The sequence below is a fragment of the Pleurodeles waltl genome, chromosome 10 (genome assembly GCF_031143425.1).
Source record: "Pleurodeles waltl isolate 20211129_DDA chromosome 10, aPleWal1.hap1.20221129, whole genome shotgun sequence".
NCBI lineage: Eukaryota > Metazoa > Chordata > Amphibia > Caudata > Salamandridae > Pleurodeles > Pleurodeles waltl.
Window position 1 is genome coordinate 32,960,558 of NC_090449.1, and position 72,089 is coordinate 33,032,646.

Genomic DNA, 72,089 nt, shown 5'->3' on the forward strand with positions numbered 1-72,089 from the left:
GGTGATAGACCGAGGTTCTTAGCTGGGTAATCCCTAACAACTGGCATATCTGCTTCATGAGTTTTGACATAAAGGGCGTGCCTTGATCGGTCAGTATTTCCTGGGGGAAACCTATGCGGGAAAATACCGTTATCATGGCTTGGGCTATTGTTTTGGTAGTCATGCTGGCGAGGGGTATGGCTTCTGGGTATCTAGTTGCATAGTCCACTATGACTAATATGTAGGTATGACCTTTAGAAGAGGGAAGGAGGGGTCCCAACAAGTCCATGCCCACCCGTTTAAAAGGGATATCAATAATGGGTAAGGGGTATAATGGCGCTTTCCTGGGCATTCCTGGCTCAGTTAATTGGCATCTAGCACATTGGGAACAGTATCTGCGTATCTGAGCATATATTCCTGGCCAATTAAATTTCCTCATCAGGTATTCTTCTGTTTTCTCTCGACCAAAATGACCTCCCCCCGGTTGATTGTGAGCTAAAAACAGTACGTGATCTCTAAATGGGCCTGGAACAACTAATTGTTGCTTGGTTTCCCCTTTTACCGTTCTAGTTATCCGGTATAGGAGGTGTTTTTTTATAAGAAAATAGGGACCCACCTCATTAGTTATCTCTGTTCTGGCCGAATTCCAAGCATGGACAAGGGTAGGGTCCTCTCTCTGGCTCCTTGGAAAGGAGACGGGCCTGCTACTAATCTCTGCTATTAATTTAGGGACCTCCTTAGTCTTTCGGTTTTCCTGATATTGTCTTTTCCCCCGTCTTTTCTCGTTTCGCGTGAGTTTCTTTCGGTATGGAGGTACTTCTAGGGGGACATTGGAAAAAGGGGCTTCGGCCCACCACTCGGGAGTCCCAGCGGGCCTACGAACTTGGTCCAATAGGTCATAGAACCGACTATAATCGGTCCCGATGATACAGTCCTCGATTAATTGCTCCATAACCCCTATCGTAAGTATATCCCGAAAGGGGCCCCATTCTATCTTGACCGTGGTGAGGGGATAAGTTCCTTTGTCTCCATGTATACAACATATGGACACCCAGCGATTGGTGACCGAAGAACCCAAAGGGATTATATCCTTCCTGATGACCGATTGTCCACATCCTGAGTCAATTAGAGCCGAAATGACCTGTCCATTTATGGTGACCAGGTATCTAAATTTCTCATTCCCTTTTCCTGTACACAGAACTCTACGCCGGGTGACTCCGACTTCCATAGGCTCTGGTCCTTCGGATTTCCTGGGACATATCCTGGCAATATGGCCCCATTCACCACAGTGGAAACATTGCGGGGACTGCATAGGGTGGTGTTCTACGGGTGTGGGGAACCGTGTTTCCTCAGGAACATACCTGGGAGTTAGTTTTAGGGGAGGAATGGGGTTTTTTTGGAAAGGCCTCGGGGTTACGGGTTTACTTTCCGTGGATCGATGGAAAGCACAAGCCAAATCAATAGCCACCTCAGTGTTCATGTTTGGATGTTGTCGGATCCAGTTCTTAGTATTAAGAGGTAGTGAATCCAAATACTGTTCTAAGGTAATTGTCTTAATGACATCCTCCCGAGTTGTCCCTATGGGTCCCAACCACTTTTGAGCTAGGTCTTTCACCTTAAAATAGAAGGAGCGAGGGTCCTCATTCGCACTCCATTTTATTTTTCTGAATCGTAAACGGTAATATTCTGTATCATGCCCAACCCTCCCCAGGATACTTTTTTTTATCTCCTGATAGGAGGTCGTACCATCAGGATTGGCGGATTGGTAGGCAGACTGTAGAAATCCCGTAAGCAAGGGGGCCACATACTGCCCCCAGCGGTCCTCTGGCCATTGAGCAGATGAGGCTACCCTCTCAAAATTCGTGAAAAATGAATCTGGGTCTTCTCCTTCCTGGTATTTTTGGAGGACCGAACTGGGTACGTTTGGGTGTACCTTACTGGCCGCGATTGTAGTGGTTAGCTTTTGTAATGCAGTCTCATGTACTAACTGATTATTGGCTATTATTGTAGCCTGACTTTTTAAAGCCGACTGTAAGGCCTCCCGATCCTCCTTGGCTTCTCGTTGGTGTGCTTCCCACACCAACTGCAGATGTCTCTGTCCTTCTGCAAGTTGCTTAATTATGTCCTCTAGGGACGGGGTCTCACTCATGATGAAACGCTCGTAAGCCCACCTGAGAAGTATCCCACTTCTGACACCACTGTGATGGGCTGTGTTACGAGCGGATCAATCAGAGTCAAAGCAATGGAGTATTTTACTGTTTTAATTTATTCTCTGTTTAGTCACAGGTTATTTCTTTAACGATAGCGTTAAGGGTCTGAGTCTCTGGGGTTCCGGGTTCCCTTAGGGTCCTTTGTTTCTCCTAGGCTTTCCCTGGTTCCCACGTCGCCTTTTGGTCTTCTGGAGGATGGACGTCTTCCTCTCGGATCCCAGTCACCAAAATAAAAGAAACAAATAAAGAAGCGGTGAGTATTTCTGGGGTCCTGGGTGGGGTACGGTGCTCGTGAGGATTTAAGGCAACATGCGGGTAAGTTCGTGAAGGGGTGATCGGGGTTAGGCTCTTTCAGGGTTGTGGGGTTCCAAACTGTGCCTACTTCCCTTCTCGCCCCTCCCCTTGGTCCTTGTTCACCCTCCCCGTCGCTCCTCCTACTTCCCTGGTGCCTTTCCCCTTTACCGACTTTCCCCGTGGCCCTCCCGTCCCTAGAAGGGACCGTACCTTGTCAAGCCACGACCCTCCTGGGTCGTGGCGGCTCTCTCGTTTCTCCGGAGCTCCTTCCGTTCCCAGCTCGCGCTCGTCGGGGTTTCCTCCCTCTCCGGTCGGGATTTCTTCTCCGCTCGTCTCCACCTCAGCCCGTACTCTCGTCGCTCTCCGCTCTTCTCTCTCTTTGCGTTCCGCTGCTCTCCCTTGTTCCGGGACCGCCTTCCCTTTTAGTGCCCGAAGCCGGAAGTCGTCGATGCTATGTCGACGCGGCGTCTACCCGTTGCTAGGGGAACGCTGCGCCGTTTCCGAAAACCCGGCCGAAAGATGGCGGATGCGAGGTGAGTAAGACGGGCCCTCCGGGACCCGTCTACATTCCCCCTGTGGAAGAGACTCCAGCATGGAAGAGATGAGTCAACTTGATAATATGCTTAGATTTTTATTGTTACAGAGGTTGACGTCACAAGGACAACAAATACATACATAGGTACAAGGAGGTAAAAAAATTCACATTTTGCAAATGTTTTATTATTCTTCACTTGTTGATAGAAGCAGGAGCTCTATTCATCTTCGGTTTTCTAGGAAATAGAACATGTATTAATAATGTATATAGAATATACTTTTTTAAATAAAGATTACTTAAACTATTACATGTAAAGGAGATGTCTTTGTTAAGCTGCTGTTAGCTCTACGACGATATATTATAGTAAGCTGAGTTATAGAAATAAAAGATCAGCATTTTTAGTATTGTCCCTCTGCCCATTTCAGTGTCAGCATCGTACCATAAGTGTCATTAAAAGTGTTCACCCTTAGGTCATTCTTTTAAACAACTTGCATTTGTAATTAAGACCAGAGCTCCAATCCCCTGTTCTTGCTTCCAGGCCTCCTGAGCAGCGCCCGTTAGACCCCCATAAAGCCTTCTGTGTACCAGGGCGTTACGTGAAAACGTGTAGTGCTGCACTGTGGGAAGAACAGTAAATAGTGCAGCAGCAGAATTAGCAAGCCTTGCACTATGCCATAAATGCGAGCCACCACTGTCAAGCCTAGGTTTTGTACTTCACCTACATCCTCCCGTACAAATTCCTTTTTTGTAGACGTTTGCACAGGGGACAGGCCACAAGATGTTTGTTTTAGTGTAAAGCACGCATTACACGTAGATATGATCGGGCAATGTCCCACTTGATCCCTTGCATGGGCCTGCTTTCACAAGGCATTAGGGTTTGGTACAAAGTCAGGCCTCATTATTTCAGTAGACCTGCATCAAAGCCTATCTTGTTGTGCTGTACTGCTCCAGCCACAACGCTGTGCTTAAATTAACAAAGGGTGGGGCACAAAGCCATTTTGACGCTGTACAAGGGTCAACGTTTGGCGCAAAATAACTCTTGGCACAAAATACCTTTTTGGTTCCAAAAAATGTACCACCAATGATCTTTGTGTCACTTTGCCCCACTTTGCATCGTGGAAGAAAACCTTTTGTAAACCTGGGCCCAGCCTCTGGCCATACCGTTAACATTCTAAAACCCAACCACTTCCTTTTTCTGAGAAGCAAATAAATAATGTGATCCTCTCATAGATGTATCTCACCTTGCTCCCAACATCGCGGCTCTTGGTCCTGAGTTTGTTCACTTGTGATTCAGCGATGTCGGCCCTTTCCTCTGCTTCCTCAAGCTCATGCTGCACCTTTCTGAATCTGGTCAGCTGTGCATTGGCTTATTCCTCCTGTTAAAAGAACAACAAAGAGTTTACAGTTGTTATTCTTTGCAATAAATACCTGCAGTTAAATACCTCCCTGAAGTATCCAAGCCAACAACAAACTATCTGTCATCCAACTTTGCTCACTTCAATATATAAGGAGGTCAGCCTCACACACACCACCCTCCAACACCTTTCACTTTGTTTTGCGGGACAAACAATCTTGATATATATTTATCGTAACAACATAGCTGAGAGCTCTGCAAACTCTCATCGTTATGTAGATGCAAAATACACCAAGGTAGTTTATTTTGAGTTTTGACCTGGGAACATGGCAAACTCCATAAAGTCTCAAATGCTCAGATCTGATGAAGGCAGTTTCATCCCTTTGCATTAGCGGTTGGAAGTTGTCTGATAAGTTCAACTGAGGTAGCTGCTCCAATCTGAATCTCAGAGGCACTTCATGTCAGAGGTTCCAAAGGCTACCGACTCTCGATTAGATAGCGCTGTGAGAACCGTGATGTCGGAAGTCTTTCTTGTTGCCAGATTTGGGGACTTTTTAAAGTAAAATGAGAGCAAAGCAAGAGCTGTTGCAGAATGCTCATGAAGATTAGGTGCAATAGGCGATCATACTTCTTTTTAAAGGAGCCTGTGTGGTCAGACACATTCTTAATAAAACCCTGTTCAGGTTTCTAAGCAGACCTTATGAAAATCGCCATTGCACAGTGTGATGGCTATACTACTTTCACTCATTGTTTGTATAACAGCAGTGACAACAAATTAAACATGTTCTAAGCCCACCTCACTGTTAAATTGTTGTACTTATGAAAAAACTCAACAAGAAGTCCTGGTCCGTTTCTTAATTTATGAGCAATATTTGTGCATAAGCAGCAGATCTATTGTGAACATTAAGTTTGAAATAACTTGTAACTTACAGATTCCTCAGCTTGTCTCTTGTAGGCTTTGACCTTTAACTGAAGTTTATCTGCCAGGTCCTGCAGCCGTAGGACATTCTTCTTATCCTCTTCAGACTAAAAGCAAATAGAAATACATGTGCAAAATGCAATTCCTAATGAACGGTATTTGTAATAATTATGGAGGGATTGTAGTAATAACTGCTCTCTTCTGACTTGGCCAGAAAATACACAATAGCCTTTCATCCATCCCCAGTGGCCCATACAGCCCTTAAATGCCACCTTGGGTTTGCCCTTAACAAGGGAGTGTGCCTTTAATGGCCATTGTAGCTCCTGAGGTGAGCTATAAATCTATTACAGCACTCTACCCCAGGATGTTAGATGCTGTATTACACTTCCCAAGAGCCATAAAAGGTGCACAAAACAATAGGACTCCTAGCAGCTTCCACCTCTGTGCTTCCCAGTAGCTCCAGCTATCAATAAATAACAGTAGCTACAAAGGTCACAGACAACCGACTGCAGTCTCTTGTTGGGAGCCATTGAGGGAGGGATGACAAATTCTCTGCTGTCTTGTGTCTTTGTCTGCACTGCTAAACTGCTTCCCTCTATCTATTTGACAAGGCAGGTTTAGCAGGGACAGAGTCCCTGCCCTGTTCCTGCACAGGCATCGTACACTAAAGAAGCAAGCGAGGGGATCCCTCTCTTTCTTTACGAATGATCACAGCTTCTGCACCTCCAGGACTGCTGTTACAGATTGTGAAAGTAGGAAAAGGGAATCAAAGAAAGAAGTTGTACAATAGGACTTTTGTATATCAGTAGCAGTACAGCTATGGCGGTCTTTATACTCTGCACTCATTCCCTTTAGTGACGCTCCCAAAATATAATTGGTCTAAAAATATACATATTTAGGAATCGTCATTTTCATGGTAAACCCATTCTGTGTAATGATCTACAGCAGTTTAGGTTGAAAACATCTAGAAAAAGTCTAGTGATTATATATGTGTGTTATTATAAACATTATGGCCAAATAAACATGAAGTTTAGTGTGTGAGACTGTAACAGAAAGGTCTTCTGGTGTTAACACTACTTAATGTGTTAAAAGCATGGCACTCAAGGTAGTTTATTTAAAATTGAAATTGCAATGGAAGAGACTGCAAATGTATTCATGTGTAGCAGTTGAGTACTTTTACATAGAATTGAGTTCGAGCTGCAAATATACACTTACCTGGTATGTTAGTTCCTTAACCCTCCTCTCGTACTTGCGGACACCCTTAATGGCTTCCACTCCGCGTTTCTGTTCAGCTTCCAGCTCGTTCTCCAGCTCATGGACCTGAAAGTGGAAGTAGTATAGATGTATTATTCTGTCATTGACTTCTAACGTCATACTCTAACAATCTGTTGTGTAACTTACTCTGCTCTCCAGTTTCTGGAGCTGCTTTTTCCCACCCTTCATTGCAAGTTGTTCAGCCTCATCCAGGCGATGCTGCAGGTCCTTCACAGTCTGCTCCAGGTTCTTCTTCATTCTTTCAAGATGGGCACTTGTGTCTTGCTCTTTCTTCAGCTCCTCAGCCATCAACGCAGCCTTCAAAGCATAAAATGCAGCTTACTATTAAGTTAGCCAGATTCTTTTCAAAGTAAATAATTTAATGAATGATGGGGAAAATATGTCATACTATGTAGTAGATGTACTACAATATTTCACTTTTTGTTTGTGCTTTTACAATCACTGAACTATTTATGCTCAAAGGCACATACATTCTTTTACGTTAATTCAAACTGCTTATCTATAAATATTTAATTTGTCAGTAACCATCCATTCCAAGAAACCTACATCTGTGATGGCCTTCTTGGCTTTATCCTCAGCATTTCTGGCTTCCTGGATTGCTTCCTCTACTTCATTTTGAAGCTGGCTGCTGTCACTCTCAAGCTTTTTCTTGGTGTTAATAAGACTTGTGTTCTTAAAAGAGAGAGGAATAGATTCAGAATTTTTCTGCAACTCATGTGTATATGCATCACAAACTGTATATCAAAAGATATATCAACCTGAGAATGAAGGAGCTGCAAACGTTCACTCGCGTCAAGAAGTTCCTGTTCAGCCACTTTACGAGATCGTTCTGTCTGTTCAAGAGCAGCTCTTAGCTCTTCAATTTCGGTCTGTTGCAAATTGTTTCTACGTTCAGTGACAACCACCTGCTCTTTCAGGTCTTCTTGTCCTCTGGTAGCATCATCAAGATGTAGTTGGGCATCCTACAGAAAAATAAACATGTTGAGAGTTAGTTAACTATAGTCTAAAGAGAATATAGAAAAATGCTCCCTTAAGGCTTAAAATGTTTTGGCCAGAAGTACCTTGAGTTGACCCTGTACATTCCTCAGCTGCTTCTGTGCTTCCGCAGCTTGGCGGTTGGCGTGGCTGAGCTGAACCTCTAGTTCATTCAGATCTCCTTCCATTTTCTTCTTCAGCCTCAAAGCATCATTCCTGCTTCTGATCTCAGAATCCAATGTACTCTGTAGAGAATCTACAGCTCTCTGGTTGTTCCTCTTCAGCTGCTCAATCTCCTCATCTTTTTCTGCCACCTTCCTGTCTACCTCTCCCTTGATTTGGTTCAGCTCCAGTTGGATGCGCAAGATCTTGGCCTCTTCATGTTCCAGTGATCCCTTTTATGACATAAAATGAACACATCATTGGCCATTTTAATGTTTATTAGAAATAAGTATTACATAGAATGGTTTTAGCAATAATAAAATAATTTTTTGTCATACTTCTGCTTCCTCTAAGGCTGTTTGTAAGTCACTCTTTTCTTGTTCAACCTGTTTCTTTGCTTTTTCCAGTTCATGAATAGTCTTTCCAGTTTCCCCAATTTGTTCACTAAGATCTGAGATCTCCTCTAGAAAAGAAACAGGCAGAAATTATAGAAAATAAACCAGAATAAAATAAGTTTTTAAAATTATGATTATGATGCATGGAATAAGTAGAAATATAATACAATGGGTTGTTTTGCTGTCTTTATCGTCCATTGGCGTCCATTGGCAAAATGTTATAGTGAGGACAAAAATATTTCAGTTAGGCTAATATTGTCTCTTGTCCAATATTAATTTGAATGTATGTTGCCGTTATCACATGCTTTGCAGGGTATTGGTAGTGTATTTTTTAATATTGTTGTTCCAAAAACGTTTTAGTGATTGGCTCCTCTTTTTCATTTGCTGGGCCTTTCAACCTAACAAATATAATTTTGACTTTTTTACTGTCTTGAATCAAGCTTCAGCAAGTCAACTGTTCTGCTTGTGTCTCTTTTTTCTACCTAAGTGACTCCATCCAGATGCTCCACAGCGCCATATGGGAGACTGACCTATGATCAATGGTGGCGTTGTTAATATGATAAATTTGGAGTATGATCAAGAAAGTTTTTAGATCTGACAAAATACCTATTTATAATCTCTTAAGTCCTGGGCCCAGCCAATACAACATATCTGCAGTTTTTTCCCTTTTTACCCTGCAGTTCTTGAAAGGTAGATTTTCAATAGTAAATGTTTCAAAGAAACTTGAATGTGTGTACTATCCATTTGACAGCTCTGTAGCTCGCATGTTTTTAGGACCACAAATGCATAACAAAATAAAGTCTTGGAAAATGACCGGCATTTTCAAGAGCTATTTTTACTTCAAGGCTGATACTCAAAGTCTTACGTTGCAGGTTCTTGTTTTCACGTTTCAAGGTTTCCAGATGATCCAGAGACTCTTCATAAGCATTCTTCATCTTAAATAGTTCAGTGCTCAAGGATCGAGCATCCTTCAGAGCTGCCTCTAATTCAGCCTGCCCTTCTTCATACTTCTGTTTCCAGTCTGCAAGAACCTGTCATAAATCAATTTATAAGTTTACAGTACCTGTTCAAAGAATAAAAAATGCTTTCTATGAAGCTTTGCATCATGTGTTACCTTATCAAAGTTCTTCTGTTTCTTGTCGAGAGCTGCAGCTGCACTATTGGCTCTCTCCACGTCAACCATGAGGTCCTCCACTTCAGACTGAAGTCTCTGCTTGGTCTTTTCCAGGGATGCACACTTGGAGTTCACAGCCTCAACCTGTTCCTCAGCATCCTGAAGTCTCTGAGCCAGCTTCTTCCTAAATGTTTGCAAAGCTCACCTCATTAAACAATGGCAATAACCCAACCACACTAGGTGTATCCCGTTGTTACTACGGCTCTCATCGAGAGCCTCCATTGTTCACATAAGATTCCTAATCTGTTAACAATCTGCTATGACATAGCAATAGTTGATAACAAAAATTGTTACCCATTGTTGATATAACATAAAGGCCTTACAGGCCCGGGCTTAAAAAGCCCTCTGAGAGCGTTTCAGCACAGTGCTGCATGTCTGTTTTGACTGAAACCAGCAAGCACAGCTGCTGCAGGGGGAAGGAAAGCAGGGCAGGTGGTGAGGTTGGTTAATGGGTTGTTGGTAATGTATTTATCACATTTGGGTCAGGGAGGGCAGGCAATTGTTATGCATGGCTTCTCATTGATGTTCTGTGCTTATGTAGCAGTTTAACGCAGAGGCAGATGATTTTGAGGGCCATACAAAGTGCTTAATTTTTAAAAGAATAAGTGCAGGAGCCTAAATTGTTACTTAGAACCTTGCCCCCGATGCGATCAAATGTCAGAGGTGATGAACATGGCTGGCTAGTCATGACTCTAGCCCATAACTTTTCTGCCTTATTTTACTTTTTTGTGTTTGTCTCTCTCTTGCTCTAGGTTAAGGTCTGATGACGAAAATGAAGTGCCATTCCCCAAAAATGAGTGATTGGGGGCCCGGCTGCAACCACTGGCTGAAATGAAGCACTAGCCATATATAACATAAAGTTATAGCTGGGTAACAAGTGAATCAGGTAGATGTTTTTCACCCTGTGGTTATGAATGTCCGCATAGACAACTTGAGCTTCACTCTCTTTGTCTATTTGATGTCACTCAGAACCCGTCAATAAAAAAAGCTGTAACTCACGGTCACCCCTCTCTAAATGTATATGTGAAACCCAACATACTTGGCTTCTTCCAGTTCCTCTGTGCGCTGAATGGCATCGGTTTCATACTTTGTCCTCCACTGGGCAACTTCCCCATTGGCTTTGGACAGAGCGCGCTGGAGCTCAGCCTTGGCTTCCTGTTCCTCCTCATATTGTTCGCGGAGCAAATCACAGTCATGTCGAGCAGATTGCAAGGCGTGTGCCAGGGCATTCTTGGCCTGCGTGAAGAGGAGACTTTCAATCCCCTTTCACGTTATAAATGTAAATTATTTACACTTAACAGGAAAGCATGAAAACTCATCGCTGTTTTACACATACTCAATCACTGTTACGAGTATATATGTAGGAACTGCTTTAGCTACGTTTGCACTTGATGTTAGTCACAGGATCACTATATTTTAAGCTATGATTTTGTTATCTGTTGTGGAACCTTCATTTTCTTGTAAACCAGCTTGTTCTCAAACCAGACATTTTACCTTATTTTTCAAATCCTTAGACTTTTTTGGTTTGTAAAGAAAAAAATCCCCAAATGCTAGTGATTTGTGTTCGTGTTTTCAGGGTTACTGTTTTAGTTTAGTGCAGTGCAACCTGGAACACTTGGATGCTTAGTTTCTTGCTGATTTAATAAGGATGTGAAAAATACTGCAGCTCTATTGCGACTTTGGCTTTTCAAGTTTTATGTTTCATTATCTTCCCCTACCGCAGGCAGTGGCATGAAGCTTCATGTGAACTGGCTTGTTAAACATTCTTGCTTTGTGAAATGCTTGTAAAACGTGTCAGTTTGACAGAGCTTGAAAAAGACTATTTGTCTATTTAGTGATCAGGACAGCTGCATGCTCTGACCCACTGGTCTGACAGTAAGCCTCACCCTGCACCTAAGTCAGTCTAATACATGAATTCCAAGATATTTGCCATTCTGTCAATTACATCTTCTTAGTCCGGCAAATCACAATATTACCTGCCATGATCTTCATGGCGATTGGATAAAATAGTGATGAACTCTGAGCCAAGGCCAGCCTCTTATGATTTGTAAGCAGCAGTGGGTCCAAAGATCGGGCAGTTTAATCCAGAACCTCGAGAAACAAGGTTCTCGCTTCCACTCCTCGTTTTTGTACGTAAAAAAAACACAACTCTCACTTCCCACGCAAACTGTCCTTAAGGAGGGTGCTGGCACCGTTAAGCCCCTCGCTACAAGAGTTGCACAGAACTGGGGGGACGGTAAAATCTAAAGTAGTTTTACAGTTATCATGGAGAGAATCTGCACCAGTACTGTGCAATTACCAGTTAAACCTCATGGAGTGTGGCATTACCATGCAGCACATATTTTTCCAGTCATAAATCCACATGGAATCCTCAATGCCATGAGGTTTAGGGCATACATTTACCATCTGCTGAGAACATGTAGTAAATGTATGTGTAGGTCTCTGAATGGAGTGGGAGAGTGGGGGGAAGGGGAAGGTTTTATGCATCAGAAAAACATGGGGAATGAGGTTCAGCTGCTGCTGCTGCCAAAGCCTCATGTGACGTTACCATGTAGACGTATTATGTGTAGGGAAACCAAACCACTTGGAATGAGGTCAAGTGAAATTCTATGAGCTAATTCAACTCCGCCTGACTCATAATGATGGCCAGAGTGAGACTTTATATTTCATGTTTTTTCAGTCTTTAACTTTTCTGCTGAGATTGTCAACAAGGATACAGGTAGTGTGCAATTAATTGTGCTTACGGAGAGCTTACCCCTATCAACTGGAAAGTAGCCTCCAGCATAATTCAATTAGAATGAAATAGATGAGCTTATGGGAATAGAACATAGTAAGTAAAGATAGCAATAAAACGTATGTTAACTCAGCTTTCTCAGCTCAAAAGTGGACCCACTCATTGGCTGCTCCTGCAACCAAAGAAGCATCTGGCCCTTACTGCTGGACATCTTCATCGCTGCTCTGAGCAATAGGCTGCCCCTGTGTCTGTTTGCCTCTTTCTGTAGCATCAGTGGAAACCACCTTGACACATTAGGCACACAGTGCAAGAGATCCACATCTTGTTTGTACCCGTAGCATGAGAGGACTCAATGGACCACTAAGATGGAAGAAAATTCTGCAAGCCTGTGATTCTGATGGTCATACAACACTAGGAATGACCGATCAAAGACAAGACTAAGGGGGTCATTAGGAGAAAGATTTGTCCGCCAACCTCCTGATGATGGTGGTCTCCCCACCATCCCCATTACAACTTTTCCACTGCACTGACCGGCGGAAACCAAGTTTTCCGCTGGTCAGTCTAGTGGGAAAGGGGCAGCAGCATTGTTCCTGGCTCATAATTGAGCCAGCAGCAATGCTGCTGCATGCAGGGTGTACCAGAACCCTTGAAATGTGCACTGTTGCACAGCAGACAATGAGCTTTTCATGGGTTCTGGGCAGGGCCCCCCCTGTAGCCCCCTGTGCGTGTTCTCCGCCAGCTGGTGGAGAACAAGGCTGTAATCAGCAGGGCGGCACTGAGTTCAGCGCCACCCTGGCTGATTACAATCAGGACTGCTGTCAACCTGTCGGGATCTTGGATCCTGGTAGGGACGGGGGTAGGTTGGCGGGTCTGCCCGCCAACCTCATAATGTAGTGGTCGGACCCCCACAGCCACGCCAGTCGACCACCACCGCGAATCTGGTGGTCTTGTGACCACCAGACTCATAATCACCCCCTAAATTCTGAATGCTTTAGTCTTCTATAATTAACTACAGACACTATACATTTGTGCCCTGTGCGAAGCATTCCATCTTTTGTTAGGTCATCTTTGCCATTGAAAAGAATGACCATCTATACACAACCTGCTCATGGCCATGCATGTGTGCTAAGGGGTTGTAACTAAGTAGTAAAGCCATAATACCGCTTTTGTTGCAGGTTCAGACAGTTACAGGGTCGACCATACTGTCTCAGAAGCATAGACCGTAACATTTCCATTGACTTATGCCTTTCTCCTCAAAGTACTTTAGACCATCATTATCTGAGCAGCTTGAGAATTAGCATTGATATAAATGCAAGGACCTTTCTTTGATGTAAATGTGACATTGGGATGGTGTGCATAATTTGAGAGGAACCTTTGCGAGTATTCACTTTCGAAGTAATCTACCAATTAAAAAAACCTACATAGATCTTCCCAGAAATTCGCATCCACGGTCCAGTGTAGGTGATTATGTACAAAGCTGGATTTCAAATATGGCGGCTACCCCAGTGCAAGCAAGGATCCTGAAGTCGGACTGCGACATACCTTTGTCTCCTCTTCCAGCTGCCTCTTCAGTTCCTCTGTCTGTTGTGTGAACGCCTGCTTTCCTCTTGTCAGTTGCGAGATTAAAGACTCTTTTTCTTCCAGTTGGCGAGCAAGTTCCCCTTTCAAGGAAAAATTATGATTCTGTTACATTTTTGCTTGAAATAAAAACAGTCCTTCCTGTTCGTTCCTAGCTGAGCTCCTGCATTTGGACTGAATATTACTTTACTGGGGCAGCCGGACATTATCTATGCAGCCCCATGTAAGAAAAACTTTGTCACTATAAGAGAGACGGTGGTTTATTGTTTAAGGTACTTTCTCTTATAAAAAAAAAAAAAAGGAAAACTCGACTTCTGTCCATTACCGGCCCTTCTCAAGATCTCAAACATTAAAACAAAAATGCAATACTTCAGCCACCGTGTTTTACTATGTGTATACCCATAACCTTAACTTCAGTGTTTGTGCTCATATTTGAACACATTCCAATCTTTGTTTACTGAGACTGAGGAAAAACACTTGGGTGCATAAATACATTTTGGGCTAGATGTACAAAGCCATTTAGCATTTCTTCAAATCGCTATTTCGGGCCGTTAAGAAATGCTAAATGGCCTTTTGAGATGTAGAAAACCATGTAGAGAAATGCAAAATGTGATTTCTACCCATTAGAAATCGCATTTTGCGATCCCCAAATAGAAAATCGCAAATAGGGATTTCCTATTTGTGATTTCCAAAGTACATGTACAAAGCATTCCTAAATGCGAATTGAGCATTTAGAAAATGCAATTACCATCAACTCCAATCCCATGGGAACCATGTACAAGTTTAGAAAAGCACCCATTGAAGCATTTTTAAAAAAAAGTTCAGTAGAACATACACGTGCCCCTAGGGCATATATGTGCCCTATATGTGCACCATTAGCTTTGGGGGGCATCACAGGGGGCTGTTGCTCATAGCTATCCTTGGTTTTCATTTCTCAAATAGTGATTTCCTTATAAGAAATCGCTGTTTGGGAAATGCAAAACCGGCCCATATGAACAAATGTCATGGGATTTCGTAATTACAATTTCCTAATAGCGATTCCTACTCTGTAAGAATCGCGATTAGGAAATCAGCAAATTCATACATATCATTTTGCATTTTCGAAATAGCGATTTCTATAGTGTCGCTATTTAGGAAACGCAAAATGTATTTTGATACATCTGGCCTTTATGTATATGTCACAGGGAAAGCTTTTAATTGAATACATCTGGCATAAAATTCAGACGCTAGAGCAGGTCCATAGGTTACATTTGACCCCCATCTTCCTACAGTGATTATTGATTTGATGCTTACTATGCCTCATCACATGGCCTTTCTACATATTGTACACAAGGAACCTGACTGAGAGGCGAGGCAGTACTGATGTGCCTGAATCTGCAAAAAAACTAGCCGCACCAGACTACCATTGGTAGCCCTTCATTGGTGGCTGTAGAAATATTTTTTACAAGAATATAATAGCCAAAATATAAATTAAGTATGGATTTACTATTCATTGCTCCAAATCTCCATACTTTGAAGATATGTTTATCATCAAAGCACATATAAATGGAGTTAAGTAAAGTAAATCTATTTCTACTTATATATACATAACTTGTCAATATTTTGGCCCTCAATATTTTATGTAAGATATTCTAGTAAGTGGATAATATCTACTTCATATTTCGTACTACACTTTCATTGCCTTCTGGTGTAACTCTAAGGTTTACAAAGGTTACTGTTGAAGATCAAAATATCTTCATGTGTGATCCCACCTCTCCTGCCACCCTCGATGTGCTCAAACCAGAACGTGTTGCTCAAACATTGGAGTAGGTTGTTGGGGGTAGTATGCCCTAGCCTTCGGAACACTGTCAATCCACGCCTGAGAGACAAATCAAACTGCATTTGGTGTAGAAAACAGCTGAAAGAAAACTTTTCAAACTGGCACAATGACTGAGCTTCTGCGAAAAAGTTGTCAAGAGTGAAGAACTTCAGACATAGTTTTGTAACAACAATTGGACTCTAATGGACCTCACAGGTTTTTGAAGGCTGGCTTTATCTTTAAAGTTTTCAGTTATCTGAAGTAACTGAAAGAAAACATGCAATGCTTTATAAAACTAAATAGAAGTCCAAAGGAACAGACCTACTTAACGGTTTTGCAAAATATTGCTACTCTAATTTAAGGTCCTTCTTACTGCCATCCACGGTCTCCCATTCTAAGGCAGAAGACCTCCGGCCAAAGCGATCATGGAATTACATCTGGGTGACTGTAATTAATTTTAATTAAATCTCACAGAGAAAAAAAATTCTTTGCCTTCAGTATGCCTAAAATCTGAAAGGTAGTTCACACTGATTCATGTAGAATATACTTCCAATCGCATATCGCTTATCAAGTTGCTTAGTAAGTGGTCCTGATTGTTTGAAAATGAAGATTCAAACGTTTGATCTGTCTGATAACCATCACCCCAACATAGAAATCTCATATTAATTACAACACATTTGCCTGAAAATACAAACTCAAATGCCTCTTTCCATTGAGGTCATGAATTTTTAATTAACTCCCACACATTTATCAGGAATCACCTACATGGCGTTCAAAAGCCTACAGAAAAAAATGTTCTAGTTAGTAACCTTCCAAAGCTAACCCTGAAACTCTACTATGGAGTATGAGTATAATGCACATTCATTCAAAACACTCATAAATGCATTTATTGATTTAAGACATTTCTATTGGCATACATACCATTTTCCGTCTGGAAGCGTGCCTTCTGAGTGGTGAGGTCATTAATAAGACGCTGATGCTCATCATCTTTGGCTTTAACCTCACTGAGTTGGTCTTCCAATAGACGACTCACCTTCTCAAGGTTGGCCTTTTAAAAAATATTATGTTGGCATTAGAATCAAATATTTAATCAAAGTCATTGATCAGAAATGTGCATCATAACAACATACCTTTGACTTGGAAACATTCTCCATGTTGCTGGCAAGGTCATCGATTTCCATCTTGTATTCACTCTTTTCTTTCTCCAGCTTTTGTTTGACCCGCTGAAGATTATCAATTTGCTCCCCAAGTTCTGCCACACTGTCAGCGTGCTTCTTACGAAGGGCAGCTGCAGTAGCTTCATGCTGTAGAGTGGACTCTTCTAGATCTCGTCTCAGTTTCTGGAATTCTGCTTCACGTTTTTTGTTCATTTCAATCTGGGCTGAAGTGGCTCCACCAGCTTCTTCCAGTCTTTCACTGATTTCTTCAAGTTCCCTGGAGAGATCAGACCTCTGTTTCTCAACCTTTGCTCGAGCTGCACGCTCAGCTTCAATTTCCTCTTCTAGTTCTTCAATACGGGCCTGAAAGATTGAAATATCACATTCTGTGAATGTCAGTGTGAATACCATTCTAATGATAATGGAATTGCTTACTGAAGGTCTACTCCACTGACAATTTGCATTGTAAATCCAGAACCTGAAGCTCTTTGATTTTTTTCTGCAGCTGGGCACCCAGAGCTTGCTCATCCTCAATCTTGCTCTGAACTTGACTTAAATCGAAGTCTTTCCTGTGTTAACAGATAATCCTTGTTAGTACAAATATGCTGTAATGGCATTAAGTCATTGGGTGATTTAAGTATTGTTGGTTTACAAAATTTTAACTTGTGAGGAGAACAAATATATAATGGAATATTGCAAAGCTGGACGTTTAAATAATCAAATGAATGGATAACTAGTGTACAGAAAGTTGTTTGTCCCTTATTAAATGGTCTGAAAAATACATTTGAAATAAAAAATGCCACGGAATGGTATATTGTAAGCCTTGGAAGCTATCACCATCAGGCCTTGTACTTTAAGACAAACAACTATGTTTTATATCTGTTTTCCCACTTAAGTAACATGCTACACTAACTTTTTCAGTTTTTCTTCGCTTTGCTGTTTATCATCCTCAAGATCCATCACAGTTTCCTGGGACAGCTTCAAGTCACCTTCAAGCTTCCTCTTAGCCCTCTCAAGGTCCATACGAAGTTTCTTTTCTTGTTCCAAGGAACCTTCAAGCTGAATATGAAACCACAATATTGTATATCATTGACAGCAATCAGGATTGTTTTACTGTTTCATCTAAGTTACTTGCAAAAATATTTCTTTCACAAAAAGACGGGCACTTGATGTACACCTTTTAGGTCTATACTGTTTGAACTGGTTAGTCATCTCACCTTAGTGCCTATCCAATAAAATACATTGTTCAAATAAGAATTTGCTGTGCTTTTTTTAACAGTTGGTTACAATCTAGTTGTATCACGAGATACAGGAGACTAACACTACAATTCACAGAAAAATTTGGCATCAAAAATCAAGTTAAAGCAGTGTGAAGTGAACAATTGTTTTACATATTACCCCTATTAGGGCAGTTTTCAGCATTGCAGTGCGCAGGAACATTCTGTTGTCTCATTGTGTCTCACAACTCCCACTACTAATACAATGAAAATGTTAAAGAGACTGTGAATGGAAGGCTAATGATAGGGGCGGTTTTACATATTCTCTGGTGTTTATGCTTCTTGTACATGGACACCTACATCATCAACCTGCTGTTCCAGCTTGGTTTTGGCTTTGGTTAGAGTGCTGACTTTGTCTTCTTCTGCCTGAAGGTCATCCAGGGTTTGCTGATGGGCCTCCTGGAGCGCTTTCTTCTCCTTTGAAACCTTTGCAATGTTTTCATCAAGAGCTGCCATTTCCTCTGTGAGGTTTTTAACCTGGAAAAATACATATGGATGGCATTGTTTACATCAATCTTATACCTACTATGTTGATTTCTTTGTAAAGCATTCCTTTAAACGAAAAAGCACAAAATTACCTTATTCTCTGTGGCATGTTTTTCCTTCTCTACTTTAGCAAGAGTGAGCTCAAGGTCATCAATATCTTTCTTCAGCTCAGAACATTCATCCTCCAGTTTCCTCTTCTTGGCTGTCAGCTCAGCATTACTTTCCTCCTCATCTTCAAGTCTTTCTGTCAGCTCTTTCACTTTAGCTTCCAGTTGGATTTTACTTTTAATTAGACCTTCACACCTTTCTTCTGCGTCTGCAATGTTTTCACTTTCCTAAAGGAATATTAAATATAAATATATTTTAAATCAAGCCCTATATTTTAGTACACATGTGATTGGTCTTCTTTAATATGTATGAGATTTCACCTACCGCTTGAACCTGTAATGCAAGATCATTCTTCTCTTGAAGGAGGACAACCATTTTCTCCTCCAGTTCCTTCTTTCTTGCTTCAGATTTTGCTAGGGCTTCCTTAGTCTTTTCAAACTCTTCTTTCATGTTTGCCATTTCCTTTTCTGTCTCCGCACTCTGCAGAAGAGGCTTTATCTTAAAGTAAAGTTTCATCCATGGCCATGTTTTGACATTCATGAATGACCTGATGTTGTACTGGATGGTCATTATGGATTCTCTGTTCAGGGTTGAAATAATAAAGAGGTTAAAAAGGCGCCAGTATTGGCCACTAAAACATGTTTTTCTGATAAACAAGTTCTGATAAACACCTTCTTTCCATCATCTTCTTGAATTCTACTCTCATGAGAAACCCTCTGCAGGCAGCCTGAGTACGAGTGATGAGCTCAGCCAGCTTTTCATCTCTCATCTCTTCTAGAACACCCAGGAGGCCGGCTTTGAAGAACACCTTTAATATAAAGTGAATGTTAAAAAATCCTCGCGACAATATTACCTGCCAGCATGAGTTAAATTGATTACATCAGTTCCTACCTTTGTGTGTCCAAATTTGTACTGAGTGTGGTCCACATCTATGGAACCCAGCAGTTTCTCACTAGCCTTCTTGCTGTCAATAAATGCACCATCCGGAATCGCACTTGCATTCAGTACTTTGTACCTTAAATAAATAAAGATGAAACTTAGTTTTTTGATATTGACACCATGTTCCTTTAAATTATTTAAAACACTAATATCCTTCATAGAACATAATCCCGGATAGTGGCTCTAATGTGTACCGGACATTATGTATTACAGTGCTTTCTGTGACACCTTCAGTATGTGTCTTAACCTTGGCAGATAGTCGTATGCAGTTACATATGTTCTTAAGCAAATGGGCATTGTCTTCTGTTTGGTGTAAACACCCCCCCCCCAATATACACTATGCATGGGATTAGTCCATTTTCATGCAGAAGTTAAACATTTTTGTATTCTTTTCACCTTTGCTTAAAATCACCATAGAGGATCCTGCTTGGGAATCCCTTTCTGCAAATTCTGATGCCTTCCAAGACACCGTTACATCTTAACTGGTGGATCAGCAGATGGTTGTCCATAACACCTAGAAGCACAGAAAAAAGTCACATCAGTTCACTTAAATCTCAGAAGCAAGAACATAATTCCTCAATTATGACTGAATGGGTAGTCACTACAGAGACACCCTACCTGGAGTCTTCGTCTCATTTGGAATCAGGCAACGCACAAAGTGAGGGTGAGTGCTTCTCAAGTTAGTCATCAGCTTGCCCAAGTTTTCCTGCAGCAGAGGTAATACAGGGGTATTGAAAATGGTAAAACCGATGCCCCAAGCAACTCTGAAGAGGTATTGTCCACTGTGTTATACCAGAGGGTTATTTGTACAGCAAAAATGTATATTTATCAATAGCACTCACTCTGAACAACGCAGACACAGTCTGGAAAGATCCACCCTTCTTCTTCTTTCCACCCTTTCCACCAGCAGCAGCAGCTTCTAAAATTCAAACATAGCAAAAAATTCCATTCATCAGGGATTTGCTCAAGACTACTTACTTTGCATATTTTTCATTGTGTACTTTTTACATGTGTTACACCATAATAATTACCAGCTTCTGCAGCAGTAGCGGTGTAAAGCATGGACAATACTTTCATGGAGGACTTCTGATACAGCTGGACAACCGAGTCATTCAGTGGATCTTTGTTCTTCTCCAACCAGCCAGTGATATTGTAATCCACAGTACCCGCGTAATGCACCAGGGAGAAATGAGCTTCAGCCTTTCCTTTGCCTGGCTTAGGTTTCTCAAAGTTCTTGCACTTGCCCAGATGCTGGTCGTACAGCTTGTTCTTGAAGGAAGTGTCTGTAGACTTGGGGAACATGCACTCCTCTTCAAGGATGGAGAAGATTCCCATGGGCTGAAATAAAAGTATAACGTTGTGAGCCTTCAGTATATTTGTAAGTGATATTAACAATACCAGAAGTCCATTAAGTCGCCCACCTTCTCAATAAGCTCAATGCAGGCAGCCAGATCCATACCAAAGTCAATAAATTCCCAGTCAATGCCTTCCTTCTTGTATTCCTCTTGTTCCAAGACGAACATGTGGTGGTTGAAGAACTGTTGCAGTTTCTCATTGGTGAAGTTAATACACAGCTGTTCTAGAGTGTTGAACTAAAACACAACAGAATTGTGTAAGTAGATATTTATTGTGACAATAGCATCAGTGTTCATCTGTAAATCACCCACCATGAAATCTTAAACTTACATCAAAAATCTCAAAGCCTGCAATATCCAGGACTCCAATGAAGTACTGCCTGGCTTGCTTGGTGTCCAGCTGTTGGTTGATACGGATCACCATCCACAAGAAGAGCTTCTCATAGACAGACTTGGAGAGCGCACCAATGGAGTTATAGACCTGGTGGAGGAGGGTTTACATCGTTCAGCCTCAAGCAGTCTAATCAACAATATATTGTTTCACATTTTTTGCATTTAAAATGTATACTTTCATTGCTGAGCATACACAGCAAGCAGTACAGACTTACCTGATTAACAGTCTGTCCCTTGGTGACAAATTCATTGCCAACCTTGACTCTAGGGTAGCACAGCGCTTTAAGCAAGTCTGCTGAGTTCAGACCCATCAGGTAAGCAATCTTGTCAGCAACTGTCAAGAGAAATTAGGTGATTATCTGCTTTCACGCCTTTGACTTGCAGGTGCTCTTGTAGTATCACAACAAATAAAGGCACTGTTGTGTACTGTTATTTACCTTTCATGCTCATCGTGTATCAACAGCAAAGTTGTAATAGTAGGGTTTTTGATGTCCAGTGCAAATTAATTCTAAACATGTATTAAGATTATGTCCTACATTTTCAGCAGATTTCCCTTTTCACTTCCTAGATATTCCATGCATACTCTTAGCCCCTAAAAAAAGTGATACACTTAGTCCATAGTAATGCAAACACCTGGACCTCCATCACAGTTACCCTTGTAGGATGTGTAAGATTCTCAATGAGACCTTCTTAGGACAGAAGTGACACTTTGGGGCTGATCTGAATGTTGGTGGTAAGGATCCTCCACCGCACTGGTGACATAGTATCCTTAAAGGCAAGATGATGGTCCGCCCAGCCAAATTTAAATGCAGCCCGACCATAGGTGCAACCATGGTGGGGAGTACTGCTTGTCTGCCATGGTTATACCCATGGGCGTTAATTCACCAAAATGGCAGGGGTAGCAGAAGTGACATCATGCACCCTTTAACCTTAATGATGTCACAAGAAGTGGTCGCATGACCTTAACCTTCATGACATCACAATAATTGCACTCACTGTTACCCTAACTCACTTATTCTCACTCTCTTGTTCACTGTAACTATGACACACTTATATATTCTCACTCACCTTCACATACATGCACTATTCCACAAACTAACACACATGCTCACATACACTCTCTTACTAGAACTATCTCTCTCACCCACATGCACGCATAAAAAAGAGAATGAAAAGTATTTTAATTCACTTACCTAGAGGTTCTGTTCCAGGTCCTGCTGTTTCACTTTTTTATTACATTAATAGTTAATGGTAGGTTATTTATCACTATTGATGTAATCAGAAATAAGCAGGAAAGGCTGAAGCTTGATGCTGGAAATGCAAGCTACCACTGTGTTCTTGGCTCTAATTTTGCCACCTCTTAAGCCAGGGGTCGCAAAGGCAGTGCCATGGGTCAAAAAGGGCCAGCCGAGGTCACAGCTGCGACCCCTGGTGATCCCTAAATTGTGTCCAAGTTTACACCCCTGACGGTCCGGCTCCGGAGGTTGACCTCTATGTTCGCCAACCTAATTTAGTTAGACAGGCAGTTGGACAGACATAGAGGTCAGTTTTCACTGCCAATCACTGCCAGGAAAGCCCTGGAAAGCCCAGGAAAGCCCTGGCGGAAAGGGAAGTGAAAATAGTCTAATACCCATGGTGATGGGGTTTTTGTTTTTTAAAGAAAATACTGATTCTGGATTTTCTTTGTGAAAATAACAAAAACAGTTTGACAAACAGCTCCCTCATGTGTGCTCCAAACTTTAATGTTTTTTTTCAGGAACCGCTGCCAGGTTGGAAGTAATTTCTAAATTTGGCCAGCAGGCTGGTATCAGTAAATTGGACATTATTCCGCCACCAGGCAGCAGAGATCGCCCCCCTTTGATGAGAAAGAAAACAACTATATTGATGAAAACGAGGCGGGAAGAACAACCGGTATTTAAATGTGCAGGGAACTATTTAAAGATACAGAGGTTTGTTTGAAAAACAAATAGAAACAGGAACAGGGAAGGCAGTTAAAATGACAGTGTGCAAAGTGAGCAGAATATCTCCCAATCGATTACATAAAAATACAAAATACTACTCTTTGAAATGTGCAGGCCTGCAGAGTTTGAGTGACCGTAGTTCTAGGTGACATCTATTAAGGAAGAACTTCTAATAATTGGTGTCGATGTGTGATATTTGTGTTGTTTTGTGTAACGATTGGAGCCTGAAACACAAACTGTCTGCCTCACGATACATCTTAAGGATTTTTTTCAAATAGAAGAGAAATGTAGCATTTACACCTCCACAGGAGAATAGAACGGCCAGTGGAAAAGGCAACCTAATGAAAAATATTGCATGTCACCTTAAAATTAATCTTCGTTTGCATAAAGAGCTCATACAGGTGGAAGACATTTGACAAAATGTATTGCTTTGTCTTGATGCCTGAGGAATTGGGCAGCAGCATCATACGGATGATAAAGGCACTTATCAGCGAGTATTTGAGAGATCCTGGTTAAGGTATTTGTATCAGTGGGAAGAGAGGATGTGCTGCAGTGAGTGTGGTGGTAACCCAGTAACTGAACTATGATGCTACTCAGACAAATCGAAACTCTCTTTGTAGGATCTTCAAGCAGAACTGTTTTGAATTGTGGGACTAAGGAAAGGCCTTCAACAAATTAGACTTCAAGTTTGCAGACCTCTGTGACAGGCATGGGCATGATGCTAAAATGATGGTCCAGTGATCAGAACACCTGAGATGCTTCCGTTTTCTGAAACCCACTGTGTTAGTTTTATTACCATTCAGCTTTGTGCATGAAATTCTTGTGTGGCAGGAAGTCAAGCATGCATGTTGCATTACATAGACCCATTGAACAAGATATGGCCATGATCTCCAGAGGAAAGGCATGGTGGATCAAACAGAGAAAATGAGACAGCTAATAGCTAGAGTGGCTATACAAGAGTGTGGGCCGAAGTCCTGACCCCTGCAGAATGCCAGACAGAGGCTGGTCGAGGAAGTGAATGGAAACATTGTCACGCACTGAGAGCAATTCAACTGAAAGAAGCAAATCAGTCAAAGGGCATGGGTATGGCCTTCATCTGGGACGGACAGGTCACCAGGAAAGCATGACTAATGAGTCAAATAAAGATGAAACACCTTGAAAAGCCAGTGTACTAACACCACCATCATCAGCCCGGCGGCTTACTACACTGAGGGAACGTTCACTTTCAGACCCACCCTTGCTTTGCGAGACTGATGAGAGTCCAAACGTGTTTTTGGCTCCTGAAAATGCAGAAGCTTTGAGGTTACCAGGATCTTGAAGAGCTTGGCCAACTCTACCAAACTGAAAGTAGGTTAGCCAGGGGCCAAGGATGGCTTCTTAATCAGTGCCATCACCTCAGCTCTGTTCATGGTGAATGCACAACTCCCAATGAAGAGAATACTGGGACTAAGGGCTGTGACCTCTCCCTTAGAATTTTTGTGGGCAGGGATTGTAGAGTCGTGGATACACTGATTTTTAAAGTAAAAATTACACAAATGTTGCTTGCAATCCGGAAGAATTTGGCCACGCTCAGATAAGTCCAGATAGACAAAATCCTGAGTTGTCACAGCAAGAATTCTGGGATGCGGTGCCTGGCAAAGCACAGTGCTTTATTGGCCAAATTTTGAAAAAGATGTTTCCAGGTTCTCAGAGAATGTCTTAGTCAGAATGAGAGGTACTGCAAATGGCACATGCTGAAATATTTCCTGGGAGGGTGTGGAACCTATGTAAGGGTATTAAGCACAGTACAGATATGTATTATGTAAACGTTGTTTTCATTTACAAAGAGCGCGTTGCAATTGTCATGGGACTGCCTATTTCCTATGATAATCTGAATAAGATGTAAGTGCGTTCTCTTTAGTAAATCTTTTACATAAAGATACATGCAGGGGCAGTAATCGTTCCCTTGCTTGCAGCTAGTCGCCGTCTGTCTAACACCTTGTAGGGACAGTCCTTCACATGCCTATGCGTGCCTCTTGTTTTCACCATTTTAATTTGTTACTTTTTTACGAGATGTCATTTGAGCTTTCACAAGCCATTAGCATCCACCAACTTGATTATGACACAACTGTGCTGTGATCAGTGTTAACTTGGCTGTCAGTGCACCAGTCAAGGCAAGATGGTTCCTCACTTGTAGACCGATTCATGAGTATTTAGGAGAACGATTTTCAGGACATGCAGGAATTAACAATTGCTGTGAGCATAGGTTTTTGCAGAACCTGTTGGCCTTCATTTAGTATTGGCCAGGCACGTCCCAACTGCTGGGCCGCCCGACGCTCACCTTTGCTGGCCAGAACTGGGAGGCCCTTCAACCTAGTGTTCAGCAAGTAGTTTTTGAAGAAAGCAGGAGCACAGTGACGGATGCCCCCATGGCAGTTTTCCTATTTCTCAAAAGAGTCAGTTCACATTTAAGCTCTGGAGTCGATCCCTGTGTAATTGATCTCTTTGTCATCTGTTATGTTTCCTGATGAAGTGCACAGCATGCCTTACCCTCTGTGCCATCGGGCTCGGCCTGCTCCTCACGCTGCTTCTGCTTGAATTTCATGTTTCCGTGGTGCATGACCGCTCCTGTCAGCTTGTAGATGGCGAACTTCTCATCTTGGTTGAACCCCAGGATATCGATGGCACTCTGTCATTAAATGAAAGGAAGCATATTGTGATTGGGATATTCTACTTAATGGAATGCCCACCTATTATTAGTTTTGCACCTCTTATTAGTAGTGACTGTGGATGAAGAGGCATGGTGATCAACATTCATTGTAACTCACATCAGTAGCCAGCAGCTCCTCCTCGTCATCGATGCTCTTCACCGCAATCTCACCCTGGCTGATGGTTGGGAAGTCATATGGGTTGGTGGTAATCAGGAGCATTTCTGTTGAGTAGAAATAATGCAGGCAGTGAAATGCTACAGTGTCATACTGCTTGTCACTCATTCAGAACTAATGTATTCCAAACATCTCGTTCTCCTCTGCAAAATTGTATTGTGTTGATTAAGAAGCAGGCAAAAGCTGGATATGCGCTAAAAATGGATGGATGCTCTGTCTATTTTTATTTTGCATTAAAGGTGAGGATTCTGCCATCTAAAACCTCATGGCAGCAGCCAATGTGTCCATGGTCCCTGGCAAGAGAGTGTTGGAAGACCTGCCATACTTTGTTGAGAACAGAAAAATATACAAATATTTCCACCTATCATCCCTTTGCCCGCACTCTGGGAACACAAACTCCAAACGCATCAGGGCTATTGCTATGTTATTCTTCAAGAAAAACACCCCTTTCGTAGCTTGTTCTGTAAAGTCCCTTAAACGAAAAAAAAATGCAGCCTGCCTCCCATGAAATGGGGACCAGGCTAGCATTGCATTTCCACCAAAAATGATCCCACCACATCAGCAGGAGTACGCCTGACAAAAACTCCCTACATTATGTTAAGCCTTTTTGTTGTTAAAAAAGTAGAAACGAAGACGGTTTTTAAAGCTAATATTTCTCAAATAAACCATCACTGGAAAAACACCATCCTCATTTTGTAATTTTTGTTTGTAAGATAAATATACAGCAAGGTGTACTCCATATTAATTATTCATGAACATTAAACACCTGCTGACCTGTACACTAGGTGTACAGAAAACTGTGCACTTTATTTTAGTAATATTATTCTCCCAAAAGGGGCGGTCACGAAAAGTAAATCACGAAGGCCTACCTCGTCGGTGATGTCTTGTCTTGGTGCATGTTCATCTATGCGATCGTGCCAGGGCAAGCAGAAGCTCCCCCTTTCTAAGATGAACATGCCTGCATAAGAAGGGATTTTCATATTTGAATGTGCCACAGGACGATTTCAGTTATTGCTTGGGTTTTTCCAAAAGCAACGGCAACCCTCTTTCTGTAAGGCGTGTTTCTGTGAGCCACACAGAATAGTGGCCATTTGTACAGTCAGCCTTTGCACAGTCAGCCTTTGCACAGACTGTATGTAGGCCCATGAGGTCCTTTCTTGTCCTGCATGCGTCAAAAAGGTTTCAGTAGCACCTGCAGTCCTCTATTTTACTGACAAAAGAGCACTGACACCCAACCTGTGCTCTTTGTTATAACTGCTTTGTCACCATATTCTCTTTTAACACGTTACTGATGTAGGAGGAAGACACCTGGTATATGATCAGTTTCAGAAACTTACCCACCAGCTCCGGCTTCTTGTTGGTCATGATCTGGTAGAAGATGTGGTAACTCCTCTCGGCTGAGAGCTGGAATGTGACTCTGGACTTTTCCAGCAGGTCTGTAAAATGAATGATACATTACATATTAGCGTCATTTAATTCTAGACATATTCAGGTAAATCTGCAGTGTTGAATGCAGTCTTACATGTCTCAATATCTGCAGAAGCCAGTTTTCCTGTGGTTCCGAAGTGGATTCTGATAAATTTACCCTAGAGAGGAAACGGAGGTTACTTTGAACTCAGGTTTATACTGAGAGACATAAATTGTACCTTCAAAAGCGACAATAGTAAATGAACTTGGAAAACTTACAAAACGGGATGAGTTGTCGTTCCTCACAGTCTTGGCGTTACCAAAGGCTTCCAGCAGCGGGTTAGCCTGGATGATTTGATCTTCCAGGGTTCCCTGAAGGATAAAATTGCTAAGTGTGAATGAACATATGGGAACAGAAATGTATAAGGAACAAATTAATTTTAGACAGTTTACAAACCTGCATCTTGTTGGCCATGGCGGGGGCATCCTTTTTCTTCTCTCCAGACACTGCAATTGTTGCAAAGTACTGGATGACACGCTTGGTGTTCACAGTCTTTCCTGCACCAGATTCTCCACTAGAGGTAAATTAGAACAATTAGTTGGAAGCATACATCGATAACACAGAACATGCTATTTATGTCATGCGTACTTATATTCTAATAATGAGTTTTTACTCACGTAATCAGGACAGACTGATTTTCACGATCTGTTGATCGAATATTCAAAGGACATAGACAAGCAAACGTCATTGTTTAGCAAAAGAAGACAAATCAATGAACAAGAATAAAAGAATCCAACTTTACCTGTCAACATGAATTGATAGGCATTATCAGAGATGGAGAAGATGTGAGGTGGGGCTTCCTGGCGCTTCTTGCCTCTGTAGGCTGAGACCACCTCTTGATTGTACACCGGCAGCCACTTGTAGGGGTTCACAGTGGCACAGAAGAGACCTGAGTATGTCTGGAAGGAAAACCATGATGATTATAACTCTGCAATGATCATAATGTTTTGATTAATCAAGGCAAGAACATTTTCAGCATTTCATATGGACACATACCCATAACTACATGGATGGAGCTTGCCTACTATGTGTTGTGTCTTTCTTTTTGCTTTGTGGCCACCACGTTTTCCATGGCTTCATTTTGCTGGTGAGCTCTGGAGTGGTTGTATTCATCTTCCTTTGCCATTTGGGTCATTTAAGTTCAAAGTGGCACATACAGTTGTTACCTAGTGATTTTCATTTTTATTTGGTTTACACAAGTTATTCCCAAAGTTATGCTCTACATTCTTCCAGATGGTCGGTATTCCTTCATCTTGTGCAGTTGACTGAGGTTCCTGCTAAGCTGGCCCCATACACTTCTTCCATCCAGACACCTTTTCCTGGCTAAGAGATGGCCACATTATTGGGCTTCGTGTGCAAAGGGCGTCAGTGGAAGTCCACCGCATCTGCTGCTGCAATGAAAACCTGGCATTGCTGTTTGCTGTGCGGGGTCGCTTTTGTACCTCATAGTTTCTCCCCCCTGGCGTTTTTTCTCCTGCATGGCTTGTTTTCTTTCTGTCTGTTCATCTCGTTACAGAGTCTGATAATATAAAGGTTTCAGTGAGCTGCTAGGGTTATTCTTAATCAAGCAGCACAGCTAGTAATTAAGAATGTTTTTCTAATATTACTCTCAGGCATAACTGGCTAACCAGTAACAATATCACAGGGACATAGGTGATTGATTTAGCTGGGGCATTTATATGTTATCACAGCCGAATAAAGCTGCTCATTTCTGAAAGGGGTGGGACATAGAAAGTGGTTCTGGCAAAGGAAACATTCCCACGAGGATCACACACCTGCGGCAATGGTGTCAGAATGAAAACCAGAGCCTGGTGTTTCTGCCTCCAGGTGCTCACTGCAAGGAGCCAAGACTACCATAGAGTGAGGATCCAGAAAAGTAAGGGTTCATTCTGAGAAATGGACACTGCTTCTGAGAAGCACCTTTTTATTCTCAAAATGTTTAACCTGCCTGGGGTCCCTTTCTCACAGCACTAAAATGTGGCAATAGTTGTACAACGCATGATTCACATTCCAAATCATTTTAAGATAAATGACATTATTACACGAGGAGATACTCTCAATGGTCACATTTCTAATCACTCTTTCTGCTCTTACAAACAATGTACACAACGTTGACTTTCCAAGTGGGGTGGATGGTGAAAAATGGAAAGTAATTGTTTCCTGAAATAAATGGAACCTGCTCACATAGTCCAGTACTTACGTAGATCATCCAGGCTGCGTATCGCTCGGCGAGGTTGAACAGCACGGAGGCTTCATTCAGATGGGTCATTATGACCATGTCTTCAATCTTGTCGTACTTGGGAGGATTCTGAGGGTAGACTTGGTCCTCTTTAACTGTTACAGTCTGGGAAGAAACAATGACAGTAAAGGTCAGACTCCCTTCCTAGCTTATTGTGGTGGGTGCAACATATTGCTACACTCAATTCCATTATATTTCATAATAGTTGTCTATTTACCCTTCCATCATTAGTCTTGACAGTGACTTTGCCACCCTCTCGCGCAATGATCATCCCCTTGACATAAAGTTCTTTCTCGTCGTCCACAAAGCAGCTGTTTTTGGCATCAAATGGCCTGTTCTGGGCTTCCAGGCGCTCCTTTTCAGACTTGCGCAACTATTGCGCAGCCTCTCCAAACACTGCCATTTCTGAGTCCGACGACATGGCTGCTGACCGTTACTAGTAGGATGAGACAGAAGATTTGTGTCATTGAAAACTATCCTATGGTTCTTAGTTTCACACAGATATCCAAGAAGCACTGACATTGCTAAATGACATGCCTTTGCGTTTTTCGCATTTCCACACATGGCATGTTGGCTACAAGTTATTCAGTATTTCACAAAATAATAACCATGAATCAAATGCCGTGAATTTATCTATTCGTCTTTTTTTACCAACTATTGTGAGGTAGGCATACTAGTCTTAGAGTAGCTTTTCTAAGGATTTGTGCAGACACAATCACACCTTATGCAAAAGCAATCTCCGACTGTGTGTAGACTGCCCAACAGTACTAAGGTTCCCCTTACACACTTCAAAACATGTGCAAATGGCCCCGAGGAGATGGGACAGAATCTGACCCCCTGCACATCGAGGGATGGGTGCTCCTCCGCACTGCAGGGGCTGTAGGGGCCTAAGTGGCCCCTGATTTCTCAGATCTGTGTACCCTTAAGTAAACCTGTTCCAATCTACTTTAAAGGAAGAACGAGAGGATGGACACCTGCATTATACAAATAATGAGCATTAATCAATAAAGTAAGTCTCACGAGCCATGACAATGCTGCTCTAAATTCCATGCATGATTATTGCAAAGCTAGAGTTTTATATCTTCATATTAGGGGTCGAAGATCCACGTGCACATTACTGTCTTCCATGTCATGCTGACGTAGGAGAAGACAGACAGACAGATGCAGGAAGTGTGTCACATGGGTAACATAATCTGAGCTCCAGGTGAGCTTGGTCACTTCTCACTGTTTTGCCTCCAGGGATCACATTCAGTTGCTTTGTCAGTCAGGCTGTGATCTACATTACAGTGCTGTCACAGCTGCAGTATTGTCAGAGGAATGTGCAGTGGTGAGGACACAGAGCAAGAACTGGACTTCTCTCACCAGTTGTGCCACCACCAGCTTTGGTCCTAACAAATAATGTAAAGCAGCATTTTCACCTTGGTCTGTGCAAATCACTTGCAACACTTCTAACACCAGCAGGTTTACCTATCTCTCGAGTACAATGAACAAGGACTGAGGTATGAGGAGTGAGCAATATCTGCTAAATGGATAGGGTAGTATTCTGCTTGCACGTCATCATTTATCCATTTTTCTCATCACTCAGGAGAAGGGCCGGTCAGTGAGGGGTGAGGAATGAGGGACGAGGAGTGAGGGGTAAGGGATGAAGCATGAGGAATGAGTCAGGGATGAGGAGCGAGGGATAAGCAGTGAGGACTGAGGGATGAATAGTGGGGGTGAGGATTAAGGAATGAGGGACGAGGAGTGAGGGGTAAGGGATGAAGCATGAGGAATGAGTCAGGGATGAAGAGCGAGGGATAAACTGTGAGGACGGAGGGATGAATGGTGGGGGTGAAGATTGAGGAATGAGGGACGAGGAGTGAGGGGTAAGGGATGAAGTATGAGGAATGAGTCAGGGATGAGGAGTGAGGGATAAACTGTGAGGACTGAGGGAGGAATAGTGAGGGTAAGGACTGAAGAATGAGCCATGTGGAGTGGTGGTGAAGAGTGATGGATAAAGGATGAGATGCGACAGATGAGGAATGAAAGAGAAGGGATGAAGCATGAGGAATGAGTCAGGGATGAGGAGTGAAGGATAGGCACTGAAGAAAGAGGCTTGTGGATGGTGGAGAGGAGTGATGGATAAAAGATGAGATGTGATAGATGAGGAATGAGAGTTAAGGGATGAAGCATGAGGAATGAGTCAGGGATGAGGAGCGAGGGATAAACTGTGAGGACGGAGGGATGAATGGTGGGGGTGAAGATTGAGGAATGAGGGACGAGGAGTGAGGGGTAAGGTATGAAGTATGAGGAATGAGTCAGGGATGAGGAGTGAGGGATAAGCTGTGAGGACTGAGGGAGGAATAGTGAGGGTAAGGACTGAAGAATGAGCCATGTGGAGTGGTGGTGAAGAGTGATGGATAAAGGATGAGATGCGACAGATGAGGAATGAAAGAGAAGGGATTAAGCATGAGGAATGAGTCAGGGATGAGGAGTTAAGGATAGGCAGTGAGGACTGAGGGAGGACTAGTTGGGGTGAAGATTGAGGAATGAGGGATGAGGAGTGAGGGGTAAGTGATGAAGCATGAGGAATGAGTCAGGGATGAGGAGCGAGGGATAAACTGTGAAGACTGAGGGATGAATAGTGGGGGTGAAGATTGAGGAATGAGGGACGATGAGTGAGGGGTAGGGGATGAAGCATGAGGAATGAGTCAGGGATGAGGAGTGAGGGATAAGCTGTGAGGACGGAGGGATGAATAGTGGGGGTGAGGACTGAAGAATGAGGCTTGTGGAGGGTGGTGAGGAGTGATGGATAAAGGGTGAGATGTGACAGATGAGGAATGTGCGTTAAGGGATGAGGCATGAGGAATGAGTCAGGGATGAAGAGTGAGGGATAAACTGTGGGGACTGAGGGATGCCTAGTTGGGGTGAAGATTGAGGAATGTGGGACGAGAAGTGAGGGTGAGGGATGAAGCATGAGGAATGAGTCAGGGATGAGGAGTGAGGGATAAGCTGTGAGGACTGAGGGATGACTAGTGGGGTGAGGACTGAAGAATGAAGCTTGTGGTGTGGTGGTGAGGAGTGATGGATAAAGGATGAGATGTGACAGATTACGAATGAGTGACAAGAGACGCAGAATGTGACGTAAGGCATGAATCATGAGGAATGAGACAGATATGAGGAGTGAGGGGTAAGGTGTAAGGACTGAGGGATGAATAGTGTGGGTGAGCACTGAAGAATGAGGCGTGATGGATAAAGGATGAGATGTGACAGATGAGAAATTAAGGATAAGAGAAGAGGAATGTGTGATTAGGCATGAATCATGAGGAATGAGTCAGGGATGAGGAGTGAGGGATAAGCTCCGGAGGGATGAATAGTGGGGGTGAAGACTTGACTGAGAATGAGGCATGTGGATGGTGGTGAGGAGTGATGGATAAAGGCTTAGATGTGACGGTTGAGGCATGAGGAAGGAGTAATAAGAGATGGGGAGTGAAGGATCATGGATAAGAAGGGAGGAATGAACAATGATGGATGGGGAATGATGGATGAAGAATCAGTGACGACAAGTGAGTGATGAGGATAAAGGTATGTGGTGAGAGGGGTGAGGAATGATGAGTTAGGGATGAGACGTAATGGATGAGGAGTGATGGAGGAGGAGTGACAGATGGGAAAAGAGGGATGAGGAATGAAGTATGAGGATATTCTAAAATGGATGCTGTACACTGTTCCCCACATTCTTTAATATATCTTCTTGAGATCTCTATTTGAGTTATGGTGCTAAAAACAGTGGGTTCTATTCCTTTACTTGGCATAGCACCATGCTTCTAATAGAGAAACAATGGCGACTCCATAGTGCTATGTCTTTAAGAGTCACAGTACAATTTTAAGCCATATGTCATCTGACTAATTCTGTTCATCTACTGCCCAGAAACTGACACTATCTGAGGGCTTTTAAATCTTGAGGTCAGTGCAGCAATCCAGTCCTGAAAATGTATATTATCATGTTTTTGGTACTTCACTCATGACTTTGATGCTTTGGTAGTTTACGAGAGCCCTGATGGGTCTACCAGTTAAACCCCCACTGCCACTCTAAGGCTGAAGCTAGGAGTTAATCTTATTAAACACTAGGAAGCATGGCACGCTGGTCTGTGTCTCATTAAATATTTGTAGGCTCAGGACAAACGCTGCAATATATAGAATCTGATGAAGGGGATGGATTGAAATATTAGTGCTGGTTGACCCATGTTTGAACAAGTTAGAGCCCCGGGATATACAGGAGTCGTACTTCTGGACCTCAATAACTTGTTTGGTCGGGTTACATTGGAAGAATTAAAGAGCAGGTCCGCCTTCAAGATTGGGGACAAAATTAAGACTCTCTTCTTTGATTTATTAAACACAGACACGTTCCATATGGAAAGAGATGACAGACTGTCTTGCAGGACATTGGATCATTTGTGTGTAGGTTCTTGTTGAATGTTCAGCTTCCAGGGACTAAGGTGTTGAGCGGTAAAAGTGCAAGAGCTGGACATGAAACTTGGAATTATGATTTGTGTGGTATCAAAGACTCCAGATATTTCCTCCTAATTTGTGTCATTATGCCAAGATTGGAAGGGGCTGCATGTGATACATTTTCATGAAATTATAAATTAATGGCTGATAGAACGCTACTGTACTTTTAGGGAAAGGGGGAGCTGTGGAGGTCATGTATGTCTTGGGAAATTGTTTTAAAGAATTACTTATCAAACGTAAATTATGCATGCATAAATTGTGTCTAATGTAGGCAAATTGTATGTTTTGCTGTGTAATTAATGCACTATTAACTGGAGGCTGTTTATAGTTTATTGAAGTTAGCAGATAAATACATCAATTTACTTTCATTTGAACTGAAAGCATTACAACTACAAGGTTCCATAAAATTATTTAGAATGTTGATATTGTTTTCTCATAACATTAAAAGACCCAGAAAGTTGTTGCTTCTTTTGGCTCCTTTTTTGGGTCTGCTGGGGGCCTGCCATGCCTACATTCATTAATAGCACTTGAGGTGCTTGCTTGTTGTATGTGTTTGTGCTTTCATGTGAGATGAGAGGGGCGTTATCATTGGCATGTATGGCTAATGAAGAAGTCTGCGAATTACACACAAATACACACAACCATGCACAATCCTCTTACTGCTGCATTCCCGCAAGTCTTACCTGACAAAGCCGCCCCAGGAAGAAAGAAAAGCCTGAGCCAAGGCTCCTGGAAGAGAAATTAAGAATTTGTGTCACTCAGATAATTCACAACCAAAAATAGCATTTAGGCCCTCATTCTGACCTTGGCGGGCGGCGGAGGCCGCCCGCCAAAGTCCCGCCGTCAGATTACCGTTCCGCGGTCGAAAGACCGCGGCGGTAATTCTGACTTTCCCGCTGGGCTGGCGGGCGGTCGCCTTCAGACCGCCCGCCAGCCCAGCGGGAAAGAGGCTTCCACGATGAAGCCGGCTCGGAATCGAGCCGGCGGAGTGGAAGCTGTGCGACGGGTGCAGTTGCACCCGTCGCGTATTTCACTGTCTGCGCAGCAGACAGTGAAATACATGTAGGGGCCCTCTTACGGGGGCCCCTGCAATGCCCATGCCAGTGGCATGGGCACTGCAGGGGCCCCCAGGGGCCCCGCGACCCCCCCCTACCGCCATCCGGATCCCGGCGGTCGGACCGCCGGGATCTGGATGGCGGTAGGGGGGGTCGGAATCCCCGCGGCGGTGCAGCAAGCTGCGCCGCCGTGGAGGATTCAATGGGGCGGCGGTACACTGGCGGGAGCCCGCCAGTGGTGCCGGTCCGACCGCGGCTTTACCGCCGCGGTCGGAATCCCCATTGGAGCACCGCCGGCCTGTCGGCGGTGCTCCCGCGGTCCTCCGCCCTGGCGGTCAAAGACCGCCAGGGTCAGAATGACCGCCTTAATGTTTTCATCTATTAGTATTTGTAACCATTTCGATGTTTTTCTACACATTAATGACTTTGGGAGAGAGGAGGGGGCGAAGGAGAGAGATGGTGAGAGGTAGACATGGAAGCCTTTGCGGAAAGCAACTGTTAGTGGGTAACTGAGAAATAAGGTTTGCTCGACTGTACATCCCCTAAACCGAATGCCCTACAGAGTCGTTGCACTTACCGACAGTCTGAAGCTTCTGTAATGGGACAAGTCACTTCATATATAGGACAGTCACCTGCTGATTCAGTGTTTTTCCATCCACTCATGGTAATAGAAATGTGTTCAGTATAGCCGAGAGAAACATGACACTGCAATATATATGGATAACACTAAAAATAACTGGCATCATTTGACGTGCTTGCTGCTGCCAAGTGGCTGCTACTTCCAGTATGGGCAGCACATTCAGAAGTTGCAGATCATATGGCAGAGCTGATAGCAACAGCACTCGTTTAAGGCAAGAATTAATCGTCCTTGTGATTGTGTATGAGGGTTAGCTGCATTTCTTTATTGAAATAAAAACAAAAGCCCATGCACTGTGTGATGTCCATCATTACAAATGCCCCAACTGATGTACAACGTGCAGTTCTAAGGACCACATATGAAGAACGGGTGCTAGTGACATGCACCTCAAAGGTGAATTTTGTTGCAGAATAAATCTTATCACAGACCCTTACACTGCAGTCTCTATTCTGTTCTCTTCTATTTCTGTTTGCAAAACTCACTGTTAGCCCAGAAGACGTCCTGACACTGAGGGGAAAACGGTTGTTAGAAACCCACGGAGCTCACGCCCTGTCCGGTTGAGAGCTGTGCAATCTGCAAGTGGGATAACTCCACACCCCACCCTCTTGTGAAACCTCCTCGGAAGACTGAATGTGGGGTAGTCCTCTCTTTGTCTCCGTTTGGCCTCACTTTGGCCAGGTGCTGCTTACCAGTCTCAGTTTTGCCTTCTGGGATTCATCAGACAGCCACACTGGGGTGGTGGGCGTTCTCGTGTGTCATCAGTTCTTGGTCCCCTTTGCCTTCTGCTTTGGAACTATGTACCGCATATAATTGTTGGCTGTCATGCAACTGCTCTTACATTATCTCCCAGGAATTCACAGATTTCCCAAAAAATAAAGATTGGGGGGGGGGGGGGGGTGATTTAAAGTATGATGGCAATTGAAAAATCTCTAGTCTGTGGAGAAAATGTCTTCGACACGATTCGAAATGTCACGGCAGGATTGAGCTCTTCTACTTTTAACTCCGAACTAGGCTACTATTTGGCCATTCTTCACATGCTTATAGCAACCCCAAGATTATCATCACGTTTAAATTAGCGACCGAGCCTGTTCTTGGATTCAGCAAAATGTCAACTTTAGTCACTGTTGAAATCGTTGCCCTAACATGCCTCTATTCAGTGAGTAATGTGAGGTAACACATTTCCCTTTTCTCGCTGATTTTGATTGACTCTCAGTCAATAAGGGCAATCTTAATTGTCTAGGAAATAACTGGCCTGATCCATGAAGCAGTTTTCAATAATATGCGCTCTTTTTAGAGCTCAGCTACAGACCGACCTGTTGTTGTCATTGCATAAAGTATCCTCAGAGTTGGCTTTGGATCGCCCTTGCTTATGACTGGATGGTTTTGTTGTCCATTTCTTTTTTCTGCTCTCGATTTGGTGAGTTTACTAAAGCTCTTGTGTTTGTCCCGCCCTGTAACACTTCCTTCACAGTGTTCTGAATTGATCAATTGTATTTTACTATCACACAAATAATCAAATGAGCAAAGCTTAGATCAAGGTGAACAAGACACTAGCTATTACAAGCAACAATGTCCATCAAGATTTATTGAGTAAGGAGAACATGGGTTACTAAAATGATGAAGTTAATTTAGCATGCCAAAAACAAAGGCAAACATACATATAAAAACATGATCTGAAAGAGACATGTTGCTGCAGATTCTTTACCTTTGAATTTCGTAGGCGTCAAACTGGATTTGGAATTTTTTTTGTGATCAGTACCCCTGTGCGCCGGAAGGTGGTTTAGTTTGGTTCTATGTGTCGGAAGTGATGTCACATTTACCTATATATGCGCCACCTCAGCATGTCACTTCTTTTCTTTCTGCCCCAGTTAGCACTAATCCGGAGAAGAGCTATCCCTCGGTCAGTTTTTGACAGAATTTTTGTTGACGTTTTGTCAAGTGTTTTTTCAAGTGTGTCAAGATTGTCTTCGAGGAAGACAGGTTTTGAACTGTGTGGCACCTGTCACCGCACCATGTTGGTTACAGATCCCCATCTGGTTGGTTTGTGATGTCTCGAGCGTGACCACGACTTCAAGTCATTCTTGGACTGTCTGGCCATGGCACCAAAGGCTTTGAGGGAGCAGTCCCTAAGGCTACAAGCAGCCAAGCAGGCGACGTCACATTGCGAGACTCCTCTGAGGTCTTTGTCCCGATCCAAAGGAAGGTCGCAGGACCACTCCAGGAGCCCCAACTCCTCTTTTTCCCCTTCCAAGTCCTTGGGACACTCTGGGAAGAGGCACAAGGAACATAAGAAGCCAAAGCATGCTTCAACTTCTCCTCATCCATTGGCTGATGTGACAAGCATGAGATATCAGTGATAATGGCACGGTTCTACGGAGCCATCGTCTGGGTCGATTTCGCACCTCCCCGTTTTTCCGGGAGCTGAAAGACCCCACTCAAGTCAAAGACTTTTATGAGGCCATGCACTGAGTATTTGAGTAGGCCAACCTCGCTAGAGTGTCTTCGGGCCCGACAGGGTCGGAGGAGGCCCTAGCAGGTTGCTCGCGGATGACTCTGGCCTCGGCTACGATAGGCCTCCGTGGATCCAATCATTGATCCCAACCAGTGATGGTTGTGTCAACACAACCTTTCCCAATGGTGGTCCTTATGCCAATTCTCCCGTCAACTCCAGCACCCACCGGTGGCCCCAGCCTCATTCTAATCCCCGACGACCTCAGAGTCGGTACGATGTTGATCGACGCAGATTCCCCCGCAGAGAGGACCTATTGATTGTAGGTTGTTGCCTGAGCATTATACCGAGCACCTAACCATGGGACAAAAATGGGAGGAGTCACGGTATCTTTTAGAATACAAGTTAGACACTCAAGGCTCTATGGAATGATGTGAGGAACTGTGAGATGCCAGTTGACCCAACACATCTCCAAATACTCACTAGTTTGCTTTCTCCCCCTACTGTGGCTACGGAGGAGGGAGCGTCCTATGGAATGGTGGTGAAGAAGGCAGCAGAGGTCCTCAACTTTGAACTACCCTCTGTGACGGTCAAGACTAACCTGTTGACAGAAGTGCTTCGGCCAAGAACTTCATCTTTAGAACCCCTGCTCCCTTTCAATGAAGCACTTACTGATGTCCTGCTGGGAACTTGGTCCAAGCCCAGTACGGGGACTCCTGTGTACAGGATAATACCCTCCGCCATCGCCCCCGCACCTGGGGACCAAGTTTCCTCACCCAACACCCCACCCCAGAGAGCTTGGTAGTGCAAGCCTCCACTACTCACAGCCCATTCCCTGACACACCCTCAGACAGGAACTCCAAGAGGATGGACACTTTAGGCAAAAAAAAAAAAAAATTCCACCAGCCTAGCATTGTGGTCCTGAACACGGCATGCCTTTTGGGCTGCTATTCCCACACACTGTTGGACATGGTTGCACAAGTGCTGCCATAGGTCCTGGAGGAGGGCCGGACATTTTCTTTCAAGCAGTCAAGGATGGGAGAGATGCAGCAAAGTTCAATATCAGGTGTGTTTTGGTTATGACCAACTCGCTGGGCTGAGCTGTGTCCTCAACAGTGGTGCTGTGACGCCATGCCTGGCTAAGAACATCTGGCTTTTCAGGGGATGTATAGGCCAACGTCACTGACATGCCCTTTGATGGGACCTGTCCCTTCAGAGAGAAGGCAGTTTCAGTGCTGGAGCTTTAAGTACTTTGCAGGCTATGGCCAAGTCCTTCAGCCTCTTTTTGGCCACACGTCCCCAGTCTGACTTTCTCCCCTTTCGTTGCCACTGCGCCAGCCCTATGCCAGCCACCATCCTGCGCAAGCTTGCCAAGCTCTGTGTGGGCTAGGGTGCAGTGTTTACCAGTCCTGCAGGCAGCTAGCCAGAGGTCTGCCACAACCACCAACCCCCTGGCAGCTGCAGCTTCCAAGCCCTACTAATCTTGTTCTGAAAGACCATGGGTGCCCAGTTGGTGGGAGAATCCACCATCATCCCCATTACTGACAGTTCATACGATCAGACAAATGGGTCTTGCAGATCATTTGGAGGAGCTACTCCCCTCTGAATCCTCCCTTCCCTCTATATCTCCAACACACAATAGGCTGATGGTGGTTCATATGTCCTTGCTCTGAGAGGAAGTTATGGCTCTTTTGACCAAAAGAACCATAGAGTGGGTTCCGATATCAGAAGTAGGCAGTGGTTATTATTCCTGCGACTTTCTGATACCTCCAAATTGTCAATCTCTCTCTCAAAAAGGAGGAATTCAAGATGCTCACTTTGGCTCAGGTCTTGTCTGCCCAAGACCAAGGAGATTGGATGGTAGCGTTGGACTTGCAGGATTCATTTTCATATTCCCATCTTGCCTGCCCAGAGACATTACCTGCGGTTCAGGGTAGGCCACAAACACTTTCACTTAATTTTGCTACTCTTTGGCCTTACCAACACTCCTTGGATGTTCACCAAGATGATGGAAGTGGTCGCAGCTTATCTGTGGAGATTAGGGGTACTGGTCTTCCCCTATCTCGACGACTGCTTGTTGAAGGTGGGCTCACCCCAGCCTGTCATCTCCCACCTTCACATGCCAATGGACATCCTGCATTCACTAGGATTCACTATAACCATGCTGAAGTCACACCTGACTCCTTCTCCTCTTTTTAATCAAAGCTGTTCTGGACACAGTGCAATTTCAGGCTCATCCTCCCGAGCAGTGAGACCAGGATATTCAGGCCATGGTATTGATGTATCTTCCTCTATCCTGGATTTTGATGAGAAGGACTCCGAGACTGCTGGACCTCATGGCCGCCTGTATCATGCTGGTGAATCATGCCAAATGGCATATGCAGGCTCTCTCAAAGGAATCTCTACGACATGGTCTAGATCTCAGAGGGAACTGCAAAAGACCTGAAGTGCTGGCTAACAAACCACAGTTGGGTCAAAGGCAGCCTCCTCTCCCTTCCCCAACCAGATTTTACATTACTGACAGATACTTCACTCCTGGGCTGTGGCGGCCATCTGGGAGAGGTGGAGATCTGAGGACTCTGGTCCCCAGCGGAATCTGGGCATCAACTTGCTGGAGCTCCGTGCAATTTGACTCGCATTGAAAGCATATTTTCCCTCTATCAAGGTAAAGACAGTGCAGGTGTTCACGGACAACACCACAATACCACTGCCATGTGATACTGCAACAAACAGGAGGGGGTCATGGACCATTTGTCAAGTAGCCCTGTGTCTCCGAACATGGCTGGAACAGCAGGGCATAACCCAGGTGGTTTAACACCTAACAGGTTCTCTGAACACCAAGAGCAGACAAATTCAGCCATCAATGCCTAGCGGATCACGAGTGGCATCTCCAATCGGAGGGGGCACAAGGTCTTTTTCAGCAGTGAGGAGAGCATTAGTTAGATCTATTCACCTCTGAAGAGAGCGCACAATGCCAGCAGTTTTGCACTTTGGAGTTTCCAAAGCGGCTATCACTTCGAGACACTTTGTTTTCTCGAGTGACGCTCATGCCTCCGGACCGCCTTTCTGCCCTTACCACTTCTGCCCAGAGTTCTAAAGAAGATAAAACATGACCAGGCCCAAGTCATCCTTGTCACAAAACACATATCCATGTGAAACTCTTTTTCAATCAATTTAGATATTGTAGCAAAAAAAAATTGCTACTGGTTTACTCATACAAAAATTTCTTAAATGAGGACGAAAATCATCTGTCTGAAATCTTTCAAAAAAGCTCCCCTGAATCCAGTACCAACACATATGTCAAAAACATGTTTTGAATGTTTTGGAAGCTGCATCAACATATAACAGTGAATCATTTCTATAATCATACTTTAGGAAAATAAACAAAGAGTGATAGTTGAAAAAAGTGATCCCCAAGTGAGAAAAGAGACACCACACCATAAATCAATAAAGAAATCGCTTGTAGTTCTGTGATCTTTGGTGTATCTCATACAGACAGCCTCTTATTAAGTTATAAAGTATGCTTGTCAATACATTGATTGATCATTCAAAACATAATTGAAGAGGTCTTGTGTAATTAATGTATCTGATAGAGACATCTAGTTGCAGATTCCTTACCTTTGAATTCCCCAGGCGTCAGTCTGGATCTGGAGATTTTCCTTCAAGCAGTACCTCTGTGCGCCATCAGACGGCGTCTGTCTACTCCGCGGGCGTCGTTGGCGTTGTGGTGCTTTTGTCACCTTAATATAAGAGCTGGGTAGGCTGGCAGCACCTTCCCACAATGGGGAACTCTGTATTTTCTTAATTCTGAAGCCTGGACCCTCATGCTGTCCAGATACAGACTTTGATTTTGTCCTGGAAGGATATGAAAGACAAGTGCGTGGCTATAGGTAGCCTGTTTATGTCCCTGCTCAGGGAGAGTGAGCTGCAGCAGGTCCTTTGTATTGTAAATATGACTGTATGCAGCTTTCCCCTTCTAGTGTAGCACAACACAGCAACTTTAGTGGCAGTTCTACATTGCGCTAAACAATTGTAAATCTGGACCCTAGTGTGCATGCCTGGCCTGCCCTTCCTTAATCTTTGCACTCTCAGGCAGTTGGTGGCAATTAAATAGAACAAATAATCTCTCTCTGTCATTTCTTTCTCCTTACTTCACTTCACTTCTTCTACCTTAAAACTGCCTCACTTCCTTCTCCTTACTTCTCTATGTACCTTCATTCTCTCTATCTCAGTTCTCTCTAACTCACCTCTTTCTCCCTATCCTCTCTCTTCTAACATAACCAATATACATTATTTGATTTAACCTCTCTGACCATACTACTCTTTATCACACTATGGCTACATTTGTATCTATCAATCCCAATCCTCTCCTCTCTCTCTCTGTCTCTCTCACTCTCTCTCTACTTCACCCCTCTCGTACCTCAATGCTATTTTTCCATCCCATCTGACCTCTCCTTATCTCCCCCATCTACTCCATTTCTCACACAAACCTCATCTTTACTTCACCCTCTACCTCTCTGTCCATGTTTCTAGTACATTACCTCTCTCTACCTACTGCACTCAGCCCTTTCTCTACCTCACCATTCCGCCTTACCTCTTCATCTCATTTCTATCTCTACATCACATCTCACTAGCACACAGCTCTCTCACTACCTAACTTCTCAATTTACCTCACCATTAGCTTAGTACCTGACCTCCCCAGCTACCTTTTTACTTTCTACCTCTGTATCTTTTCCTCCACCTCTCCAAATATCTTACTCCTTCTTGAATACCTCTATTTCTTTACCTCTAGTCCCTTTTCCTATTTATTCACTCTCTCTCTCTATCTCTCTCTCTGTCATGCACAAAAACAACTACTCTCTGTCTGGAACTATTTCTACATGTCAACTCACCTCACCAGCATCAATCGCATCATTTTTCTTTATAGAGCTCTCTACTGCACCATCTCTGTCTCACAACTCTCTCTATCTGCATAAACCTCACCTCTCTTTCTGTTTTTCATATCTTCCAATTTCATCTTTTAGCTGTACACCACCTTTCTCTTTCTAGCTTGCTTTGACTCCTCTCTCTACCTTGCACTCTTTCACATTACTTTCATTATCTGACTTGTTTTCCTATGCCCCTTCTCATTTTGCTCTCTCACAACCTTGCATTTCTTTCTTTTTCCTCATCTGTCTACCTCTTTGTCTTTCTGCCACTCTCTAATTCACCTCTTTTTCTACAATATCTCTCTCTTGCTCACCCACAGAAGGGGGCTGGCTAAAAGCCTTGTTAAGTAAATATAGTGCACCAATTAATTTCTTAAAATCAAAACATCATGGCTAACACCAGACATAAGACAAAATCACCCATTACCTTACAATGTAGGTACATCCATTTGCATTTTCTACCATTTTAGGTCTTGCCTGAGACAGCTTAGAGTCAGCCTGTTGCTTAACATGGGTTGGTTTCATTGTCATTCTCATTTACCAGCTCCTCTTTGGTCAGGGTATGCAAGCTGCACTTCCTCTTGGTGCATGTTCCCCCTTCCTTGGAGCATTGCCCAAATACTGCTTCCCCAACAAGTGTGTGTCATTCCACTGCTCCCCCTTTCAGAGTATTTATTTTCTTTTAGTTGCATTTTATAGCACTCCCTCAGAGTCTATGTGTTTGCTTACCCTGTCCTTGTTGCTTGCAGCCCCATGTTGCCTGCTGCCACATGATTGTTTCTTGCAGTCCCGTCATTGTTGCTTGCCACCCTGCCACCTGCCACATCCAGCACTGTGTTGAATTCCCCATCCCCGCCCCTTCCCATGTCATGTTGCTTGTCTGAACCCTCCACATGCATCGGGTTGCTTGCACCTCTACTCCTGCCATGGAATAAAGTGCTATGAAGTGGCCAGTGCTGGATGCTTCATAAAGTTTTTTTTGTAAATTTTAGCCATGCTATACTGAAGCTGCACTGCTGTGTAATATGCCTAAAAAATATTAACTGATAGACACTTCTGGTTGCAGATTCCTTACCTTAGAATTTGCCACAGGCGTCAGACTGGATCTTGAGATTTTTCTCCAGCCAGTACCCTTGTGTGTAGTCAGGTGGCATCTGTCAACTCCGCATCCGTCATTGGCTTAGTGGTCACCGTGATGATGTTGGAGTCGAACATAGGTGCCACCCCGGTGCGCTGACGTCAGGTTTTTTTTTTCGCACCAGCCTATACGCAGATCTGGAGACGTGCTACCCGGAGTCATTTTTGACAGATTTTTCAGCCTTTTTGTCAACGGTTTTGACCTACTTGGTGAATCGAGATGTGCTCCTGCAAGACCGGATTCAAGCCTTGTGACTCCTGTCACCGCATTATGTCGGTGACAGATCCACACCTTGTGTGCTTATGGTGGCTGGAGCGTGACCACAACCCAAAGTTGTGCTCCCAGTGCCGGGCCATGAACCCAAAGGGTTTGAGGGAGCGGTACCTAAAGCTCATGGTGGCTTGGCTCTCGGCTCCACGTCGCTCCTGGTCTTGTTTGAGAGGAAGGTCACAACATTGCTCGTCCCATTCCAAATCGTCAGGACATTCGAGTCACAAGAAGAAATCGAAGAACAAAAGTTCTTCGACTTCATCCTGTATCTCGAATGATGCGATGCGGGAGGAGCATACGCCCTCCAGGCCTCCGTCCTTGGAGCCTGATTCTGGGTTGGCTCCGTGCCTTTCGGAGTTTCTGGGAGCTAGAGCCACCCCTGCCCAATTGAGAGCGTTTTTGAGGCCATGCTCCTCATTTTGGGCAGACCAATCCTCCTGTGATGCCTTCGGGCCCAGTAGGCTTAAAGGGGGCTCCCTCAGGTTCCGCGCCGGTGGCTTTGGCTCCAGAGAGCACCCCAGGATCTGTTACCAGATGCGTACTGGTGCCGGTCGTGCCATCGCAACCTTCCTCAGCGTCAGTAAGGATGTCAATGCTTCAGACGCCGGTCGGGCCCATGATTGACATCGATCCCATACTCATTCCCAACACCAATCCGGAGCCGGAACAAAGTAGCTCAATATCGATTCTGACTTCGATGGGAACTATGTTCCACAGATTGGATCCTGACCCTTATGCCTATAGGTACGGGTATGGAGAGAGTATGGAGAGGTCGCTGGACCCTTTAGAATTCCAGCTAGAAGATCCTGAAATGGACTGGGCTCAGGATTTGGGTGAAGCCAGTGGTCTTGACACCCCCCCTGATGCTGGCATGCTTTCTCCCCCTACCGTGGCTGCAGAGGAGAGAGCCTCATATTCAGTGGTGGTGAGAGGAGCAGCCGAGGCCCTGGACCTCAAGCTGCCTTTAATGGCTGTCAGGACTAACCTTTTGACTGAGGTGCTTCCGCCAGGGGCTTCCACGCCTGAACCCCTTATGCCCTTTATTGAAGCCCTGACTGATGTACTTCTGGGGGCGTGGACTAAACCCAGCCTAGGGGCTCTTTTCAACAGGGCAATCACCCGCCATCATAGGCCTGTGTCTAACGACCCTAAATTCCTGACCCAACATTCCAGGTTTCTTCCTCTTCTGGCGCATTCCTATCCACACCCCCGGATAGGGAATCAAAGCGACTGGACCACCTTTGGAAGAAGTAGTTCTCTTCCTCCAGTCTGGCATTGCAGTCTGTGAACACCGCATGCCTTTTGGTTCGCTATTCCCATACTTTATGGGTTAGGGTTGCGCAGGTGCTGCCCGAAGGAGGCCCGGGCTGTTCTCTCCCAAGTTTTTGCTGACAGGAGAGATGCAGCCAAGTTCACAATTAGTTGTGGGCTGGACACGACTGACTCACTAGGCAGATTGGTTGTGTTGATGGTGGCCTTGAGGCCCCATGCTTGGTTGAGGACATCCGGCTTTTCGGGGGATGTTCAGCAATCTCTTATGGACATGTCGTTCGATGGAACCCATCTCTTCGGAGACAAAGCAGACGCAGCACTCGAGCACCCTAAGGAGCTTGGTCCCGTGCCCTCGCAGTTGCTTCTCACCCTCTTTAGTCTGCTTTTTGTCCCTTTTGTGGCTATGGTAGGGGTGCCCCACCATGTCCATCTCCCTCCATTCACTGTACTGTGCATGCTGCCCAGCCTCTGCATGGCTGGGGGATCCAATGTGCCCATAGATCAGGGATCCAGTGGTTGGTCCAGTCCACCCCAAGCCCTGCTACCCCTCCAGCCCCTCACCCCCTGCTGCCGCCTTCAAACCTTCCTAGTCCGTCGCTCCAGCATGGACCAGTTGGAGGCAGGATTCGCCATCACCTGCTCCACTTGGAATCCATCATGACGGACAGGTGGGTTTTGCAAATCATCCAAAGGGGCTATTCACTCCCCTTCAAGACTAAACCCACTGGCCATGCCATCATCCTATGATCAGATTGCAGAGGATCACTTGACACTTTCCCACAAGGAAGTTATGTCTCTCTTGGCCAAGGGAGCCATAGAGAGGATCCCTGTCCAGAAGTAGGTTGTGGTTGTTATTCCAGCTACTTTCCACCCTATCCTAGACCTCTGACCCTTCAATCTCTTCCTCAGAAAGGAGAAGTTCAAAATGCTTATTGTGGCTCAAGTCCTCTCTGCCCTGGACCCTGGAGACTGGATGATAGCATTGGACTTGCAGGACACCTACTTTCAAATTCCCGTTTTGCCTGCCCACAGACGTTACTTGTGGTACGTCACAGGCACTTTCAGTTTACTGTGCTCCCCTTTGGCCTTTCCAGCACCCCTCAGGAGTTCACGAAAGGGATGGCGTTGGTCACAGCTCATATGCACAGGCTAGGGGTTTCAGTCTTTCCCTTCCTCAACGACTGGCTGTCGAAGGCAGGCTCAACATAGGCTGTTGTCTCTCACCTCCAAACTACATCAAACTCCCTGCATTCGCTGGGGTTCTATAAACATGCTGAGGTCACAGCTGGCTCCCTCTCAGACGCTCCTTTTCATCTGAACTTTTCTGGCCACAGTGGAGTTTCAAGCCTATCCTCCCTAGAAGTGAGTCCAGGATATTCATGCTGTGATGCAGATGTTTCAGCTTCTGTCCTGGGTTTCAATGAGAATGACTCTGAGGCTCCTGGGCCTCATGGCCGCCTGCATCTTGCTGGTCACACATGGCAGATGGCATTTGTGGGCTCTGCAGTGAGACTTGAAGTTCCAGTGGGCGCAGCATCAGGGGAATCTCTCTGTCATGGTCCAGATCTTGGAGGGAACTATGCAAGATCTGCAGTGGTGGCTTTTTACTGCAACTGAGTCAAAGGGGAATCCTACGTCCTTCCCCAACCAGATCTGGCAGTAGTGACAGACGTGTCACTCCTGGGATGGGGCGGCCACTTTACGGAGGTGGAGATCAGAGGCGCCTGGTCTCTGGTGGAGTCCGGGCTCCACATCAGTCTTCTGAAGCTCAGGGCGATCAGGCTTGCATTGAAAGCATTCTTTTCCTCTGTCAAAGGGAAAGTGGTGCAGGTGTTCACAGACAACACCACCGCCACGTGGTACTGCAACAAGCAGGGCAGAATAGGGTCGTGGACCTTTTGTCAGAGGGCTCTACACCTCTGGACATGGCTGAAACGTCACTACATATCCCTGGTGGTTCAACATCTGGTGGGCTCTCTGAACGTCAGAGTGGACAAGCTCAGCCGTCAATGCATGGTTGATCACGAATCGCGTCTCCATCCGATGCAAGGTCTCTTTCAGCAATGGAGAGAGCCTTGGTTAGTTCTTCTCGCCTCCGCAGAGAATGTGCAATGTCAGCTGATTTTCGCCCTGGAGTTTCCAGAGTGGCAGTCACTCAGCGATGCTTTTCATTTCGAGTGGAACTCAGGCCTCCTATATGCCTTTCTGCCAATACCACTTCTGCCCAGAGTTCTCAAGAAGATCAAGAACGACCAGGCCCAAGTAATCCTTGTGGCTCCATACTAGGCACAGAGAGTATGGTATGCCGAGTCTCTACTCATGACTATCAATCCTCCACTCAGACTACCTCTTTGGGAGGATCTTCTGTCACAGCAGCAGGGGACGGTCCTGGACACAAACCTGTCCAGTCTTCACCTTCTTCCATTGAGATTGAGCGGTGGCATGTTGGTTTTCGACCTTCGTTGGAACAAATTTGTGGCATGGTGTACCAGCAGGTCTGTTGATCCCCTTTCTGCACCTATGTATGAGGTTCTTTTGTTTGTACTCTCTCTTGACCAGCAGAGCTCTTCCTCGGGCACACTTAAAGGTTATCTGTTTGCCATCTCTGTTTTCCTCAGACTACTAGATCAACTCTCCTTGTTTAAATGTCCCATTGTTGGGAGACTCCTCAAGGGTCTTACTCACATGGTTCCTCCTACCCTGTTCATAATGCACCAGTGGGATTTGAACTTAATACTCATTTGCCTCATGTGTGCTCCCTTTGAGCCCCTTCATAAATGTCCTCTTTGGATTCTCACTTTAAAGACAGTCTTTCTTATAGCCATCACCTCTGCTCGTAGAGTAAGTGAGCTGCAAGCTCTTTTTTCGAAGCCACACTTTATCTATGTCCATCCTGACAAAGTGGTGCTTTGTACCAAGGCCTCTTTCCTCCCTAAAGTGGTCACGCCATTTCATGTAGGCCAATGCATCACCTTGCCTACTTTTTACACTACCCCACATCCTTCTCATGAAGAGGAGCGACTCCCCCGTCTGAATTCAAAACAAGCGTTGTCGCTCTACCTCAATCGTACCAAAGACCTTTGGGTGGAGGATCATCTCTTTGGTGATTATGTTGGTGCGAAGAAAGGTCAGGCGGTGCAAAAAAGGACCATCTCTAGATGGGATGTTCTCTGCATCGAATTGTGCTACACTTTGGCTACGAAGCAACCCCCTGAGGGTTTGCATGCTCACTCTACCAGAGCAACTGCTGCAGTCTCTGTGTTAGCATGCGGAGTTCTAGTCCTAGACATCTGGCAGGCAGCAATGTGGGCCTCCCTGCATACTTCACTAAACTACTTCCTGGACAGTCAGGTGTGCAGGGACAGCTAATTTGGCTATTCGGTCCTGCAGGATTTCTTAGTATGATCTTGGTTTGCAGAACAACCTCCGGGGACGGTATTGCTTGGGTATCTATTCTAAGGTATGGAATCTGCAACTAGAATTCTCTTATCAGATAAACAAGGTACTTACCTTTGGTAACAAATTAAGTGGTAGAGACATTTTCTAGTTGCAGATTCCTTACCGACCCACCCATCTTCCCCACTCTGCAAACTTATTTCTAGGGATGGGGACTCCCTTTCGGGGCTCTAGTTGTGGTGCACCAGTCTCCGTGTTCTTCATGGCTCTGCGCTCCTGGTGTGGAAAGTCATGAAAAGAAACTGATGTCAGTGTGCCGGAGTGGCCCCTATATAGGACCACGACTTCATCACGGCAACCACAACACCAACAATGGACGTGAAGTTTACCGTCCCACCTCACGTGGCGCAAGGGTACTGCTTGAAGAAAATCTCTGAATTTAGTCTGACGCCTCAGGGAAATTCTAAGGTAAGGAATCTGGAACTAGAAAATGCCTCTACCAGATAATTTGTTACTGAAGGTAAGTATCTTGTTCGACAAAACTAATAGTTCTCGGATAGGTGAGGCCTGTTGCCTTTGTAGTGCTTGTTTACTGATACAGATCACTGTATCAGTTTCATAGTTTTCTTTTGAATACTCTAGGAGATCTGTTTAGTGCACCCATGCCACTGGTCTGATGTGAGGATGGTATTTGGTAATACACTTCTGGTAATTTCCCAGACGATTGAAGAATGAACGGTTGTTTGTTTCCTTTGACTTCATCAGGACAAAGAGAAAGTGGTATTCCTACTGGTAGGATCGTGGAATATGCTGATCACAAAGTAGTAATAGTTTGGACTTGGAGCTCTAAGTCAGGGATCAGTGTCACACTAATTAACCACCTGCTGGTTGGACAGCTCAGCCTCTGCTGCTCCTACAGTTGGGCAGCTTCGCCCAGCAGTGGAATCTTGTGCTTGCTACAGACGTCCAACATCCAACTCTTACTCGTGCTGTGCTAAATTAATCGCTGGCACAGTAGTTTTCGGAAGCTATAACATATTTGCCTCTCAGGCAGCAAGCAGCCAGGCATGCCTAGTAATTGGAAAGCTCAGCCGTCTCATCCTCCGGCCCGGGGAGGCATCCTGCGAATGGCTGGAGTAGCTCTGGGATCGTAAAAACCTCTGCAATGTGCAGCATGTGTGATGCTATTTGTGTTGGCAGGCTGCGAGCCCGCTTAATCGGAGGGTTGGGCGGTTCAGAGGGGCCCGCACTGGATTTGATATCTCACACCATCTGCGAAATGATTGGAGATTTACCCAGGCTTGTGTGTTTATAATGTCTTGTGGGACATAGAGAAGCCAGGCACCATCCTTGCGGGGAGAGAGAGGTTGAAGGCAGTCTCCACTGCTAACGAAGTTCCTAGCTGACTTCTTCACCGTATGCATGTACGTAGGCAACTACCTTCTCAATAATACTAGCCAGCTGCAGCAAGCAGTTGTATAATCCTATTGCATGTTGTTCTGGTTTGGCTCAGGAGATGGATTATGAGGAGCCCACACCCTCGCAAGAACTCCTTCAAGTGAAAGCAAAACCCTAGAAGGGGCTACAGGAGGACACCAAAGAAAAAGCACTGAAAACGATGGTCTCTTCACTTGTCTGAAGATGACAGTAGGCAACTGGTCCAAGAAGTGATGCATAAGGCTATGCTGAATAAGGAAGAAAGTGAAGGCTTCTGAGACTTGATGCGGTATATATGTCACAACTACTGTTAAAAGACTTCTGCTCCTTGTTTCAAGTCATCGGGAAGCATCTGATTGTTCTGCATCTCCTGAATTAATATAGAAGCAATGGATTCTTTTTTAATTCAATGTTCAATAGAATTAGGCTGGTAGACGCTATGGCCCTAATGTGCAACGTGTTTTGAGAGTTGCAAACCTTTCGGAAATCTGAGGGGTTTCCAACCGCTAGAATACTTTTTGGAATGTACTGAACCCATTTAACTATTCAAAAAAGGTTTTCTGAATCATTAAATGGGTTTAGGAGACATTAAGAAATCTGTATTGAAGAATTGTGATAAGAGTGTCCCTTCCAAATACCAACGCCTTATGATATGTAATAATGTCTGGCAACCAAACTTAAGTAGAAAAACATTAATATTTTAGTATGTTGGTAGTTTACTACCAACTCAAAACACACTGGGCCAGGACAGTAGAATTGTGTGCTAAAAAGATGGTCTTTCTATACATAAAACATGTTGTCAATACACTAAAGAAATGCAGGAATAAGATACTCATGAAGAGGACACATGCCCATTCATTCGGAGGAAAGATACCACAGCCAGCTCAATAACTACTGCCATTTCATTTCGTCAGCGATATCACAGGTACTCATTAGCCAGGAATCATCAGGGTAAGCCAAGAAGTGTATTTATTCACAAGCCTACTCAACCATTTACTAAACTCATCTTCAGAAGAGTTTGTAATCGTCACTTTATCACGAGTTTCCATAGATGTACTCATTATATGTGACCTTCAGTTCCTCATGGATGTATGGCAAGGATCCACTTCCGATCTGTGGGTCGTGGACATTGTTTAGAAAGGATACCTAATCAAATCTGCTTCTTAGATTCCAGAATCAGCCATATATCCTGCTCCTAGGCCTCAAACCAAGTAGATTAAAGAAGCATTTTGGGGAGGAGCCAAGATGGCATCTTGAGAAGAAGCACGTCCGCACACTCTCCACCTGCTGCAACATTAAACGCAGTTTCTCCAATAACTCCGGAGACCTACATGCGTTGAGAAAAAGTTGCGTGATTCTCAGAGAACCAACAGAAAGCCTAAAGGTTACTGAGATGGCCGCCAGGAGGCCCAAGGAGTGGCACGGCAGGGGCTGTTGGTAATCCAAGACGTTGAGCACCTGTCCACGCCAGGGATGAAGAAAGTTCCCCAGATGCTGATCTGCCCTGGAGTGGTGGCGAATGTGTGAAGCAATGTGTTTGCTCCCACAGCGCATGATTCCCGGGGGACCCCTGTACAGACCTGCACGCTGCTGTCTGGTTGGTACACCAGGTGCTGGGGCGGAACACAAGAGGAAATCCAGATTTGAATTTTTGAATTCAGCGAGTAATTAAAGCAGCCCTGTATAATGCTACCATGCAGGAACCCCAACTCAACCGAGGGCTAAATAAAATAAGGCAAAAGGCACCTGGGCAACAGATCGGAAACCAACACTATCAGGTTCCATAGTGTTTGGTGAGAAGGCACTGCGGGAAGACTCAGGGCGGGAGAATCTCAAATCCCCCATTTACTAGCAGTGTACAGAGCTGAGAAGCGGGGAGTGTCTCAACAGAAAAGATCAAGGAGAGTGGTGTACTCACCCAGATTAAGATTAACACCATGTTACCCACAAGAAACTCTTCCCATAGGACTATATGCCCACTAAAAAGTGTGTGTGGAAGGGCCAAAGGAGTCTGTTGGAATACTTGCAGCGTTCATGAAATCCACCCCCATGGAGACACACAGTAGTGGGCCTCATCCACCCGGAAACCTAGGTAGCTACGGTAAAATGGTAGTCCACTTAAAACAAAACACTCACCCATGCTATGTGAAGGCGAAGTTTTATTACTATTGCAAAAAGGAAGAAGCCCTCCAGGCAACTAGAATGCAGGGCCCACTATCCTTCAGATTAAATGCTTGTGCCATCTTTCAAGACCGTGCACAGGCTACACTACAAAGACAGAATGTGTTTCGCCCAATAACCGAGAAATTGAGGCCTGAGAAGATTTGGTATATTTAGAAATTCAACTCTTTAGTATGGTGTTTGACTACACTGGAACAATGCATCACATCATATTTAGGTCACTCGGTTTTATGGTATTTATTTTTTTAACAATTCAGTGTGTATCTATCCATATCTATTTTTTGCCCATCTTATTGGTATTTATCCATGTTTATTTTGTGTTTTGTGAACAGATGAGGTGATAAGTCATAGATTTCCACATTTACTTAATGGATACATTTGCACTTATACTTTGATGCCTGTCAGGTTTTAGCACATTACACAGTCAAAAAAAAAAAAAAAAAATACAAAATTACCGTAATAGAACAAACACATGTTGAGATGGGCAGTATTTTAAGCAAATCTCATTCAGCTTTGTAACTCCCCATGCTGCCAATATGTACAGCCATAGGCCTGAAATTCATTAATCTCAGTATGGAGAGTAACTCAAAATAAGCTAAATGATCTGTATTTTTTCACTTTTAAAAATATTTACAAATAGGAAACACAGTATTTTTTTGTCTGTATTTTTCTGCAAAGAGTAGTAAAAATGGAAAACAGGGAGCCCGAATCTTAGAGAAAAAGCACAGATAATGAAATTTGATTTAGGGGATGATGACTCTAATACGGGCGGAGATTTACATGGTCATCCGGGAGGTAGCGGGCGATGTCAGGAAGCTCATGAGTGGCAAAAACGTGCAACACCAGACCGAGACAGAAACCCAGTGCCCCAAAAGGAACAAAACTGAACATAATGATAAATATTCTGATGCAGAGGGTTTTCTAATAACCAGGTCTTTAACCCCGATCGTGACTCCTGAGTGTCCAAGCTTAATCTTTAGACATCTGTCTTCTTGCACGAAATATCATATAGTACAGTAGTACAGGCCAAAATTCAAAAACTCTCACCACAGGGTGAGAATAAACACATAAATCCTGTAACAAGAAACAAGAGATGTCATCAGCTCCTCTTATTTAACCCCTTGGATGCGGGCGTCGGCCACTGGCCAACGCCCGCACTACCTCCCTGGTGCGGGTCACGACCAGTGGCCGACACCAGGGAGGGGGTTAATAAATCCTCGGGTGAGTCGCACCCGAGGATTTTTTTTATTATTCCTCGGGAGACACAGAAGCTTTTCCGTGTCTTCCCCCTCCCCCCACCCGCCCCTCATGGCGCGCTGACGTCACTTTGTGGATTTCCCCATCGGAGCAGGAAGCGGCCTTGAGGCTGCTTCCTGCTCCAATGGGGAAAACGGCACAAACGGCCTTCCCCACGTTCGGGAAGGCCTCGTAAGAAAGGGGAGACTCTCCCCTTTCTTACAAGGCTTTCCTGAAAGTGTTTCAGCTGCGATCGGGGGCCAGGAAACATCACTAGGCACCAGGGATTTCACTTGGGGGGGTCGGCCCCCTCGGAAAACGGGCCCCCCCCCCCACGGGGGCATATTAAAAAAAAGGTAGGTGTCCCCTGGGGGGGGGGGGGGGGTGCGATCACTCGCAATCGCGCCCCCCCAGGGGCTAAATTTTATAAAAAAAAAAAAGAAAATGAAATGGACAGGAGGTCGCCCGTGGGCAGGGTGACCCCCCCTGTGGGGGCAATAATTATTTTAGTTGTTGTAGGGCATTTTGGCCCCAAGGAAACCATACAACAACAAAAAAATATAAAGATCTATATATAGATCTATATATATATATAGATATATCTATGTAGATATCTTCATGGATATATCTATAGATAGAAGGTCTATATGCCTGCTGCAAAGAGAAAATCTGTATTTTATGTAAATAGCTGAGTACATTAGTAAAGTCAGCCATTACCTGCGCTATAATACAAATGAAATGTATGTGCAGGTGGAGGGCGGCTATGGAGAGATGAAGGGCACTTTTGCTGGGTGGTAATGAGGGAATCCAAGGAGGAGGGAGTGGGAGCACCAATAATGATTGTTGGACTGGGCGCAGGAGGTGCTAAAGACTGTGACGAATGGTATGTAACAAGGTGTTTGTTTGAGTGTCTTGAAAGAACATGCTGATTGAGGGAAGAAGCGCAGGTAAGGTGGCCTCTACTATTGCACGTGTCTCACACACACCATCGATTTTTTGACTGTCTATGTAGGCTAGTGTTTTAGAGCAACAGTTTAGCCAATAGCAGAAATGGCATCTTGATGGATGACTGCTGCCGTCACTCGGGTTATAGAGGACAGCTCTGACATAGGATCACAGACTGAGACATCAGATACTGAGACAGCATCTGAGGGATAGGACAATGGCGCAGACTCTGGGAGTGATTTTTCAGTCGGAGGAGTCCCATTCGATAACTCCTCTTCCAGTAGGGAGTTGATGAGGACAGTCCTGCTGTCCCTTCGCAAGCACAGTCTGTGCAACGGGGTAATAGTGGGTAAGCCCAACCCAGAGAGCAGGTGAATGCGGCGGCAAGCAGAGAGAGAGAGAGAGTGCTCTCTTGGGAGCTCTCCAATTTAGTTCAGCCCCAAATTCCACCGCCCAAATCGTATTGTGGAGACATCAAAATTATCTATTGCAAAACAAACTGGTTTTGTAACGCAGGCACCTGTGTTTTTCGTCCTGGGTTCGGCGGCCATATAGAGAAACACACTAAATCCAAACATTTCTGGAAACTAGACATTCGGGGGAGTCCACAGAGGCGTGACTTGTGTGGATTCCCCAAAGTTTTCTTACCCAGAATACCCTGCAAAGCTGAAATGTTGAATAAAAACTCTATTTTTCTCGTATTTCTGTCACACAAACTACAGGAATATGCTGGGATCCACAAAATTCCTACCACCCAGTGATTCCTCACCTGTCCTGATAAAAACACTACCCCACTTGAGTGCCTACACCTACTGCCTGCGTCAGGAATGGATCACCCCAGGGTCAACAGCTGCCTCATGTAAGGACTAACATTGACCGTTGTGTGATCTATTCCTGTTGTGGGCTCCAGGCCTACCCATTTTTATCGGGTGGCTTGGGGGAACGCTGGGTAGAAGGAAATTTGTGGCTCCTCTCAGATTCCAGAACTTTCTGTCACCGAAATGTGAGGAAAATGTGTTTTTTTAGCCAAATATTGAGGTTTGCAAATGATTCTGGGTAACAGAACCTGGTCAGAGCCCCACAAGTCACCTCATCTTGGATTCCCCTAGGTGTCTAGTTTAAAAAAATGCCAAGGTTTGCTAGGTTCCCTTGGTGCCGGCTGAGCTAGAGGCCAAAATCTACAGCTAGGCACTTTGCAAAAAAACACGTCAGATTTCAATGTAAAAATGTGATGTGTCCATGTTGCGTTTCCTGTCGCGAGCATTACGCCTACCCACACAAGTGAGGTACCATTTTTATCGGGAGACTTGGGGGAACACAGAATAGCAAAACAAGTGTTATTGCCCCTTGTCTTTCTCTACATTTTTCCTTCCAAATGTAAGACAGTGTGTAAAAAAGACGTCTATTTGAGAAATGGCCTGGAATTCACATGCTAGTATGGGCACCCCGGAATTCAAAGATGTGCAAATAACCACTGCTTCTCAATACCTTATCTTATGCCCATTTTGGAAATACAAAGGTTTTCTTGATACCTATTTTTCACTCTTTATATTTCAGCAAATGAATTGCTGTATACCCGGTATAGAATGAAATCCCATTGCAAGGTGCACCTCATTTGTTGGCTCTGGGTACCTAGGGATCTTGATGAACCTACAAGCCCTATATATCCTCGCAATCGCAAGAGCCCAGCACACGTAACGGAATATTGCTTTAAAAAATCTGACATTGCAGGAAAAAGTTACAGAGTAAAACGTGGAGAAAAATGGCTGTTTTTTTCAGCTCACTTTCAATATTGTTTTATTTCAGCTGTTATTTTCTGTAGGAAAACCTTGTAGGGTCTACACAAATGACCCCTTGCCGAATTCAGAATTTTGTGTACTTTTCAGAAATGTTTAGCTTTCCGGGATCCAGCATTGGTTTCACACCCATTCCTGTCACTAACTGGAAGGAGGCTGAAAGCACCAAAAATAGTAAAAATGGGGTATGTCCCAGTAAAATGCCAAAATTGTGTTGAAAAATGTGGTTTTCTGATTCAAGTCTGCCCATTCCTGAAAGGTGGGAAGATAGTGTTTTTAGCACCAGAAACCCTTTGTTGATGCCATTTTCAGGGAAAAAAACACAAGCCTTCTTCGGCAGCCCTTTTTTCCCATTTGTTTTAAAAAAAAAAAAAATTTCACTGTATTTTGGCTAATTTCTTGGTCTCTTCCAGGGGAAACCACAAACTCTGCATACCATTAGAATCCCTAGGATGTTGTAAAAAAAGGACGCACATTTGGCGTGGATAGCTTATGTGGACAAAAAGTTATGAAGGTGTAAGCGCAAACTACCCCAAATAGCCAAAAAAGGGCTCAGCACTGGGGGTGTGGGGGGAAGGCCCAGCAGCTAAGAGGTTAATAGAAACCCTGGGAGAATGCCATTGCGTGGTACTGCTGTATCAGAAACTTTACCTTTGTGAATGTTAGCAGTTTTCATTAATCTTAATATGAAACAGATTAATACAACCATTCCTAAATTGTGTGCATACCGGGATATATTCAACATCTGGAGCAAACCAATACCGTGCTTACATTAGTTTTTTGAATATTTAACTAGTATTCCTCTCCGAGTTTTCATATGTTTAAGTACTCAATTGTCTTTCCATTTAAGTTTGATTTTGCTATAACTACCATCTTGGCACTATCATAGCACCTGTGCTTGCCATACATTCCACAATGTTGACATAGGAGTTTTCCACTTTTTACCTATTAGCGGCCTTGCGGTGACTGTACCTAAATGCATCATGCACCTTTGATTTGAGACATTTATGAACTGAGATCTGGCTCCAAAAGGGGCAAGCAAGGACTATCCTCTCCACCTGAGCCTCCCATATTGTTTTCAAATATCCATTACTAAATCATATTGAGGAACACAAGTAAGACACAAAAAAGTGCACATGATATTAATTTAAATCCCGACACATGTCTCAATAGAGTCTGAGTTTATGCTAGCTATTCTCTTCTGGGTGAAATAGGCATAGTGAAGCACCATAAGATGTTGCATACGATACTGCATGCTTGAAATGTTTTATATGTAAAAACAATTGGGCTTAGCTGTAAAATCTCTGTAGGATCTACGCCCTCAGTAGTCTAACGCTCTATCAGTTTGGCAAAAACCTGGGCCGAAGAGACTTTTCTAATTCTAAACCCTCTCTTGAAAGTGATTCCTCCTAAACGTGATGTGCCTTACGTATTGAAGGTGCTTTCCCAAACTCCATTTCAGTCACAAGAGAACTCCCTTTTTGACCTCGCATGGTACAAGGTGTTGTTTTTTGGTTGCTGTAATTTCCCTTTAGAGTCTTGCGGACCTAGGTCTTAGTTTATTCTTCACTTCCTGTGTCTCTTTAAAATGCCTTGTTGTTGTGGCTTTTGTTTCTTTTATGCTTGAACTCCTATCAACCTTTCGCTGGGATTAAGAAGTAGCTCACCCATTGGGATCTTCAGATTTGGCTTCCTTTAATGGTGCTAACCTACAAGACTTGGGTGTTACTTTGCAGTTCAAGTGTTTGGAACTATGAGTGCTATAGAGGCAGCCACAGTCTCTGCTTTCTAATTATAGCATGGTTTAAAGGGAGCACATCCAAAGCAGCCTGTTGGTACACATCTATTTCAAAATGTTATTCATTTGTTCGGGTCAATGTTCATACTTGTGTGTAGGGATGATCAACAAGAGGTATGCCAATGAAGATCTTTCCAAGTCAGCGTTTGTGCCTCTCTCTCCACTTTCATCAAACATTACAATCTGCATGTGAAGAGTCTTGAGTGTGGTAAAAGGGCTGCAAGTCTCTAGCCTTCTGTCCCCCATGGTGTGGAAATGCCCAACAATTGCAAAGGCCTGGGGAGAAATACAGAGCTGGTAGACAAGGAACTAGATGCTCAGTCTGGGCTCTGTCTGTTGGGATGGATGCCCAGATCAAACAACAACAAATTAGGATACCGGATAATAAACTTGGAGTTGATATTGTACAAATGTCGCACAGCCATGGCATGGGAAGAGTCGAAGCCCCCACCTGTGTCGTCCTTGCTCAGAGACCAGAGACCTGAAAAATGGGCAGTGGCAGAACAATCTACCAGGCATGCGCTCAGTCCTCAAATGGGCGGGAAACGAGAATCATGAGTAGAGCTCACACTTCTGTTTTTACTGATTTTTACAGAGAAATACAGAAAGAAACAAACTTTTTTCCTGTCTGTAATTATTTTTAAATACAGCAAAATACGGAAAATAGGCCTTCTTTGGATGATAACTACTGTCAATCATGAATGCCAGGTCAGCAGGGGTACAGATTGAGAGGTGGTGAGATGAAAAAAAATACAATAGATTTCCTAATTAAGCTTATTTAAGTGATGAGTTACAGTCATTTAAGCTATTTTCCAAGGCAAGTGTTTTCAGATAATGCTATTGTACTGTACACCGCTGAAATCTTTTAGACATTCCAGCACGAGTATACATTTATCACTTAAATAAAGGTGGAAAAATACACATTACATACAAAATAAAAATAGATAAATATAGAAACAAATAGCAAAAAATAAATGTGGATAAATACAGACATAAATGTCAAAAAAATAAATACCATAAAACTGGGAGCCCTAATCATGGTGTGGGATGCAAATGTCATCAAAATAGAATTGAAGTAGAGTGACAGACCTCATTGAGAACACAGATAGGAACAATTTTTAATTTAATGCACAATGTGATTGATGGAGAGTGCACAAGTCCTCAAATCTACAGATAAAAGTGGCCACAATATAGGGCTATTGGCCAGATAGCAATCTAGCAGGTGTAGGCATCAGAGGGATAAGAGACACAATAGGATGACCATGGTCAACTGTTGTTTTGGTTATATTGCAAAGTTATTGTTTAGTGCTCTGCTTACTCCCTGAGTTGAGCTGCTATGATAGTATATGGAACCAAGGCCAAGTGCCGCAGCTCAGGATTAAGGTTAGATCAGCTGCATTGTCAATATGGAGGGGTAGGGATTTCCATCTGTGTATGGTGAAGTTCCCTTCGCAATAAGTTGATTTGCACATTCATATAATGTGGCTGTATATTATAAAACAAATATACAGCTACTTAGAAAATGTCTCTATCCCACAGTCTATATTTAACTAAGGAACATGCGTAGCATTACCTTGGTTTGAATAAATCATGGATATCATTACATTTCTGTGTGTCAGCATTTTTTGCTTCAAGTATTTTCTCAACTCTTAGCCCTTCAGCGTTAGCACATCTAAAAAAATTCAAGGTGATGCAGAAGAAAGATGACAGGTAATCTGGGTTAAAATTATGTGGAAAAGTGTCTGTATGATTTAAAGACAATTTCTTTTGAAAACATAGTGATACATAAGAGGAAATTTGGTGTAATGAGTATTGTAAGTAAGGTATTTGATAGGACTTCTAGCTGCAGATTCCAAAGTGTCTGACTGGATCCAAAAACCTTTATTTGAGCAGGACCCCTGTGCACCGTCGGGTGGCTTCTTTCCATTCTGTGCATCGTCAACAGTGTTGTTGGTGCCGGAAATTATAGTGTGGTCACCTATATAGGCGACCCAGGCACGCAGACATAAGTTCTTTTCTTTATGAGCAAGTTAGCGCTGATCCGAAGAAGAGCTACTCCTCTTTCACTTTTTGACAGGCTTTTTTCAACATTTTGTCCAATATTTTTGTGTGTCGAAATGTCATTTAGGAAGGTTGGGTTTACGCTGTGTTGCACCTGTCACCACGCCATGTCGGTAACAGATCTGTACCTAGTGTGCTTATGGTTTATTGAGCACCACTACGACTGGAAGTTATGCCCGGACTACTGGGCCATGGCTCCGAAAGTTTTGAGGGAGCGGTCCATAAAGCTGCTTGCAGCCTGGCAGTCAACGCCTTCTAGCGCAACTTGTAGGAGGTCTCAGTCCCGATCAATAAGAAGGACACAGAACCACTCCAGGAACCCCAAGTCCTCTTCATTGCACTCAAGGTCCTCAGGAGTCTTGGGGAAGAGGCACAAGGAGAAGAAGACCAAACGGACTTCGACTTCCCCTCGTCCGTTGGCTGATGCAATGAGTGGAGAATATCAGCATTCCAAGTATGGTTCTTTGGAGCTGTTGCCAAAGTCGACTCCGGACATCCCCCCATTTCCAGGAGCCAGAGCGACTCCTGCTCAGATAAAGGACTTTTATGAGGACATGTGCTGAGTATTCAAGTGGGCTGACCCCTCTGGAGCACCTTTGGGCCCCTTGCTGATGTCTTTAAACTCAGCTCTGATGGATTCGTATCTGTGCTAGTCATGCCAACACAACCTTCTCCAGCGCCAATCCTGATGCCGATGCGATCGAGACCTTCAGTGCCTTCTGATGGCACCAACCCCTTTCTTATGCCTGACGACTCAGAGATGTTACGGCGTCGATCAATGCAAATTCTGGCGCCAACGGGGCCCAGTGGCTTTAACGCGTTGTCTGAGGGTTTTGTCAAGCCACCAGGCATGGGTGAAGAGTGGGAGGGGTGACTGGACCATTTAGAATGAATTTTTACACCCCTCCTGGGACTTTGGACTGGTATGATAAACAAGGAGAGGCCAGTGGACTGGTCACCTTTCCAGATACAGGTATGCCAACTCCACCTATCGTGGCTATGGAGGAGGGAGCACTATGCAATGGTGGTAAAAAGGGCAGCAGAAGTCCTTGACCTCGAACTGCCCTCGGTGGTGGTCAAGACTAACCTCTTGACTAACCTCTTGACGGAGGTGCTTCAGCCTTGGGCTTCATTATCCAAACCCCTATTGCCCTTCAATGAAGCACTGACTGATATCATGCAGGGAACTTGGTCCTAGCCCAACACGGGGAATCCTGTGAGTAGGACAATTGCCAACTGCCATTGCCCTACCCAAAGTGATCCTAGTTTCCTCAGCCAACACCCTACCCCTGAGAGCTTGGTAGTCCAAGCCTCAACTTCCCATGGCACGTTCCCTTGCCACTCTCCCAGACAGGAAATCCAAGAGGTTGGACACACTTGGGAAAAATATGTTTTCTTCCGCCAGCCTGGCATTGTGGTCAGTGAACACCACACACCTTTATGGCTGTTACTCCCATACTGTATGGTATGCCACAGGTTCCGAAGGAGGCCCGGGCCATCCTCTCCCAAGCAGTGAAAGACTGGAGGGAAGCAGCAAAGTTCACTATTAGGAGTGGTCTGGACATGAACGACTTGCTAGGCAGATAGATTTTCTCAACAGTGGCCTTGAGGCACCACATCTGGTTTTCGGGGGATGTCCAGGCCAACCTCATGGACATGCCCTTCGATGGGACTCGTCTCTTCGGAGAGACGGCAGACTTGGCACTGGGGCGCTTCAAGGACTCACAGGCTATGACCAAGTCCTTGGGCCTCACAGTGACCCCTCGTCCCCAGCATGGCTTTTGCCTCTTTTGTGGCTAAGAAAGGGGCGTGCCACCAAGCCAGCCCTATACCAGCCACCATCCTGTGCAAACTCCATGAGCTGTGTTAGGACGCTGATGCAGTGCATTCAGACCTCATGAGTCTGCCAGCCAGAAGTCGTCCGCTGCCCACCCACTATCAGCTGCAACCTCTAAGCCTTCCTAGTTTGGATCTGCAAGACCATGGGTTCCGAGTTGGAGGGAGAATCCAACATCATCTCCTCCACTGGCAGTCAATAACCGGCCAAATGGGTCTTGCAGATCATTTGGGGAGGGTACTGCCTCCCCTTTCAATCTTTCTCTCCCCCTATACCGCCTATTCAAGAAAGGCTGCTCCGAGAGGAAGTTACAGCTCTCTTAGCAAAGGGGGCTATAGAAAGAGTCCCAATATCAGCAGTAGGCAGTGGTTGTTATTCCCGCTACTTTCTGATACCTAAAAAGAATAAAGGTCTTCATACTGTTCAGACCTTCAGACCGTCAATCTCTTCATCAAAAAGGAGGAATTCAAGATGCTTACTTTGGTTCAGGTCTTGTCTGCCCTAGACCAAGGAGAATGGTTGGTAGCGTTGGACTTGCAGGATGTGTATTTTCATATCCCCATCCTGCCTGCCCATAGGCGCTACCTGCGGTTCAAGGTACGTCATAAGCACTTTCAGTTCACCATGCTCCCCTTTGGCCTTACCTGCGCCCCTCAGGTGTTCGCCAAGATGATGGCGATAGTTGCAGCTCATATGCTCAGGTTAGGATTTTCAGTCTTCCCCTACCTCAATGACTGGCTGTTGAAGGTGGGCTTGCCCCAGACTGTTGTCTCTCAACTCCAGACTACGGCGGACCACCTACATTCATTGGGGTTCACTATAGATGTGCAGAAGTAACACCTGACTGCTGTCTTTCATTGAGGCTGTTTTGGACACAGTGTAGTCTCTTGCTTATCCTCCGAGCAGTGAGTCCAGGATATTCAGGCTGTGATACCTATGTTTCGTCCTCTGACCTGGGTTTTGGTGAGAATGACTCTGAGGCTGCTGGTGAACCATGCCAGATGGCGTATGTGGGCTCTGCAGTGGGACCCGACGTTCCAGTGGGCGCAGCATCAGGGGAATCTCTCCAACATGGTTCAGATCTCAGAGCGAACTGAAAAAGACCTGCAGTAGTGATTCACAAACCATGATTGTGTCAAAGGCAGACTCCTTTAACTTCCCCAACCAGATCTTACAGAAGTGACAGATGCGTCACTCCTGGGATGGGGTGGCCATCTAGGAGAGGTGGAGATCAGAGGCATCTGGTCTCTGGCAGAGTCAGGGCTCCACCTCAACTTGACGGAGCTCCAGGCGATTTGGATAGCATTAAAAGTATTTCTTCCCTCTGTCGAGGGAAAGTTAGTGCAGGTGTTCATGGACAACACCACTGCCATGTGGTATTGCACGAAGCCGGCATACAAGGGACTGCTCTCGACTGGATTACTTCCTATCTTCAAAAAAGATCTAATATCATCTACTCGCCCCCCTTCTCGTCCAAACCCTACCTCACAAAAGCAGGGGTCCCCCAAGGATCAATCATCTTACCTTTGCTTTTCAACATTTACATGATATCATTACCAGAACTGATCAATGATTTCCATCTCACATGCTACAACTATGCAGATGACACACAAATACTACCTAAATTAGAATGCCCCAAAAACATTGAAACTCAGAAATCGTCAGTTGCCTCAGCTTCATCACCTTGAAGACTCTACGACGCATTTTCCCCCACCTTGGATTTCCACAGAAGGTGCAAGCTACTATCTTGCTTGTACTATCCAAACTGGATTATGAAAATGGCCTCTACCATGGATCATCTCCATCTATTATGAAAAAACTACAACGTATTCAGAACTCCGCAGCCAAGCTACTATTACATGCAAAGCCGCAAGCCAACATCTCCCCTGCCTTGAGAGCACTACACTGGTTACCCGTTGCCAGAAGATGCACTTTCAAGCTGTTTTGTATCACCCACAAAGCTATACATGGAAAAGGACTGCTTTTTATCAGAACCAACATAACCAAATACATCCAACAAAGAAACCTCCACTCAAGATTGGCACCCCGCCTTAGAACACCACCATACAAGAAAAATACTATAGGTGGTACATCCTTCTCCGTTCAAGCAGCCAAACTATGGAATTCACTACCCCAACTATAAGAGCCACAGATAACTTTCTTGTCTTCAGAAAACTACTCAAGAGTTGTCTCTTTCCTTCAAAAAAACACCATATTCAAACAACTATGGACTGGATATGCCTATGTTGATAAATATTTTTTCTGATTATGTGTCTATTTCTAGTTATGTATAGTTCTTTAGAAAATATGTATCGCTACTATGTCATAACAATAAAATACACACACACTCTTTAAACCTGTTTGACTAAGTAAATTTACCCATGGTTCTAATTATGTATTGTATGTACATATATGTGTGCATATGTGTGTGTGTGTATGTATGTTTGTGTGTATGTGTGTATATATATATATATATATATATATATATATATATATATATATATATATGTGTGTTGTTCTGTGCTTGGCATGTTCGTGGGTCATTGCATGGCTCCTGGGTGGGTTGTTATACTAGATATCTGTAAATCCCTGCTCTCATCTTATCACACTTATCTACCCATCATCATATGTCATGTCACTATCAATCTATCCTCCATTCCCACTCTGACTCATCCCAAATCCATTCTACTACTTTCATCTCCTAAATAACTCTGACTAAGCTCTTCCCTCTGCTTCCACATCTAACTCACAAAACCTCACTCTACTACCATGACCTCCCAGACAACCCTACTAAATTCTCCCTCATTTATCTCACCCTGCTACTATAATCTCCCTAACCCTTCCACAGACTCTTCCCTCCTCCATCCCCCTTTACTCATCCCAAGCCTTTGGGATGAGTAAATGAGGGATATACTCCCAATTAACACTTCTGGATTAATTTCCTCCTCCACCCCTCCATTACTCCAGTCAATCTAACTAACAAACTCTCATATCCGCGACTCAAATTAACTCATAATAATACTAAAACTGTACTCATATTTCCTGATACTAATCCATCTCTAATTCTTGTTGGGTTACGCCTCGTCAGGGGTAGTAAGCGCTATATAAATACTATTACAATTACATTTACAATTGCAACAAGCAGGGCAGGGTGGGGTTGTGGACCCTTTGTCAAGAGGCTCTGCGTCTTTGGGCATGGCTGGAACAGCAGGGCATAACCCTGGTGGTTCAACACCTGCAGGTTCTCTGAACCCCAGGGCAGACAAACTTAGCTGTCGATGCCTAGCAGATTACTAGTGGTGTCTCCATTTTGAGGTGGCACAAGGACTCTTTCAGCAGTGGGGAGAGCCTCAGTTAGATCTGTTTGCCTCTGAAGAGAATGCGCAATGTCAGCAATTTTCCACATTGGATTTTATAAGGCGGTTATCGCACTGAGATGCTTTTCGTCTTGATGGTCTACTGAACGCCTTTCACCCATACGACTTCTGCCCAGAGATCTCAAGAAGATCAGGAACGACAGGGCCCAAATAATCTTTGTGGCTCCAGACTGGGCACAGAGAGTTTGGCATCCTGAGCTTCTGAAAATGAGCATTGATCCTCCAGTCAGGCTGCCCCTTAGGGAGGATCTTCTGTCGCAGCAGCAGGGGAAGTTTCTCTACCTGAACCTGTCAACGTTCCTCCTCCTTGCGTGGAGATTAAGTGGCAACAGTTGATAACCTTTGACCTTCCGAAGTCTATTATGTTAACTTGGCAGCCTTGGCGACACCCACAAAATGGTACACTCCTGCCGTTGGCAAAAATTTCTAAAATATTGTACAAAAAAATCTATCAACCCTCTTTCTGCCTCTCTTTCTGGTATTCCTCTCTTCATTCTTACCCCTACCTAACAGGGATCCGCTCTGGGCACTCTCTAAGGCTATCTCTCTGCTCTTTCTGTCCTCCTGCGGCTGCCTGATTAACCATCTTTATTTAAGTCCCCTATTGTAAACAGGTTCCTGCAAGGGCTTGTACATATGTTTCCCCCTTCACCCTTCATCACCCCTCACTGGGATCTTAATTTGGTTCTCACATACCTTGTGTGTGCTCCCTTTGAGCCACTGCACAATTATCCTCTCCAGCTGTTTACCATCGCAACAGCCTTTCTGGTGGCAATTGCATCTGCCCGGAAGGTGCGTGAGCTTCAGGCTGTATCATCCAAGCCTCCCTTTCTCATGGTATTCCCAGACAAGGTGGTGCTCCGCACCCAGGCCTCTTTCCTACCTAAGGTGATGACCTTATTCCATTTGGGGCAATCTGTCACCCTGCCCACCTATTATGCTCCTCCACATCCCTCTAAGGAAAAGGAGCCACTCCACCGCCTGGACCCAAAAAGAGCATTGCCATTCTACTTTGACCACATAAAAGAGTTCCGGGTGAACAACCAACTCTTTCTGGGCTATGTGGGAGATAAAAAAAGGTCAGGCAGTTCAGAAACTAACCATTTTGCACTGGGTTGTTCCAAGATCCGCTACTCCCTGGCTAAGAAGCAGCCTCTCAAGGGCTTACAGACTTATTCCACTAGGGCCAAAGCTGCAACCACGGCATTAGCTTGAGGAGTACCAGTCCTGATGATCTGCCAGGCAGCAACGTGGGCATCCCTGCACACGTTTGCCAAACACCTCTGTCTGGAAAGTCAGATCCGCAGAGATGGGTATTTCACCCATTTTTTCCTGCAGGACTTCTTAGTCTAGTTAAATTTGTCAGCAGCCCACTACCAAGATGGTATGGATTAGGTATCTATTTAAAGGTAAGGAAAATGCAGCTTGAAATCTCTATCAGATGAATGAGTTACTTACCTTTGGTAACGCATTATCTGGTAGAGACAATATCCAGCTGCAGATTCCTCACAGACCCACCCATGCCTCCCCACTCTGCAGACACATTTCTAGAGTTAGGGATGATTCCTTTCTGGGTCCTAGTTTGGACACACACTGGTCAGTTCACTTCATACCTCTGCACTCCTGGCGTGGAAAGTCGTGAAAAGTAATCGACGTCCGCGCGCCTGGGAGGCTCCTATATAGGTGACTGCGCCTTAATTTCCAGTGCCAATTATGCTGACAATGCCGCCAGATAATGCGCTACCTTATCTTCTGTTCTTCCGGTCTTCTGCTCTTCTGTCTTCTGTCTTCTGTCTTCTATCTTCTGCCTTCGGCTCTTCTGCCTCCTCCGTCTTCTTCTCCCCGCGCCTGCCCTCCTGCTCCTGCCTCATCCCCCTCCCTCACTCGCATCACCCTCTCTATCTCCCCTATCTAACCCGTCCACTATCTACCTCCCTCACTCCTCCTATCTACCTATCTCTCTATCTCTCTATCTCTCTATCCCACTATCTAACTCCCTCACTCTCCACCTCCTCCTATCTTCCTATCTCTCTATCTATTTCTCTATCGATTTCTCTATCTATCTATTTTCTCTATCTATTTCTTTATCTCTCCCCCCCTTCCCGCCACCCCCTCTATTACCTATCTTCCTATCCTCTCACTCTACCTCTCACCCTCACCCACCTCTACAACCCCCCCTCCCCTATCTTCACAACCCTACTCCTATCTTTCTCCCTAATCTCCTAAACCTCCTAACACTCACCCCCCTCCACCCTTAAACCCCCCTCCCCCAGCTCTTCTCACTCTACCTCTCCCCCCCCTCGTGCTTTCCCGCCGCGACCTCCTGCACGCCCCCGCCCCCCAGCTCCCATTCGCCCCCAGCTGACCCCTCCCCCCCTCCTACCTCATATGGCGGCCGCTGCGCGACAGTGGTAGCGACCCTTGACCCAAGGATAGGTCGCTCCCCCTGCCGCTGCAGCTCCTCCAGCTCCTCCAGGTTCCTGAGTTCCTGAGACCCACCTCACAGTAAGTACCCCCCACCTCCCAGCCCCTCGCTCTGCCCCACGCTACTCACACTCTCTCCTGCTTCTTTTCTTCTTTTCTTCTTCTCTGTTCTTCCTCCTCGCTCCTCGTCTGTAATCTTCTTCTGTACTCTTCTTTTCCCCGTCTTCTCTCTTCTTCTGTGTGCTTCTCAGCCTCTCCTGTCGCCTCTCTTCTTCCTCATCTTCTTCTGTGGTCTTCTGCCCTCTGTTCTTCGTTTTCTGTATCCTCTTCTGTGTTCTTCTGTGTTCTTCTGTGTTCTTCTGTTCTTCTGTGTTCTTCTGTTCTTCTGTTCTTCCGGTCTTCCTTTCTTCTGTTCTTCCGGTCTTCCTTTCTTCTGTTCTTCCGGTCTTCTGTTCTTCTGTTCTTCTGCTCTTCTGTCTTCTATCTTCTGCCTTCGGCTCTTCTGCCTCCTCCGTCTTCTTCTCCCCGCGCCTGCCCTCCTGCTCCTGCCTCATCCCCCTCCCTCACTCGCATCCCCCTCTCTATCTCCCCTATCTAACCCGTTCACTATCTACCTCCCTCACTCCTCCTATCTACCTATCTCTCTATCTCTCTATCCCACTATCTAACTCCCTCACTCTCCACCTCCTCCTATCTTCCTATCTCTCTATCTATTTCTCTATCTATCGATTTCTCTATCTATCTATTTTCTCTATCTATTTCTCTATCTCTCCCCCCCTTCCCGCCAGCCCCTCTATTACCTATCTTCCTATCCTCTCACTCTACCTCTCACCCTCACCCACCTCTACAACCCCCCTCCCCTATCTTCACAACCCTACTCCTATCTTTCTCCCTAATCTCCTAAACCTCCTAACACTCACCCCCCTCCACCCTTAAACCCCCCTCCCCCAGCTCTTCTCACTCTACCTGTCCCCCCCTCCCTTGCACTTTCCCGCCGCAACCTCATGCACGCCCCCGCCCCCCAGCTCCCATTCGCCCCCAGCTGACCCCTCCCCCCCTCCTACCTCATATGGCGCCCGCTGCGCGACAGTGGTAGCGACCCTTGACCCAAGGGTAGGTCGCTCCCCCTGCCGCTGCAGCTCCTCCAGCTCCTCCAGGTTCCTGAGTTCCTGAGACCCACCTCACAGTAAGTACCCCCCACCTCCCAGCCCCTCGCTCTGCCCCGCGCTACTCACCCTCTCGCCTGCTCCTGCTTCTTTTCTTCTTTTCTTCTTCTCTGTTCTTTCTCCTCGCTCCTCGGCAGTAATCTTCTTCTGTACTCTTCTTTTCCCCGTCTTCTCTCTTCTTCTGTGTGCTTCTCAGCCTCTCCTGTCGCCTCTCTTCTTCCTCATCTTCTTCTGTGGTCTTCTGCCCTCTGTTCTTCGTTTTCTGTATCCTCTTCTGTGTTCTTCTGTGTTCTTCTGTGTTCTTCTGTTCTTCTGTGTTCTTCTGTTCTTCCGGTCTTCCTTTCTTCTGTTCTTCCGGTCTTCTGATCTTCTGTCCTTCTGTTCTTCCGGTCTTCTGCTCTTCTGTCTTCTGTCTTCTATCTTCTGCCTTCGGCTCTTCTGCCTCCTCCGTCTTCTTCTCCCCGCGCCTGCCCTCCTGCTCCTGCCTCATCCCCCTCCCTCACTCGCATCCCCCTCTCTATCTCCCCTTTCTGATGGATACAACTACCTGTGGATTCCTCACCTCATGAATACTCCCATGGCGCCAGCATTCTACGGAAATCTTCTTACTAGTCTCTGCACGTCGACGAGGACGTCACTGTCTCGCACGCGACGCCGTCTGACGTCATACAGGCAATAAGAGGTCCTCGACGACGTGCGGACGTCAGTTCCCTTTTTTCCGTGCATTCGAAACGGTTATCTTCGAGGGAGCAACTGTTACTCTTGCGGTTACAGTGTATATCTTGCTGCGTACTCTTTCTCTGTGGAAATAATGTCGCAGAGAAAGTCTGGATTTAAGCCTTGTCGTGAGTGTGGAGGCAAGATGTCGGTGACGGATCCTCATTCCGATTGCCTTTGGTGTTTGAGCTCCGACCACGACGTCTCGACTTGTGATTCGTGTCAGCACATGAATCCGAAGGCCATTAAAGAACGCGAGGCGAAGCTGTTTATGGCCAAGTCAAAGGAGAAGCATCACAAGAAAAAGTCTTCTCCAAGACATCGGCGTCATCGAGACTCCCGGCGCCGTAGAGAATCTCGGCGTCATTCAAGGGAGGCTCGTTCCAGGTCTCCGGATCGGCGCCGGAGGACATGGGAGGTCAGCCCCACGGTGACGCCGCATCCTTCGACGCCGTTGCTCTCTCCGACGTCTCCAACTTCGCCTGGACAGGCGTCGGTGAATGAGGTATTGGAGCCTCAGGTGTTTTCTCCGGCGCAGACGCCGAGGCCGGCGTCGGGGTCGCCTCCGAGTCAGGCACCCCAGTATCCGGCTTTTCCCACCCCTGGAGCCGATAGTTCCGCATTCTTGAATGCGATGTATGCCATCTTCCAACAGATGGCTCCAGGGGGTGCTCCGGCTGGGCCTTTGGCCTTTTCTTTGGGTGATCCTGCGCCTCTTCGGCCGGCACCCTTTATGCCCTTTCTCCCGTTTGGGAACGTGGGCTCGGCGCCAGTGTCGGCGCCGGTGGCCGCTCCGATGGCTTCGGAGGGATTGGCCCCAGGGATTTCCATCCCGTCGACGTCGAGATTTCGGCCTGTGACTCCGGTGGGTCCATCCGTTTCATCTGCTCTTCAGTCGGCGCCGAAGTTACCTGTGGCGCCGGATGCGGCGTCGGTGGCTTCGGAAGATCGGCGCCGATCTCCGACTTCGGCGGAGGTGTTGTCGACTCCGCGGATTGAGCAACGACTGCATTCAAGGAGGCGTGCTCTCCGGGTACTAGAGGAGCAGGAGTACCAACGAGCCCTAGAGGAAGGAGAGCTAGAGGACTCGGGTGATGGGCTGCGTGGACTGGAGTCGGCCAGTGGGCTGGACACTTCCCCTGAGTGGGACCTTTCGTCCCCGGGGGAATATACCGAGGAAGCTGCTTCCTTTCATACAGTGGTACGGAAGGCAGCTAGTTTTTTGGACCTGCCTTTGCCGGTGGTGGAGGCGAAACAAAACCTTTTGACAGAGGTGTTGCATCCGGCCTCAGCCGCGGCGGAGCCTCTATTACCTTTTAATGACGCTCTGCTGGATCCGGTTTTAGAGGTGTGGAAGAAGCCGGCATCTTCCCCAGCAGTTCACAGAGCCGTGGCCAGGAGGTATCGGACGGCTCCAACTGATCCTGGTTTCCTATCTAGGCACCCTACGCCGGAGAGCTTGGTTGTGCAGGCCTCCTGTTCGTCCAAATCAGCGCCTGGTTCTTTCCCGACGGTGCCTGGGGACAGAGACTCAAAAAAGCTAGAGGCGCAGTCGAAGAAGATTTTTTCGTCCTGCAGTCTGGCGTTAAAAGCCACTAATGCGACCTGTATCCTGGGGAGGTATATTCATGCTCTGATGGATGACATCTCCTCTTCGTTTACAGAGCTTCCCCAGGGTCTTTTGGATCTTGTCTCTGATGCCCAGGCTGCTGCGACCCAAATTATCCAGACGGGACTGGATACCACCGACTCGGTAGCCAGAGCAATGGGCACAACTGTGGTGGAAAGGAGACAGGCCTGGCTACGTAACTCGGGCTTTTCGGCAGATGTACAGTCCACATTGTTGGATCTC

The 72,089-nt window shown here is 45.0% G+C and overlaps 1 pseudogene; it reads right to left on the bottom strand.

Moving 5' to 3' along the window:
• Nucleotides 1-3,235: 3,235 nt before the first annotated feature.
• LOC138262302 (myosin-4-like) lies at nt 3,236-30,050 on the bottom strand (annotated as a pseudogene).
• Between the last annotated feature and the right edge of the window lie 42,039 nt (nt 30,051-72,089).